General features: G+C 45.3%; 1 long non-coding RNA gene across 1 annotated transcript; it reads left to right on the forward strand.

Annotated features, from left to right (window-relative positions):
- Positions 1-5696: 5696 nt before the first annotated feature.
- LOC311515560 lies at positions 5697-55364 on the forward strand. The gene is made up of 4 exons (XR_014710178.1): positions 5697-5785; positions 38142-38185; positions 49597-49754; positions 54424-55364. It is a non-coding gene; the product is annotated as an uncharacterized lncRNA (long non-coding RNA).
- Positions 55365-72089: the final 16725 nt, after the last annotated feature.

A 72089-nucleotide genomic window follows, 5' to 3' on the forward strand; every position in this document is an offset into this window, starting at 1 on the left:
GGAATCTCCTTCCTTAGATATTTTTAAGGTCAGGCTTGACAAAGCCCTGGCTGGGATGATTTAGTTGGGGATTGGTCCTGCTTTGAGCAGGGGTTGGACTAGATGACCTCCTGAGGTCCCTTCCAACCCTGATATTCTATGAACAGAAATAAGTACACTCTAGCTCTTTTGCAACTTTGTTTGTAAGAAAAATAAGTGATTAAAGTAATTGGAAGCCAGTAATGTAAAGGGGAGTAATAGTGTGTCTGGAGCAGCACCCCTTTGGGGGACCTTCCAAATACCCCTTTGTGGCCAAAGGCCTTCCCAGGGTGGGGGAATATGTCTCTCTGTCTTCGGTGCTCACTGAGGTGGGAGGGAGCCAGCCAGCTAATTGTCCCGTCAGTTTTACCCCTTTTCTGGATTCAGCTTCAAATGTTCCACAAAGAAAACCCAGCTGTAATTCAACACTTGTCTGTCCCTAGTCTTCTGGGAGTGGGATTGAGGGGGGCATCCTTGCCCTGTTGTTCAGGCTAGGTTCGCAGTCTCTGATTTGAGGGTGGCTAGCTCCTTGGGGTATCTCAGTTCTTCCCCAATGCCTGCTTCAGCTGGCAGGCCTGTCTCTACAAGTGAAGCTCCCTCAGACAGAGCTTCTTCCTGGCCGGTCAGCTCTGAGCCAGCCTTTCTCCCTTATTTTTCCTTCCGGGCTTGGCATTGGCTGCAGGTATAGCAGGGAGGGGCTAGCTAGGCCCAAAGGCTCTCCTTTACCCCTTCTTTGCTGGTGTGGGGCCTCTCTGACCCACCACAAGGAGAAAATTAATGACTGAGCTAAGCAATGGAAGGGGGATCATATCGGACAGTTCACTTAACATGAACCTCCCAACACATGTCTTCACTTTAATACCCTATAAAGGGCAAAGAAATCCTTTTCAGGGAACACCTGGGAAAGGAAATGACCACAGTCCACCCAGTAACTTGGTGGCAGTGCTGCGTGGTGCCATAGGTAAGACAAAGGCACAGGTGCAATGCCAGGTTTTTCTCTCCTCACACTGAAGTGCAGATGTCACTCATTGTTTGGTGTGTTTTATGTGTCCTCCTGTGAGCCCTAGCCATGCGAGTCTGTTACAGGCCCAGCTTGAGAGCTTGACTCTTTAGCTCAAGTGTGCTGTTAACTCCTGAGGGCTTGTGTTCCAGTACTCAGTGTGGCTGCCAAGATATCAGCAGTTAGAGGCCTTCTGAGGAGATTAATACTTGATTTCCAGGAAAAGGTGACAACTCCTCTGTGTTTATATGTCAGGGGCTAGCTTCTGGATTATGATACAACGTTGATACCAGCATAATCTGCTGTCTTTGGGAGAGGAAACATTGCAGCTCTCCAGATTTCAGAAGTGACTGTTCATTCAGTCCCCCAATAGTTTGGTATATGATCTGGAGCAGGACACAGAACGGTTCATCTTCACAACATTGGGTCAAATGCACACCAGGTAAGGAGTGACCAAAAATAATTGTTGTACAGTGCTTAGCATAATGGGATCTCAAACCCTGATTGTTTACCCTATTGTTATCCAATACAAAAATAGGTTGTTACTCCCGGATGGCTGGACCACAGCCCTAACCAACCAGCTCACAGCTACCTTTAGACACAGGCCCTCCCTCTCAGTCATAGTTGCAAGTGTTGTGCAGCTGCATGTCTCAACTTACTGCTGCTTGGGACCAACTATAATTGTCCATAAATGTAAATTTATGGCACTTATGCAAATTATTTGCAAATAAGAAAATTAGTTCATCACATAGTCTGCATAAAATAGCTGCTCAAAACTCAGTAGCTACAGTTTTAAAGAAACTACATATAGCCTCATATCTGCTCTGTGTGTGTAAAAACACATATTTACACCTCTAAGTAGTGCAAAAAATCTTGTAATACCCTACTTAATATCTGCTAGTTGGGTTATAACTTTGGGGTCCTGATTCTCCTCTCACTCACTCTTCTGTACATCAAAGTTTTGTATGTAATTTCCAAGGGTTTTATAAAACAAACAATCTGAAAAAACAAGAAATTCCATCACGTGGAACTATATTGTTCCCTAAATGGTCATAACCAAGATCCACACCTCAGACCTCTGTCACTGGAGTTAATGGAGTAACTGACTGAAACGGAAGGCTGTTCTCCTCTATATGCACCAGCCACTAGTGGGGGATGAGGCACACACTTTGCCAGTGGGTTTCACAATTATTTGCTAGGCACCAAAGGAATTTTGAGGTTGAGACTCAAAAATCCTGGGTTCTCTTCAAGGTTCTGGAAGGAAGTCTAAAATCTAGTAGCTATAGACCTTTCCTTCTCCATACACCCTGCCTGCCCCTGCTCTAGCATTTAGTCCTGTAGCCTGTATCTGTCTCCTGTGCCTATCACTCACATAGCTTATCCCTGCTCCTCAGCCCTCTGCTTTCTAGTCAGCCAGCTTTAGCCTTCTCCTGGGCATTCGCAGCATGAGCACTGAGAACACAGGATAGATAGTCTCCGTCCTCAGTACCAGTGCCTGGCGCCACAGTGGATGCTGACTGTAGAAGAAGCCATCACAGGCAAAGTCCCGATTAGCTGTGTAGCCCAGTTTGGATAGACTCTTCACAGGGAGGGGAAAAGGCATGTCCCTGATACTGTGGCAACATCCCTACTTGAAAGGATAGAGGGATGACAGCTTCTTAATGAAACATCTGTAAGAATTTAACAAGGGCAAAATGTTTTTCCTAACTTCAGCAAAAACTGTTTAGACATTTCTCAGAAAGAGATGTTTCAGAAAATGTCAATCTGAGGTAGACAAGTCAGCTTGGGACATTTCAGTCCAGACAGTTGAAGTTTAGTGAAGTTTTAAGCAGCTGAAAACTGTCTTATAATGGAGAGTGTTTGGAAACCTTAACTATAGACATTGCTACCAGCTCTGGATAAATAATGTGATGCTGCCTTCAGGATGTCTTTATAAACTGTGGCAATATTTAGTCAAAAAGACAGTATGCAAATTCTACACAGAAATATGTCTGAACAAATACAGCAAAAATAAAGTGTGAAGTGTTTTCCATGTACTGGTCTGTTTTCTTACAAAACTATTACCTTTCCATAATTTCATATTCATGATAATGCTTTTGCTCTGAACAGAGCAGAAAGGAGTATGCAAACCAGGTCATTGATTCCAGAAAGAGCATTTCTCTCACTTGTAGATATCAATTTTTCAGTGTGCTATCCAAGGGTGATGCGTCCTAGCTGTGTGTGGAGACAGGGCATAGGAGTGGGGTTCAGGAGGTCTGGGTTCCAACCCTAACTCTGACACTGAGTCATTGAGTGACCTTGAGTAAGTCATTAAGGTAAAGTGACCTTTAAGGGGATAGTGTTAACTTAAATATAATCCCTTCTGTCTGTAAATGTTTTAGCTGCCTTTGTTACAGGTAAGACTTATGATGATTGTAGCTGGAAAAAAAAAATTGCAGAGGGAAATTTTTTTCCCCCCTGTAGTTTGTGTTTTTGCTTTGTGCGTTTGACAGCACTGTGCTGATAGGAAAAGTGATTATCTGCCTTGTGTGGTTGGTCAATTTCCCCTTTCTTTGTGTGGGTCTTTCACACAGCCACAGGGAGGGGAGAAACATTCTTTAAAATGTGAGTGTAAAAATGCACATGCATGCACACACACAAAGTAACAGGGGAACTTAGGGGCAGGTTTAGTGCCTGAAATTGCTTAATTTTTTTTTTTTTATTTAACCAAATTTTGAATTGATGACGTCCCTTTAATTCTGATTTTTTTGATTGCCCAATTTGAGATACTTTAGGCATCAAAAATTGAAGCACTCAAAATTAAAGCCACTTTTGAAAATGTGTAACTTAGTGTTTTCAGAATGTAGCACTTCTAGTGTAGACTGGCCCTTGATTTGCATTGCTCCTAACTTGAGCCGCATCCACACACACGACCCCTTAACCTAAGCGGCAGTGCTCTTAGCAGGAGTTGGGTGGCCCACGGTGCGGGGAGAGTGTGTTTGTGTTGTGTGAGGGGAAATAGCACAACTCATCATCTGTTAACATGACCACTCTGTGCAGCTGGAGTGTTTCACTGTATAGCCACTCTCACTGAGTTAGGTTAACTCAAGTGTAGAGAACTTGTGCTAACTCTGCAGTGAAGTGTGCCCACAGCAGTGATTAAAGCCAAGTCTGAAGAAGAGGAAAAGTCACCATAACAAGGTTTACTGCCAGACTCTTCCTCTCCTCTCGTGATGGATTTTGAAATTCCACTTTATGTCCTACTTTTCTGATAGTCTGGAGGTATGATACATGGCTTCACTATCATCCAGCTCTTCAAAGGCGTATCTGTCCCATTATCAGGGGAAAAACCCCAACCCAAACCATATGACAACATACTGACTTTTGCTAGTGGGATTTAAGGGCATGGTGCCCTTTGCAAAGGGCAAGTTCTTATTGTTTCTCTGAATGCAAAACTGTCAGGGACTGCAGGAAGTCACGCAACAGTGACAAATTTCAAATGACGTTATTTAAACAACGAATAACATTGAGCTGTACCATATGTTCACAGGGCCCAGTCCTGCTCCAGTAGTACTTCAGAGGAGACACACTAGGCCTACAATGCTGTAAATATCAAAAGCAGACTTTTTCATGTAGCATGCTAAATAGCAGGGCTTCAAAAGCTCACTTGTGGAACCCACAGAAGGTTTCAGTTCCTCCAAGCTGTATTCTTTCCCTTCTCCCTAGATGTACTATGTTAAAAGAATATTCTGGCATGACACTAGAAAAATATCCCCAAACCCTGCAATACCATTATTGACAGCTAGTGTGCTTGGGGCTCATAGTGTAAAGTATTACTGTGTATTTTATAAGAGCAAGGAATTTTACATTCGCTCCAGTGAAATTGGCTGTGTATCAGAACCAACACAGATGTTTACGCTAGAGCGAATCCTGCAAGACAAGAAGCATGTAGCTGCAACAGAGTACAGCTTATGGCCTGCAATAGTTCCAGTGACCCAGTGTGTATTCCTGCAGTTCATAAACTCCCTGGCTTACAACCCTCCCACTCCTCCAGTTTACCAACAACTTTCCCTATTCATTCAAGCTCAGCTGCTCAGTTCACCATGTACATCCATTCCATACAATGTTTCTGCTGCATTATGTGCTTTCTGGGGTCCCTCTGCTGCCCAAGATTTCATACAAACCAATTAACAGACACAATAGCTAATCTCCCTGCAAAGCACCAAGAATGCAGCAGTGTTCTGTGGAAAGCCCCTTACTTTCCCAATCCGTGAAAGTCAGTCATCACATGCACAGGCTTCTTGTACTACAACATGAGTCATCACTGGGAGTTTTCTATCATAAACATCAGAGCAGTGGAAATAAGGGGATTTTCCTCTCCTCCAGCACACTGTGTAGTAAAGTAATGGAAATATGTTACTCTTACAGGAACTATAGTATTTAACTTATTTGCTTAAATGAACCTGGAACCTGACTTAAGGGGGAGTCCTTGTTGATCTCAAGGAATCAGTTAATATGTAGCGTCTGAGGAGAAGGAAAGAGTGACTTCCTTGTCAAACGTTAACCACCCAGGTTGTGATCCTAGTTAAGCAGAACTGAATCTTATCTTATAAATACTGCAATGTCTAGAATTGCAGTAACTGAACTCTGAAAGAAGGTTCATAATCATTTGCAACAATAAACAGTTACCAGAAAGCAAAGAACCCAGGGGAAGGAATATATTTCTTCTCCAGTTGCACAAAAGCTTCAACATATGAGGTGCCAGACAAAAACTGCAATACGTTGGAGGTAAGGAACATAGAATGTGTCAACACTTTAGGGCAAACTAGAGAAGAAACATCTTTCATCAGAAATTGCATATTTGTCTGACTTGAAATGTTTTGCAGAGCTGGCACAATTTTTAAGAATTTCCTCTGGAAACCAGGCAGGATTCCGTCAGTATTCTGCCCGCCAGACAGATTTTCATAGGAAACTTGCTTGGTTTCCTGCCAGCTTGTCTGCCTCGTTCTTTGGCAGCCCACCTGGCAGGTTGCTGGGGAGCCTGGGTCACATCTCAATTCTGTCTTGTGGAGCATTTTGAAATTTTTTTGCGGGGGTTCCCAAACTGGAATGAAACCAAATTTTCAAATATCAGAATCTTCTGTGAAACAGAATTACTTTTCTCTGCACAGCTGTAGTAAACTGCACTGCAGGGATATTATAATTATCCCTAAACCAATCATCATAAACCGAGAAAATTTAGAATTAATTTCAGATTGGAAAGAAATCCAAATAGGTGAAACTATGGAAATGAACTCTAGGGCACCTGAGCAACCTTAACTCTGCCCTGTGGTGACACCATTCAGCTGGCTGAAAATTGGAATTTTCTTCCCATGGGAAAATCTGAGGTTTGGTTTCATCTCAATTTGGGATGAAAAGGTAATCATTATTTCAAAATATTTTGTTTCAATCATATGAAAATATTTCATTATAATAAACATTGAAATGTTTCTACTATCATATAGCCTAGTGGGTAGAGTACTGGGCTGAAACTCTGGGTTCTGTTCCTGGCTCTGCCACTGGCCTGCTGACCTTGGGTAAGTCACTTTACCTCGCTGTGCCTCCATTTCCCCATATGTAAAATGGGGATAACATCCTGACTTCCTTTTGTAAATCACTGCTCTCTAAGGAGAAAAAGTGCTATATAAGAGCTAGCTATTGTTTTATTAATAATTATGAGTGACACTTTAGTGTGTGTGGCCCTAGATTAGTCTAAATTGATTCTAAAAGACACTCATAAAATTTACAAAAATCCCTCATGTTATAACAGAGTGGTTTGGGTGTCTTCAATTATCTCCATACCTTACCATGTGTGGATTTCTTTTAAGTTACGCCTTCGTTCTGAATTTCCTAGGTTTATAATACTTGTTTGGGAGATAATTACAACATCTGTGATGTAGTTTACCCTAAAATTACTGTTATGGACTCTCAACCTTAACTCTGTTTTTGTCTGGAAATATATATTTAGCAAAAGAGAAACAGAGAAATGCGTGTAAAAATACACACATCCTCAATCTTCAAATATGCATAAAAAGGCACATCCCAGAGGTTATATTTGAAATTCTGGTTTGTGTGTCGAACAGCTATCATTTTAATGACCATCCTGAATGTAGTACTTGACAACCCCAGGCATCCACAACCTCTGTTTATCCATATCTTCCTCCTCAGAAACATTCAATCCTTTTATCTTCAAACCTGAACAAATCCCAATTGGCACAAGCCTGTGCTATATATGGTAAATATTGTATCTGGAACTTATGGCAAAATCAGCGTAAACCATTTGATGCAAGTGTTACCCATTAATACCTCTAGAACAACTTCCCCTCTGACAATAGTCTACAAATAACTGAAGGGTGTTAAACTCCAAAGGTGGACAGTAGTGCGTTAGGATGTCGTATGCAGGACTGTCTGAGAGGAAGGAGGCAAATTTATAGGGACAATTTTGGCTGAAACCCTTCCCAATGCTGTGATGCATGAGGTTGTGTACGAGTCTTCCTGAGAAAGTGTGGTGAAGCAGAGAAACTGTCCACCAGGACAGAAGGGGTGAGAGAGCCTTTGGGCCAGTTAGCCCTGTCCTGTTGTACCTGCAGCCAATGCCAGGCCTGGAGGGGAGAGGAAAGGAGGGAGCCTGCCTCAGTTTGGGGCTGACTGGTGAAAAGGCAAGAGCTAGCTGATCGCTAGCCTGCCAGTCGAGGCAGCCACCAGGAAGTAAGCCCCATCTTCCTGGCCAAAAGAGACAGTATGTAAGGGAGAAAGAGAAATTGCTCATACAATAGAGGGCTCTGCTTCTCGTCAAAAATACTTTCTAGTGTAGCACGCTTTTTCTATAATAGCTGACAGGAGCACCCGGCCTAAGAGGAACCCAGGTGCCTGAAGCTTGGAGACCTTGTCGGGGTCTTGACCCTGCCAAATTTATGGCTGCCACATGTGGAGGAACCTGGGACTGCAGCAGGATGCCACCTAGGGTCCACTAGGGAGCACTACTAGAGACAAGTCACCACAGGAACTTGGACTTTTGGGGCCATGCCCCAAACTGAAAGGGCAATAGTTGGAAGTAGCCCGGGGCAGTGGACACAGACTCCCCTACTCAGGGGTTGACTTACACAGAGCCTTGGGCTGGGACCTGGTGGAGGGGAGGGCCTGGGTTCCCCTATGGCTCCTGCCTTAAAGACTGAGGAACCTTGACCACAGAAGCAGGAGGCAGGAACACTCCAACAACTAGTGATGTGAGGCTTTGATAACTTGACAAAACACTAGCTAATGCGCTGTGGGGAATAATCTTGCATTAGCAAGCATGTAGAGGAAAAGCACTTCTTGACTTTCTACCTCTTTCCTGCTGTGTGAAAACAGGGGGGTGGGGGGGGGATTAAAAAAGAGAGGTGAAGCAGGCAATATGAGAACATGTTCTTTCCTGATACTGCCATTAATTCCTAGTTCAGGAAGACAGCAAGTCTGCAAGAACAACCTTTCTAGTTCTATGTGACCCAGGGACCCCTTGGTGCCAACTGGCAGACATCTCCTAGTTCAGACATCTGCATAATAGTTCACTAAAGGGTGGCATGTGAGGTCTGTACCAAGAGCCATAGCCCATTGGTCATTATAATCACTGTGAAACGTATGTAGGGATAATACTTAAGTAGTTATGTATCTACATCTCTTGGTGACATGCCTTTATCTTGGAGAGGTTCCTTTCAGGCAGGAGGTAACTGACACGTATCTCCCTGTCTGGCCATCTGTGTCTGGTATATTACATGCCTAGATGCATATTGAGTTAGGTGCCAGTTGAGAGACTGTGAAATCTACAAGAGAGGAAATCTGCAGGAAGAAACAAACAGCAGGGGGATTTTCTGTTTAGGAATAAACGCACAGAATTGGTCTGGTATATCTTGGAGTGCAAAGGGACACACTGAATCCTTCACCCAGGAGGCAAACTGACTGCATCATGTCTGCATCATGTCTGCATTTCATGTCTGCATCATGAAAGGAGGGTCAAAGCTAGCTTGTCCGTAAAGCACTACACAGATTCTGAGTTATCAGTCCTTTATTGGACATGAGAATATCCTGTTAATTAAGTCTAGGTTGTAGAAAGCATGTTATGATTTTATCTTATATGTAACCATTTGCTATTACCAGCAGGAGAGTGGGCCAGGGGCTGGACGCTCCAGGGAGATGCTTGGAGGGCTTGTGGGCTGGGGTGTGCCAATTGCTAATCTGTAGAGTGACTGCAGGGCCAGCAAGGCCTAGAGGAGAGTGCTTGTGTTGCCTGTGACCGGTGGAGTTGGGGAACTGAACCATGGCAGGCACAGACAATAGTTCCTTATGCTAAGTGCAGGTAGTAGTGAGGAAGCATCACATGATGATATTGATGAAAAGCAGAAGTGTGTTCTCTTTCTTTCTCTCTTTTAAAGAAATCTCCAAGTTTCATATTAGATTCAAGGGTTGTGTAAAGATCCTGTCTGTTTTCTTACTTTAGGCAAAACACTTTGGATACCCCTAATTGTTACTTGAATTTCTCAGTAGTTATTCGGTAAATGACACTGCATTGTGCTCCATTAAAGCAAATTAAATCAGTGGAAATATGTACTCTGGAAAGTTGGCAAACAGATCTCCTGAGTTTTATTAATAATCTTTTGACAGATTTCTAATGTGTTATTTGTTGAGCAGTTCTTTATTGTAACAATCCACTGTCAGGCTGAGGCCTCATATCAGGCATAATTCTGGGGATCAAGGACTACATGTTGTTGCAAGAGAAATTACTCTTGAATGAATTTTTGCCACTGAGGATGGCTCAATCTCATCACTTCATATTATTTTCCTATTTCTTTTACTTCCTTTTCTATGGTAACCTGATTCTCATTTTCATCAGAATGGGTAAGGTGAAGAGCAGGGCACTCAGCTGAGAATCCTGGAAACTCAGATTACAAGATTTACAAAATACATCAAGCCTGAATCTACTTAGTGAAATCTACAGCAGTATGGCTGTAACCCCCGTCAGTGTGATCAGACACTTGGGAGTAAGAACTGGATGAAACTTTTTGTTGTTGTTGCAAAAGTTTTTGTCGTGAAACTCAATTATTTGGTAATTTGACAATCAACTTTCCCTCCCACTGAGTAAGCATAAAAATAGAACTGCTAACCTGTATTTAACTTTTCCAATTAACCACCTCACTTTGGTGTTATTTTTTTGTGATCTTATATGGCAATTTTGAAGCATGTGTTGCAAAACTTAGATGCATATTTGCTTGCCTGCTAATGGAAAACCCCTGAGAAATGGCAATGGGCAAAATGGTTGTTTTCCCCAAGTTTTTCTCCTGGAATGGACACAAACGGAAGAAGAAAAGGAATAGTTGTGGCACCTTAAAGACTAACCAATATATTTGAGCATAAGCTTTCGTGAGCTACAGCTCACTTCATCGGATACATACTGTGGAAAGTGTAGAAGATCTTATTATATACACACAAAGCATGAAAAAATACCTCCTCCCACTCCACTCTCCTGCTGGTAATAGCTTATCTAAAGTGATCACTCTCCTTACATTGTGTATGATAATCAAGGTGGGCCATTTCCAGCACAAATCCAGGGTTTAACAAGAACGTCTGGGGGGCGGGGGTGTAGGAAAAAACAAGGGGAAATAGGCTACCTTGCATAATGACTAAGCCACTCCCAGTCTCTATTCAAGCCTAAGTTAACTGTATCCAATTTGCAAATGAATTCCAATTCAGCAGTTTCTCGCTGGAGTCTGGATTTGAAGTTTTTTTGTTGTAAAATAGCGACTTTCGTGTCTGTAATCGCGTGACCAGAGAGATTGAAGTGTTCTCCGACTGGTTTATGAATGTTATAATTCTTGACATCTGATTTGTGTCCATTTACTCTTTTACGTAGAGACTGTCCAGTTTGACCAATGTACATGGCAGAGGGGCATTGCTGGCACATGATGACATATATCACATTGGTGGATGTGCAGGTGAACGAGCCTCTGATAGTGTGGCTGATGTTATTAGGCCCTGTGATGGTGTCCCCTGAATAGATATGTGGGCACAGTTGGCAACGGGCTTTGTTGCAAGGATAGGTTCCTGGGTTAGTGGTTCTGTTGTGTGGTATGTGGTTGCTGGTGAGTATTTGCTTCAGGTTGGGGGGCTGTCTGTAGGCAAGGACTGGCCTGTCTCCCAAGATTTGTGAGAGGATTGGGTCATCCTTCAGGATAGGTTGTAGATCCTTAATAATGCGTTGGAGGGGTTTTAGTTGGGGGCTGAAGGTGACGGCTAGTGGCGTTCTGTTATTTTCTTTGTTAGGCCTGTCCTGTAGTAGGTGACTTCTGGGAACTCTTCTGGCTCTATCAATCTGTTAAATCATAGCAGCACTGCTATGGGTACCCGCATGGCCCCACAGTATACCAACATTTTTATGGCTGATTTAGAACAACGCTTCCTCAGCTCTCGTCCCCTAACGCCCCTATTCTACTTGCGCTACATTGATGACATCTTCATCATCTGGTCCCATGGAAAAGAAGCCCTTGAGGAATTCCACCATGATTTCAACAATTTCCATCCCGCCATCAACCTCAGCCTGGTCCAGTCCACACAAGAGATCCACTTCCTGGACACTACAGTGCTAATAAACAATGGTCACATAAACACCACCCTATACCGGAAACCCACTGACCGCTATTCCTACCTACATGCCTCCAGCTTTCACCCTGACCACACCACACGATCCATTGTCTGCAGCCAAGCTCTGCGATACAACCACATTTGCTCCAACCCCTCAGACAGAGACAGACACCTACAAGATCTCTATCAAGCATTCTTACAACTACAATACCCACCTGCGGAAGTGAAGAAACAGATTGATAGAGCCAGAAGAGTTCCCAGAAGATAAGCTTTATCCACTTTAGATAAGCTATTACCAGCAGAAGAGTGGGGTGGGAGGAGGTATTTTTTCATGCTTTGTGTGTATATAATAAGATCTTCTACACTTTCCACAGTATGCATCCGATGAAGTACGCTGTTGCTCACAAAAGCTTATGCTCAAATAAATTGGTTAGTCTCTAAGGTGCCACAAGTACTCCTTTTCTTTTTGCGAATACAGACTAACACGGCTGTTACTCTGAAACGGAAGAAGGACTGTCATTTAAACAAAGCTAATGAGGCTTTGTCAGGGAATGAAACTGACTGATAACAAGTGTCGTTAAAAAAATCCCTGTTCTCTTCTGGATCAAGAACACACATGCTGAAAAAAAGTAATCTCTGTTTGCTGCTATACTGACTTGTCTTTTGCCTGCCTTTCTCCACTGGCCAGGCACACACGCACACACTAGTATATTTTGTGAATATTTAAAGGCCATTTTTATTTACAGTATGATACTCCAACATCATATCTTCTTGTTACTGGGTATTGGTTTTCTGGCGTACACTAGTTTAAATCCTAGGGCTACAATTTTCTTTTAAATCTAATTTAGTATTTTATTTTTTCACTTGATGCTGGAGCTGATGGGATGTTGGGTGACTGGATGATAGGGAAAACCCCAGATTGATACAACTTCAAGACCAGCGTGCAATCAGTCCCCATTGATAGCTTCTATGCTGGGATTTCTTTGCTAGAAGAGGCAAATTTTACTTCCCAAGAAAAGAATATGTGCAAGCTAATTGTGTGTGACTGAGATCCTTGAAATGGGTTTGCAGACAAAGAATAATCATTTAGAGAAAATAACCAAAAAGGCAGAGGTCCTGATTTTCCTCTTACTAGGGTGACCAGATGTCCCGATTTTTGGAGCTTTTTCTTACATAGGCACCTATTACCCCCCACCCCCGTCCCAATTTTTATACTTGCCATCTGGTCACCCTACCTCTTACTTACATCAGGGTAACTCCCTGGACTCCTTTGATTTTCACTAGGATTGGTGAGAGGAGAATCAACTTCAGAATGGTCAGAGAATGTATTCAAAGACTAGCTGTTGTAGTTTTCTCTTGGTCCTCTGGGCATTTTGTTTCAGTTTTTTTGATACTGAGGCGTAACAATAGCATAGTACACAAAAGAATCTATTATTATTTATTATTTTATTATTCAGAGATGTATTATTGTTAGTCTCTGTCACTTGTTCCTTAGCAACTAATAGCCTTAAAAGTTAAGTATAGCCCTCTGCTAGCTAATACAGAAAGAAGCCAATATTTTTGACTGGAAGCAGAACATTCTATTGTATGAACAATTATCCTTTCCCCCCTTACATATTGTCTCTTTCTTTATGTAATAGAAAACAACTGACTGATTCCTTCAACCCAGTATATTGGCCAAAGTGCTACTACCTTTCCAGTAAATTCTATGATCTTCATAGAAAGAAGCTAAACACGAGTCATTTCACACTCCGCAGGCTCTTTATCCAGATAGCATGAAAGTTCAGTCATGCAAGCAAACCTTTATCTTTCCATTAAGCTAAGTGGTGTATCTCGTTGTGAGGATATATTTGGTGCAATACTTGATTGTACACTGCTAAGCAGCGCAGTGACGTGCTTCTAAAGTGTGGCCCATCCACATGCAGTCTATCTAGCAGATGCTATGCCAATGAACTGGGATAAGTATGGTTTATCATCAGGTCAGGTTTGGAAGTCTACAGTTCCATGATAAATGAGATACATTTACTTCACTAATGCCAATTACTTCAACTCGATTTCAATCATGTTGTTTGTTAATTCTTTTACTTCCTTATTCCTCAAGTACCCATTCTTGCTCCAGCCTTTATGAGCTGAACATTTAATCCAGTTATAAACACAGAGAGCAAATAACTATCTTTGGATCTTCTTGTATTCTCAAAACATCTTATTCATTGTTGGCAAGTTTCTCAATGTTATAAAGACTGAGGCAAAGCTAGTGGTTAGAATTAATAAAATAGAATTCTCCTAATCCTTAACTTGTGATCTGGCAAGTGGGCCCTAGGAAAAACTGGGTTTTCAAGCTATAACAAACAGAATAATTCACAAATAGCTGCAAGGTGTATTTGTACAATCATTCTCTTTCTTTTATGCTCTACACTCTCTGGGATTTCACAGGGTTTTAACCCAAATACTGCCTTTTAATTTGGACAATTTGAATCCATCTGGGTAAGACTTTTACACAACTAGAGCAAGTTAGTTCAAGAAGGCGATGAAGCTCACCTTCTTTATACTTGGACATGGCTGACATCACAGAGCGTACTTTATACAGATGCCTTTTTGTCTCCCGTTAGGCTGATCTGCTTTTGGCGATCAGTTCCTTTAGCTAAAAGTATTTGCACTACAGCCCTTTACCCTGCTGGCAGAATTCAGAAATATGGCTAATATAGACAATCAAGGCTAATCCATTTTTCCCCCTCCCTTCTTGTTTTCTTTTAACATCTTCATCTAAACTAATAACACAACTCCAGGATAGGATCCCATTGCCTATAAAGCTCTCAAGATTGAATTATTGATAGCTATAGATTTCATGGGGGCTATATTGCAATACCATCCGTTTATAATAGACACCGAGCAGTAATGGAAAACCCTTAACAAACATAGTTAATGTCCCATAAGACCCATATTTGATTCTCTCTCTCCTCTCTTTTCATTGATTTTAACCTAGAGAATCTTTGCCAGTGACTAACGTTTGCTGGAAGGTTACTGCTCTTGCTAGTGTTCTGTAGAGCAAAGGCTACTGAAGAGAATTAACTAGATTAGAAATAAAATAAAGGAGATGTTACAGAAGTTTAAAAATAAATGTCCAGAAGCTGTTGGAAGATGAGAGATCTTGTGCATAGTTACAAGTCTTACAGCTGACCTCTGCAGTCTTCACTACTTGTTATTGGTCTCTAACCCTAACCTTTTCTTGTGAGGGTACAGGCCAAACTAAATGTCAACTTCCTCTTTTTGTATCCTAGGGAATTCCCCTCCCATGTGAAGTTTGAACGGAGACTTTGTTAACTGCTCAGAGATATGGATGAGTAATAGAAAGCTTTGAAAGCTGGAATTTTCCCCCTTTCACTTCCCACTCTCCATAAGAATCAGATAATTTTCACCTTTAGAAAATGACTTATCATAATATGTCCCATTCTGGGAAACTGAGGGGTGCTGATAAAACTCAGCAGCACCACACAGCATCAGGGCATATATGTTCACAATATAGTCTTATCACTTTGCCCATCAAAGATCTACAGTTACCTTCTGCAGCAAAACGTGGCAACTGTCTAAAGGTATGCCTACACTGCACATTATGGCCAGGATCTGACTCAGGTTTGAGCTGAAGCTCACCTTTTGTCTACACACAAATCAGTTTGACTCAGGCCCTAGAACCCTGCTGGGCTTGGGGGTCAGAGCTGAGTCCCTCTGCAACTCAAGTCCAAGCCCTGTCATTTTGCAGTGTCAACACCGCTCAAGCCACAGACCCAAGTCAGAATGTCTGTGTAGTTCACTATGTATGCCTTAGCGTGATTGTGAGATCTAAGTCCAGCAATTGTAAACCCAGGTTTACAATGCAGTCTGGAGGCTCAAGCGTGCACTTTGAAACAGAGTCTACAAGCCCGGGTCCCACAGACCAAGGTTTACAATGCAGTGTAGACATACCTGTAAGAGCTTACAGCAATACTGTATAATACATTTGGATGGAAAGTGGAGAATACTACCATGTGCAATTGAAGTAGGGGAACTTCTGATATTCAGAATGTAACTACCCAAACTGAACTTGGTGTGCACATTGGGGTTAACGTCACAGCTCTTGCAAAAAGTGCCAGGAGAATTTCTGAACTTCAGTAGCTAAAATCCTAGTTCTACATGTGGTATCAAATTTACTAGTCATCATCTCTGGCCTGTATGCAGATTAATAAAGGCCAGCTGGGACTGATTTGATCAATTAGTCTGACCTCCTGCATAACACAGGTCATAGAACTTCTCCATTTGAACTCGAGCCTCTGTTTTTGAAAAACATTAAATCTTGAATTTAAAATTGGCAGCGATGGAGAATTCACCACAACCCCTGGTAAAGTATTCCAGTGGTTAATTACCCTCAGTGTTAATGTCACACTGGAATTAAATTGTACATCCGCTTCCAGCCATAGGATCGTGTCATATCTGCTAGACTGGAGAGCCCATTATCAAATGTTTGTTCCCCATGTAGGTACTTATAGACTGTGGTCAAGTCACCCCTAAACCTTCTCTTTGTTAAGCTATATAGACTGAGCTCCTTGAGTCAATTGCTATAAGGCATGTTTTCCAATCTTTTAATCATTCTCTTGACGCGTCTGTGAACCCTCTCCAATTTATCAACATTCTTCTTGAATTGTGGATGCCAGAATGGATGTAGTGTTCCAGCAGTGGTCACACCAGTGCCAAATACAGAGGTAAGATAATCTCTTTACTCCTACTCAATATTTCTCTGTTTATGCATCCACGGATCACATTAGATCTTTTGGCTACAGCACCACCCAGGGAGCTCATATTCAGCTGATTATCCACCATGACCCTCAAAACTTTTTCAGTTACTGCTTCCCAGGATAAAATCCCCAATCCTGTATATATAGCCTGCATACTTTTTTCCTAGATGTATGACCTTACATTTGGCCATATTAAAATTCATATTGTTTCCTTGTGTCCAGTTTACTGAGCAATCCAGATCTCTCTGTACCAGTGACCTGTCCTCTTCATCATTTACCACTCCCCCAGTCTTTGTGTCGTCTGCAAACTTTATCGGTGATGATATTATGTTTTCTTCCTTGTCACATAGTGTACGGCCAAGAACTGATCCCTAGGGAAGCCATTAAAAATACACCCGCTAGATGATGATTCCCCATTTACAGTTACCATTTGAAACCTATATGGTATCTAACAAGAAGAGATAATTATATTCTCCTGCCGGCTTCCTCTGATTCTCTGCAGATTCTCTGCAGGGAGAAAGGGTCACATGTGTTGAGTGGTGCATTGTGTGTTGCATCATTGGTCCTCAAAGTAAATAATTTGATGCTCATTTCAAAGTGAGGGCTTTGACAAATCCCTTTCAGAGCCCAATGTGTGAGGACACTCACTTACGGATACTGAAGAGTTAAAAAGAATAGGATGATTACTTGTAAAGTGAAATCCATCATAGGAAAACACTATACCAAGGTCCTTGTTTCAGCATGCAGGGATGCAAAATACGTAGATTGGGCAGAATTCAATTTTATTTTTTTTATAATCTTGAAGAATAGTATCACTGTTTATTTGTAAGCCTTCTAAATTGTTTAATCATTTAGAATTTTCACAGTTGCGGGATGTTGTGGGGAGGTCAGACAACAATTATTAATGATAGTAGACATTCTGATTCAAAACATTAAATCTTTAAAACTTAAAACATCACATGTCAAAATATACAAAGTAAATATTCTTAAATCAAACTTGAACAAGTTCCCAACCAGCATTGTTCTTACTTTGCCTGCCCGCAAATTTTGATTATTTTTGAGGGAGATATTTTTGTTGGTTGTGTGTGTACAGAGCAGTCAATGTTCACTGACATTTACTGAAAAAAACCTAATCTTCACAAGCTTAAAAATATGCCAAAAAAAGAGGACAGGGAGAAGATGGGATCGTGGTCCCACCAGGACCAGCTCTAGGCAAAGCAAGCAGGTGCTTAGGGCGGCACAATTCCAGGGGCGGCATTCCGGCCACTCCCCCACCCCCCCTTTTTTTTTTTTTTGGCTCGGCCAGTTGCACTCTCAGAGCTTGGGGCAGCTAATTGTTTGCTTGGGGTGGCAAAAAACCTAGAGCCGGCCCTGGGTCCTACCCACCTCTGTAATAGGTTGTGGAGTGGGGCCAACACACAGGGACAAACAACTGCTTCATCCATTAGGAAGAATAAACCAGATTGTAGAACCCTTCTTTCAAAGAGCAGCATGGGGAAAGACTGCCTGCCTCAGGCACAATCTCTCTGGTCTTCCCTCTGGGATGACGCTGCTCTGTGCTGTGTCCTGCACAAGCCTGTGACCTGACTGCTATAATCCATCCCTCAGCGTTCAACTTAAGAGGACAAAGAAAAAGGGAAAAACGAAGAAGAACGCCACTCTGCTCATGCTTGAATATTGTGGGCTGTGTTTTCTCTGCTTGATGCACATGTTTTTTCTATCCCTACTGCAAGTGTAAGTTTGGCACAGGCAGTATGGAGACCAGGTGCATTTGCTCTATGGGAGCCTTGTGCTAGCCAAAAATATTGAAAGAGAGATTTGCTTCTGTCATTGTGGCTGTGATTGAGTCAGTCACTAGTGCTTTTATCTCCATAAAGGAGCTATCATTAAAACAATGAATTAATCCTAACCCAGGCATGGGGTCAAGAAGGCTAATCTTTCAATGTCAAACGTAACATGTTTTTGCCGTTTATATACTGTGACAAAGTTCCTGCTCTACCTTGGTGGGTCTTGGGCTTATTGGCAGATTTGCTCGCCTTGGAGCTTCACGGCAGCCCTCAGCTTGGCCATTTTTCTGAATTCACAGTCCAGGTTGACTCCTCCTGTGTCTGACCAGGAGTTAGGAGGATTTGGGGTGAACCCGGGCCCGCCCTCTACTCCGGGTTCCAGCCCAGGGCCCTGTGGAATGCAGCTGTCTAGAGTGCCTCCTGGAACAGCTGTGTGACAGCTACAACTCCCTGGGCTACTTCCCCATGGCCTCCTCCCAACACCTTCTTTATCCTCACCATAGGACCTTCCTCCTGGTGTCTGATAATGCTTGTACACCTCAGTCCTCCAACTGTCCACGTTCTCACTCTCAGCTCCTAGTGCCTCTTGCTCCCAGCTCCTCACATGCACACCACAAACTGAAGTGAGCTTCTTTTTAAACCCAGGTGCCCTGATTAGCCTGCCTTAATTGATTCTAGCAGCTTCTTGATTGGCTGCAGGTATTCTAATCAGCCTGTCTTAATTGCCTCCAGAAGGTTCCTGATTGTTCTGAAATCTTCCCTGTTACCTTACCCAGGGAAAAGGGACCTACTTAGCCTGCTCTCCTACTGCTGCCCTCTGGCCTGGGCTTTCCTTGCTTTTTGCCCCTGCTTTTGGCTTCGCCCCCAACGGGGCCAAACGCTCTCCCCCTTTCTTTTCTTTTTGTTGTTTTTTTTTCTTTCTCTGCTGTTGCTAGAGTGCTGGCCGGCTGCCCGCTGGCTGTTAGCCCCCCGCCCACCCGCCCTCGGAAGCTGCTGCCGCTCCAGCTGAAACCCCCCCCCCCCCCCCCGAGAGAGGGGGGGCCTGCTGACCCACTCCTCAGAGGAGGGGAGTGGAAGGACCCAGCCCACAGACCCAGCCGCTTGCTGTTTGTCTGCGGACCCATCTCCTGCTAAGAGAATTTCTTATCATCTGCTCCCGCATCCCTGGAATGCGAAAAAGAAAGCTCGGAACAGACAGAGAAACAGCTGTCTACCGGAGGAACACCGCCCGGGGAATCTACAGATCGCCATGGAGGGGGCCCAAGACTGAGTAACTTTTGAACTGTGCTCTCGTGTGGGGGGAGGCCTTGACTGTGTCGTGACTGTGTTTGTAGGGACACAGGGGGTGTGGAATGGAGCTGTCCCCCGATCCATCTGTGTCCCATCCCCCCCACACTACTATCCTCATCGCTGCCCCCTCCATCGTCATTGCTGGCTGTTTAACATCTGCCTCTGGACTTAGCTGCTCACCCTGATTCCACCATGTGGGCCAGAAGCACCAGCCAACCAAACAGGACTCTCTGGACAAGCGTACAGTGGTTCATGTGCCCCCCCCGAACTGCCTATCCCACAGTCTGTGCCTTTTTACCTGATCCCAACTCCAGTTAACCACCTGCCACTGCCCCCGCTGGGGCATTGGCAATGGAGGGCACGGGGTGACCTCCGCCGCTGCCATGCCCACCGCCTCCCCAGACTCTAGGGGAGCCCCCCCCAGCTGGCGGGAAAAGCCAGGGCAAGAAGAAGGGGAAGGGCCCCACTAAAACCATGAGGCCCTCCATGGCAGGGGCCACCCCCACTGCTGCGGCCCCGCCACCAACCACGGCATCCTCCCCGCTGCCCCCTCCACCAGCTCTGTGGGTGTCCCTCCCTCACCCCCCAGGATGTATGCCTGGGCAGCAGCAGCCCCCCCACCTGCTGCCTCGTCCTCTCTCCCGCCCACCGCCTCCACCACCATCAACAGCGGCCGGGGCCCCTTCCCCACCATGACAAGGAAGCATGGTGTCCGATGCCTCCTGGTGCCCACCTCGCCTCACGTGGAGACCTATGTGCTAGCGTTGGCGAGGGTGGTGGGGCCCTCGGCCATTGTGGCGGCCTCCAAAATGTATGGGAAGGTTGTCTTCTTCTTAGCATCGGAGGCTGCCGCCCAGAAGGCGGTGGAGAGGGGCTTGGCAGTGGGGGGGGATGTTTGTCCCCCTAGAGCCGCTAGAGGACCGGGGCGTCTGCCTGGTCCTGACCTCTGTCCCTCCTTTTCTCCCCAATGCTGCCCTGTTATCTGCCCTTTCCACCCTGGGTAAACCTGTTTCTGTTATCAGCCCTCTCCTGTTGGGCTGCAAGGACCCCACCCTCCGTCACATCTTTTCCTTCCGCCGGCAAATGCAGCTTCTACGGCCGTCGGCGGCGTGTGACGGAGAGGCGCTCGAGGGGTCCTTCCTAGGCCCCCACCAGGGGGCCCGTTACCGGGTGTATTTCTCCACGGGGGAAGCCCGGCGCTACCTCTGCCGGGCATCGGGGCATGTCCGGAGGGACTGCCCCTTAGCCTGGCAAGGAAGGGCACCTGGGACCCCCGAGACCCGGCAGGACATCGGCCCCGTCATTGCTGACGTCCCTGGCCCCCCGATACCCGAACCCACCCCTCCTCCTCTTTGGACCACCACTTCTCCCGCTCAGGCCCAAGGGGCACCTCCCCTACAACGCCCAGACAAGTGGGAGAGCCCCGCCCTCACTGCTGACAATCTGGCGGGGCCTATGGAGGAGGGTGTGGCAGAGATACCACCAGGCATGGGAGAGAGCCTGCCCCAGGGAGAATCCTCCCTCCCTTATGCCGCCCCACCGTCCCCCACACCCCCAAGCCTCTGAGCCATCGCCTTTACACCCTGATACGATCCCTGCTAACCAGCCCCCAGATGATGCCATGGAGGGCTGGGTCCTAGTCCAGGGGAAGCAAGGCAAGCGGAAGGCTCGAGCTCCGCCTCATCTAGCTGAGGCGGAGGCCCCCTGGAAGACCAGGAAGGGGGGCACCGATGCCGAACCTTCTGCTTTGCCCACGAGTGCGTCCCATCCACCGGGAAAGACGTGGTAACACCAGTGGGAGACCCTCCCCTCTGAGACCCTCGAGGAAGCCCCTTCTGTCCAGACACTACCCGAAGCCCCTGTGAACCCCGAGGCAACCGTCATGGTGGGTGCCAGCGGGGAGAACCCCAGGGTGATGGAAAGTGTCCTCTCCTCCATGTTCGAGGAGATCCCTAGATCTGACCCCAGTCACCCAGGGGGAGGATGACCTTTTGCCAGCAAACCTCGATTTGGGCAACCTCACTCCACCCCTCTTTTCCCCATGCTCCCTCCCGCTAACTGCCGTTTCTGCTCCCACCTCCAAGGAGCCCCACTGACGACCACTGAGCCTGCTCAGGTGACAGCCAGCGCCATGCGGCCAGGACACAAGCCACCAGGGACACCCCCCGTTGGTGCAGAGCAATCGACTTCCTTCCCGGGCGGGGGCCCAACAGAAGATAATTCACCTCCTGATGCTGTGGCTGCTAAATCCACCATAGAGCCCATGCCCGGTATTACTGAGATCTCCCTCCCCACCCCCTTAACCCTCGAGCCTGATCGGGAGGTGCCACCATCCAGCTGCTTGCCTCCCGAAACCCAGAACCTCGCCTCTGCCCCTGCCCCTGGCCCTACCCCTGTCCAGTCTACCTCCTGTGATGTTATTGCCGCCCCAAGGGCTGTCTCCTTCCCTTTTCCAACCGATGACCCCCAGGGAGCGGCCTTTGCATTCTCCTGCCCTGACCCATTAGGGGCTGCTATTTTCCCTCCACCGCCCCCTATCGCCCCAGGGCTTGAGGCGGGCCTAGAAGCTCCAGCCCATCAGCCACCCCGTCGGGGGGCCGCACCCTGCTTGCCTGTTTTAGTGGGCCACGGGGCTGCACCAAGGGCCCCGCCAGGGAACAACCGGGAAACTGTAACCCCACCCCCCCATGAGCTGCAAGGAGAGTTGCGGAAGTTTTTAGAGGATGTCCGTGGCTCCCGCAACAAGGTACAGCTTGCTCTCCAGCGATGGGGGGATTTTTTTCAAATCCTCCGGGCCACAAGGGCCCTCATGGGGGAAGGTAAAGGGATGGGGAAGCAGGATGCTGTTGCCTACTGGGGGGTCCGCGTCTTCCGTTACCAATTACTCACCTACGGGATAGGTCAAGGACTGTTGCACGGCCCGCTGTGGGATGCAAGTGTCCCTGCCAGTGAGGATCCCCCCCGGCCTTCCCCAAGACACCTCTCACTATCACAACGTTGAACACCCAGGGCTGTAGGATGTCTCTCTGCAGGTCCCAGGTGCTCTCCTTCCTTCGGGAGGGAGGGTACTCTGTGATTTTCCTGCAGGAGACCCATACGGATCCGACTGCCGAAAATAGTTGGTGGCTGGACTGGGGGACAGGGTCTACTTTAGCCATTCCACGATTTGGCAGGCTGGAGAGGCGACTCTGTTCTCCCCCGACCTATGGCCCGAGGTGCTAGGGGTTGCCGAGGCCGTGCAGGGTCGCCTGCTGCATCTCCGGGTCTGTATGGAGGGGCTCGTGGTTAACCTCGTTAATGTCTATGCCCCGACATCGGGCCCGGAGTGGCTGCAATTCTATCAGCAGGTGTTCGCCTTCCTTGGCACCTTAGATTCTCACGAGTGCCTGGTCCTGGGAGGGGATTTTAATACCACCCTCAAGAAGCGAGACCGCTTGGGGACCGAGCAGTGCCCAGCCACCGCGGACACCCTCTGGGAGATAGTTGAACATAACTCCCTAGTGGACATCTGGCGTGACCACCACCCGGATGACACTTCCATGTTCACCTTTGTCCGGGTGGAAGCCCATCGGTCGAGCCACTCCCAGTTGGACCACATTTATCTATCACGCTTCCATCTCTCACGAGCCCACTCCTCCAGCATTTGGCTGGCCCCATTTTCTGACCATCACCTAGCCACCGTGACAGCCTCCCTCTGTGCAGAGAGGCCGGGACCAGCCTACTGGCATTTTAACAACAGCCTGTTGGAGGATGAGGGCTTTGTGATGTCCTTCCGGGAATTCTGGCTGGCCTGGCGAGGGCAGCGGCGTGCCTTTCCCTCAATGCGGCGATGGTGGGACCTGGGGAAGGTGCACACCTGGCTTTTCTGCCGTGACTACACCCGGGGCACCAGCCGACGGAGAACTGCGGCGATAGAGCAGTTGGAACGGGAGGTCTTAGAGATGGAGAGGTGTCTGGCCACCAGCCCCGAGGACCTGCTCCTCTGTGGAGCGTGCCGGGAAAAGCGGGAGGAGCTCCGGGCCCTCGAGGACCATTGGGCCCGGGGCGCCTTTGTTAGATCCTGCATCCGCCTCCTTTGGGAGATGGATCATGGCTCCCACTTCTTCTATGCCCTGGAGAAAATGAGGGGGGCCAAGAAACACGTCACCTGCCTCCTGGAAGAAGATGGCACCCCCTCATGGAACCAGCGGGAGGGAACCAGCATGGAACCAGCAGGAGGGCCCGAGCCTTCTACGCAAGTCTTTTCTCCCTGGATCCGACCGACCCTAGCGCTTGCAGAGTGCTTTGGGAGGAGCTCCCTACGGTCAGCGTGAGCGACCGAGACCAGATAGAGTTGCCTCTCACTCTGGCCGAGTTCTCAGAAGCCCTCCATCTTATGCCCACTAATAAGTCTCTAGGCATGGACGGGCTGACCGTGGAGTTCTACCGTGTGCTTTGGGACGTCCTCGCCCCAGACCTAGTGACCGTCTGGGCTGAGTCTCTGCAGAGCGGGGTCCTCCCTCTCTCGTGCAGGCGAGCTGTGCTCGCCTTATTGCCGAAGAAGGGGGACCTCCACGATTTACGAAATTGGCGTCCCATCTCGCTCCTCAGCATGGACTACAAAATCGTAGTGAAAGCAATCTCGCTGCGGCTAGGGTCTGTGCTGGCGGAAGTGATCCACCCAGACCAGACCTACATTGTCCCGGACCGCAGTATCTTTGATAACCTATTTATGGTTCGGGACCTTTTGGAACTTGGGCATAGAGACCGTCTGTCGTTCACCCTCCTGTCCCTAGATCAGGAGAAGGCGTTCAATAGGGTGGACCACGGGTACCTCCTGAGCACTCTGCAGGCGTTTAGCTTCTGACCGCAGTTTGTGGGTTTTCTCCGGGTGCTGTACGCTTCCGCAGATTGTCTGGTTAAGCTCAACTGGACCCTGACAGAACCGGTCAGCTTTCGGTGAGGAGTACAGCAGGGGTGCCCCCTCTCGGGTCAGCTGTACGCTCTGGCGATCGAGCCCTTCCTCTGTCTCCTCTGAAGGAGGTTGACAGGGTTGGTGCTGTGGGAGCCGGAGCTGCAGCTGGTCCTGTCGGTGTACACTGATGACGTGCTCCTCGTAATCCAGGACCCCAGTGACTTGGCACGGGTGGAGGCTTGCCAGGCCATCTATTCGGCAGCCTCCTCCGCCTGGGTCAACTAGGTCAAGAGCTCTGGCTTGGCACTAGGAGACTGGTGGCAGGCGAGCTCCCTCCCACCCGCACTTCAGACCATCCGGTGGAGCGCGGGTCCACTGCTCTACCTCGGCGTTTATCTTTCTGCCACGCATCCCTCTCCGCCAGAGAACTGGGAAAATTTAGAGGGCAGGGTGATAGAGCGGCTCCGGAAATGGACGGGACTATTCAGATGTCTCTCCCTCCGAGGGAGAGCACTGGTGCTTAATCAACTAGTCCTGTCCACGCTCTGGTACCGGCTCAACACCCTGGTCCCAGCCCCGGGTTTCCTGACCAACCTCTGGACATCGATTCTGGGGTTCTTTTGGTCAGGAACGTACTGGGCCCCTGTAGGGGTCCTTCATCTATCCCTGAAGGAAGGAGGACAGGGCCTGAAGTGTCTACACGTTGAGGTCCGTGTCTTCCACCTCCAGGCCCTACAGAGGCTCCTCTATGCTGCAGGCAGTTCGGCGTGGAGCACACTGGCGCACGCCATCCTGCTCCACATCCGAGGGCTCCGATATGACCGGCAGCCTTTTATCTCTGTCCGGGAGGTCTTCCGCGAGACCTCTCGGGGCTGCTGGTCTTCTACCAGGACTGCGTCCGGACTTGGAAACTATTTTTAATGACCAGGTCCGTGGCAGCCACTGAGGGGGTAGATCTCCTTGTGGAGCGCCTGCTACACAACTCCCAGCTCCGTGTGCAGGTGCCGGAGTCCCGCTCGGTGCGCCAGAGCTTGATCCTGGTAGAAGTCACGAGAGTCGGAGACCTCCTGGACTACTACCGGGGAGACTGGCTGGATCCCCTGACGCTTGCCCGGCGCATGGGGCTCTCCATACCTCGTACCCCCTGGTGTGTACTTCAGGAGGTGAAGGCCGCTTTGCCGCCCGCTGCTCGAGCTTACCTCGACCGGGTCCTGCTTGAGGGCATGCCCCGCCCACCCTCTACCCCAGGCCCATCGGACTTTTTAATTGGACCCCTGCCCCGCAGAGCCAATCGACCCCCCCCTACCCCTTCACTGCGAGCCGGCTGCATGAACTGCAGCCGGTCGCTTCCAAACCACGCCAAGGAAACATCTATACACGCTCGCGCTCCACACCCTTCATGCCCTCACCCTAGTGTCCCGCCCCGACACAAAGTGGCAAGACCTTCTGCCACCTTTGGAGGGTGAGCAGCCCCGGTGGGCCAGCCTATATTCCACCTTGGTTCTGAGGCCAGTTGGGGACATCAGTTGGCGGCTCCTTCACGGAGCTGTGAGCACGGGCACGTACTTGGCGTGGTTCACCCCCATCCCAGATACTTGTCCCTTTTGTGGTGTGAGGGAAACCCTGGCGCACATATATCTGGAGTGCACCAGGCTGCAGCCCCTGTTCCAGCTCCTCACAAATCTCCTATGACACTTTTGGTTGCATTTTTCCCCTCACCTTTTTATTTATGCACTCCACATCCGTGGCCTCACAAAGTCGCAGGATCTCCTAGTTAACCTCCTCGTGGCCCTGGCTAAAATGGCCATCTATAAAACCCGAGAGAGGAGGTTGGCCGATGGAGTTTTCTGTGACTGTAGGGCCGTTTTCTGATCCTTGGTCTGTTCACGTATCCGGGTGGAGTTCCTCTGGGAGGTGTCCACTGACTCCCTTGATGTTTTTGAGGAGCAGTGGGCACTGTCCGAGGCTCTCTGCTCAGTGTCCCCGTCCGGGTCCCTTTGTCTGACTCTTTGATTGGAGGAGAGAGTAAGGGACCCCAGCCCCAGCCATTGCTGCTGCGGACACCATCACCTTAGAGGGGTCCTTTCACACGTGGGTGCACGTGCCCCCTCCTCCTCCCAGATTGTCCACCCCACGGCCTGCCCCTCTTGTTCGGTGCTTTCAGAGGAGGGAATTGTTGGTGACACTCGGGCGTGGCGCCAGGTAACTCGAGGGGGTGGCAGACCTTGAGAGTCGATGAAGCCCCCTCGCTCTGGGCCACCAGATAACTTGGAAGGGTGGAAGACCATGAGAGTTGAGGAAACCCCCTGCTCAGGGCCCGGGCAAGCTTGAACACTTCCCTCCCCTGAAGCTAATGAGAAAACAATTGTGATTGGTTGCTGTGTTACACATTGCATATGCTGCTGTTTTTACTTTGTAAGTGTGTTATGCAAATAAAAACATCTTTTGCTTCAAAAAAAAAATTACTCTCCTGTAGCCATCTGGCCCGACCCTGTCACAATACACACACACACACACACACACTGAGTACATAAATTTCTGTAGCTGACTATTGCAGTAAAGCTACAGAAAGACATAGGTACAGTGCTTGTTACTGCACCCATACAACTTAGCTCCCCACCCCCATTCAAAACCCCTGCATGCTTATTTGTGGGTTTCATTCCCTGTGATGGGGGGCTGCATTCATTAAGAAAAATCAAAATACTCATGCTTTAATGCATACTAGGACTGTGCTGCAGAGCATGCCCACTTCCAAATTCATCGGGCAAATGTGTAGGGTGAGGAGCAGTGACACAGGGCAAGGTGAAAGGTTAGTGAGCTGAGTTATGATTCAGTTATGAACAAGAGCTAGCTAGCATAGAGTAGTTTTAAAAAGGGACTGTGAAGGTATTCTAGATCTGACAGACTTAAACTGAAAACGGCATGTACTGTATCTGGAGGCATTTGACAATTTTCCTATGATGGCAATGATTATAGGATTTCAACATTTCCATTATAAACCAGTATTTTTAGGGGGTTCCCACAGGGGAACAGGATGCAGCCTGTCTCTTTAAATAACACCAAAAGAAAACAAGTTGATTGCCCATAATTTTTGCACATACTTATACACACATGGCAGGGAAGTAAACCACTCTGTCTTCTTGGTTTTGCAGATCAGCTGTTTGAAATCATTGTGTACCTAATTACCCACTAATCTGAGATCTCATAGCAACGTAAGTATCACTGTGTCCAAAAATAGTCGTGCCTTCATCAAACTTTTCACATCTTATCACTGAGCAAAAGCATGTGTAGGAAATGGTGTCTGTCAGATAAGAGCTGTTAATTATCAGAAAATGGGTGAATGCATGATTGGCTTTCGTCAATGTCATCACATATAGTTAACACGTAGATTGTTTATATGTGTATATTGTTTGTACAGTTCATTGGACCCCATTAAACATTTTTTAAAATTCTTTCAGATGTGCTGAACCTACCTTACAGTGAAAAAGATAATCAGTACAGTTCCCAATTACTGTATATTTTCCTGTTCTTCACACTTCCTGTCGTACCTGTCATATTTCACATAAACCAAACATTTGTAGGAAAAATTATACATTAGTGAAATTCCACACCTGTGAGTGTAAGGACACAGGCTCTGTAGCTCTTCTCAGGCCAGAAAAAAATGCCAAAAATATTCTGCCAGGGAACTTGCACCTGAAAAACGGAGTTTGAACACCCCATTACTTACTTTAGTTGTTAGTAAATTACTGAGAGATCCTGTAGGATTCTTCCAGACAGTGGTCTGTATGTAGTAGTTTATGTGCAAGCTGTGTAATACAGTTCCCTATGGATGAAGTTAATGGCAAACTCCCATTGACTTACTTGAGCCTGAATTTCATCCTAGAACTACCACAACTTCATATGCTTATACCTTTGTGTATAAAACATACAGAAAGCATCTGTTATTTTTAAGCACAGATATAATTTACTCATTGTGAAGTTGTCTTAATGCAATAATATTAATCAGTAGAATCATAACCCATAACTAATTGTTTTAGGCCCTACATTTACTAAAGCTTATTTGTTCATACAAGTTTGCACAGCTCAATGTAGCAAATCCACAAGATGCCAGTTAATTATCATACACATTGTAAGGAGAGTGATCACTTTAGATAAGCTATTACCAGCAGGAGAGTGGGATGGGAGGAGGTATTGTTTCATGGTCTCTGTGTACATAATGTCTTCTGCAGTTTCCACAGTATGCATCTGATGAAGTGAGCTGTAGCTCACGAAAGCTTATGCTCAAATAAATTGGTTAGTCTCTAAGGTGCCACAAGTACTCCTTTTCTTTTAACCTAGCCTCAAAACTCTTGGGCTAGTAAACTCCCTGGTATATAGTCTTGCTCCCTTAAAATTCATCTTCCCTGAAGAAAGGGGATATCTTCTGTTACAGGAACTGATTGTTATTCTGTGGAACTCACCTTTCAAGTAAGGAAATCCCGTACCACAGAGAATTTCGAAGGGATGGGACTAGTTCCAAAGGCCACTGAAATGCGGTAAGAGGAATAGAAAGTTCAGACAGAGAGTTGAATGCTGATTGCACAAAGAACCTAAAAATCTGTGGAGTACAACTGCATGGAACCAAAACTGAGGCTACTTTATTTAAAAAAAATAAAAGCAAGAAAGAAAAGAAACTAAGTCGCTGCCTTATTCTTTCTGTGAAATATAGACTAAATCTATTTTGTACATAAATATTTAGAAAATAGACCAGCTAAATCCCCTTCTGATGCGAAGCAACTGACCTAATGGAAATATGAGTTGACCTGGGCATCATGGAAGTAATGAACTACTGTAGAACACGTATACAACCTAACAATTGAGTCTGTTTTCTGAAGCATGCTGTGGTTGCAAACCAAGAGTCTCTTTGACTTTTCATAGTCTGTATATGGCTTTTTAAACAACCAACCAAACAAATGATCTGCATTATATTGGGCCATCTTGAACAAAGTGTTCTTTGTGGTGTCAATGCTTTGGAGGAGACACACCGTCTATTAATAATGAAAAAACAAGTTGAGAAGGAGGAAAAGAGATAAATAAGGAAATGAACTAGATTTTCCAGGATGTAAAGCAACATGTGAACCAGAAGCACTGTGGGTCAATAACTGGCTGGCAATGAGAAGCAGTTTATTTATATACAATGGAAAGCACCAAATGATTTTTTAAAAGGGTACTTGCATGTTCTCTCAGTTATTGTAGTAACCCTCTAATGGGCTTCTAAACGCTGAAGCTATGTCTCTATAGCTATTTCAAGAAGCACATGCCATTGCACTCTGAATGTCCATTCTAAGTGCTTGCGGTTAAAATTATTTTGCAGGAACTCAGCAAATTGCATGTCATCTGCCTGGTGCCTCTGGCTAGTCTTTTCAACATGGCTGGTGCCTCTGGCTATCTTTTAAACATGGCTGCCTGCAGCTCAGCAGCTGCCTAAGCAAATAGCTAGAAGTCTTTTGAAGACATAGTGTCACTATTCATGTATAATGAATTGGTCCAGATTTTCCTTTATTCACACATTTTTAAATTGTACTTCCATTGACTTCAGAGACTCCACCGTGGTTACGAAGAGAGCTACCAGGCTTAGAGTATCACAAATTGTTTTCTTTGAATACATTATATGTGGGTCAGCATATTTGACTTTCCCATTTACTATCTACTATGTGGTCTATTGTATAAGGGTGAATTTCAAAATACACAATAAAATTCACAGTCCTACTACACTGTGTATGTAAAACTTTGCACGTGTAATTACCCATGTGTAAGTACCTGTGTGTGTGTGTAATGGTCACCTATGCATTTTGGACTGGGCTTTGACAATTGGTCTTATGTGCTAGCAGGTCCTGTCTGCTTTGAACTATGCTTTATCCGGTGAAGCAAGTCATAGATTTCAATTTTTTATTCAAAAATTTGCACTACAAAGCTGTCATATTCCTTCTGAAGAATATGTATTTCTGTGTGGTCTCGGTCTGGTTTCAGGAAGACCTGGGTCTATATAATATAAATGAGAGGGACACTGAGTGGGGGAAAATAATGCTGCAAAATCCAAATAATCTCTTGCTTGGAGAGACTTCCAAAATGTTCCAAACCCAGAACGAAAAACCTGCTGTCTGAAGTGGGGCAGTGCCTGACAGCCAGTGCACTATGAAGCAGTCCTGTCCTCTACACATGGCACTGAGCTATGGATATGGGGCACCTGTCAGTGTAATGTCAAAGAGCTGCTCAGAGAAAGGAGGGCCATCAGTTCTGCTATCATAGGCAGAAATGTGAAGGCAGGAGACGCAGCAAAAAGTCACACCAATTAGTTGGTGGCCAATGTGACAAGGGCAAATAGAATAAACAACCAATATATCTCCTGCTCTCTTTCTCTGTGTATTAAGAAAGAACCCAGATGTTTTAAAATTTGGGGTCTACAACTGCATTTAGCCAAACTTTCATGTGCAAAAGAAGTCAGGAAATGACATAAAATGTCCTAAAATTCTGTTGGTAGGCCTGCTGTCTCCCTTCTCCTAAAATGCTTCTTCCCTAATTCTATGTGGGATTCAGTGCTCCAGTGGCTGGTTCAGGCCTCTCTCTTGAGTTTAGGTCATCCAATCAAGGACCAGAAAATAATATTATATGACTTATGTGTCCAGTCACATACAGTGACTAAGGAATAATCATAGGATTCTATTTACAGGTAATTCAGTGTCTGTAATTTGTTTGGATAAATAATTTGGTACATTATTGCAAATAAGAAATGTGGGAAAATTGGGTTAGTGAGAATAACTCATGATTTTATATAAATAGTCATTCACCGTGGTCTAGTATTTTCAGCACCTTCCCTTGTTTTTGTCTGAAGTTGATAGGTTTTTCTTTTTCAAATAATTCTTTGCCTCTTGACCTTCAGAATCACAAATATTTAGAAAAAAAATTGCCTTCTGACAGACTACAAGCTTGAAAGCTTCATTTATCTTCCAAAAACATACTCAGTTAGATAAACATAACCCTCTTCATGATTATTTTATATTAGTAACGCTATTTATACCTTGGCATCCTACCAAATGCATCTTGAGTCTGTTACGATGGCATGAGAACATTTCCAAAATAACACATTTCCAGTTTCCAGGAGAAAATATGCATCCCTTTCATAATCTTTTAATTCATTTATTAAAGCTCAGCCAATAAAAATAAATATTTAGCATGAACATGAGGGCCTTTTCATTTGCCTGGAGCGCCTTAGAATATTAATAGCATTTTTAAATGTAACTTGCATGTAAAATCTTAGGCCCTGATACTAGAAAGACAGGCACATCATGACATCAGACAGGCTCAACTTTCTACCTGTGAATAGTTGCTCTGATGCCAAAGAGACTACTCATGTACTTAAAGTTAAGCATGTCCATATGCTTTGTAGGAACAGGTCATTAGAACATTTCTGGTTTTTCCTTGTTCATGTATAATTACAGGTGGACCTAGAAGGTACGTCCTCCAGTTACAAGCAAGTCTCCCTCTGCATTCTTAGAACTCTGCAAAGTTTGCTGTTGTGGTTTTTTTAAGGCACTGTTTTGATACATCAAAGTAAATTATGATTAATTATTGATCTGGTTCATAATGATAGTTCTTAAAGACCAACCAAAAATGGGCCCCCATTATGCTAGGCCCTGTACAAACATAGTAGTTGATGGGTCCTGCCCCGAAGAGCTTACAGTCTAAACAGACAGTCTCCTTCCCTGACCCTAGCACACAGAGTGAACAATGTGATTGCAGGAAATAGCATGTTGGTTCCATGATTTTTTTCTTTTTGCAGAGGATGAGGGGAGGTTTAGTCAGGAGGAGATAAGCTAACCAGAAAGAAAAAGGGAAGGAAGAGGCAATATGGAAGGGAAGAGGGCGAGGGGGACAAGGACGGGGAGAGGAGGTTAAGAGAGGTAGGAGTGAAGTAAGGCTGAGATGAAAAAGACTGAGAGAGATTGGAGCAAACAGCCCATCAGCACAAGGCAGAGAAAGTCCAGTCAAAACTGTAGAGAATTTTCTGAAATCATGGAAGTTCGAAGGGCTCTGCTTAGCCTTTGAGTTCTGCTTGGCCTCCAGTTCTACTGACTGGTGTCTCAAGCTGGCTCCTTCCTGCAGTTTTTCCCCAATGGTGGGAGGAACACTGTTGCTTGAAACCTAGTGCCCAAAGAGGAAACTGCATAGCTCTGGGTAGGGGACATCCTGGAGGGCGGGGGGAAGAGGTTGCCTAAAGTGGGCCCCATTTCACATAGAATCATAGAACCATTGGGTTAGAAGGGACTGCAAGGATCATCTATTGTAACCCCCTGCCAAGATGAAGAAGGTTTGGCTGTGAACTTTCAGGGCAATATGAGCTATCTGACCAATACTGGAAGATGGGGAAAGAAGCAGAAAGTGTTGTGATGAATCTGCTAAGCAGAAAACTACTATTCCCATCAACCTCCTCCCCACTGATCTCTGTCTCTGCGATACAGCCATGTGAGCACATCTCTATTCCCTGGCTGGTTGGGGGAGGGGCAAGCTGACCCTGACCCAGGCAGGAACCTGGCACTTGGGGAAATGGCAGCCACATGGCAAGCCAGAAGCTTCAGGGAATGCGGATGCAGGGAAAGCTGCTAGGGAACTGGGTGCACAGCAGGCTGCAGCAGGAGTGGGAAACTGCCTCTGGAACAGGGTGTGCCTGCCAGACATTGCTGCCAGACTCAGGTCTGTGCAGATCTCGTGGGGAAGCAGCAGAGACTGGCCAGGCAGCTAGTGCAGAGGGGCCCCAGTGAGACCCATCACTAAGTACTCCTGAGGTGGAAACCTGCAAGCTCCTATTTGTCTCTAGCAGAAGCTGGACTAGGGTTGCCAACCCTCCAGGATTGGCCTGGAGTCTCCATGAATTAAAGATTAATTTTTAATTAAAGATTATGTCATGTGATGAAATCTCTAGGAATACATCCAACCAAAACTGGCAACCCTATTGGAGAGGCATCCCAGACACTAGGTCAGAGGAGCCCTACGCCTCTCAGAGGACTGTCCTCCCTAGGGCCCAAATAGGAACTACAATTGTTTTACATTAAATCGTAACTGTTTAAGCCCCTGTACCCAAAGTATTTGCAAACTTCCCCTATATGCCAGCCCTAGTAAAATGCCCCTGCATTTAGCCACGTGTCCCAGTTGTTATTGAGACACACCAGGTTGGACTTAGCATATGAATGCCTTCTGCTCCTGTCTCTGGACTAGTCTACACTAGAAGTGCTACAGGGGCATATTGAGAGAGATGTGATGTCTTTTGGGCTGATCTAGTAAACATTAGGGGGGAAATACAGATTGGTATTTAACATAGCATAAGTAACTGAATTAACTGGAATGAAAAAACTGTTTCACAACAGGCAAGAAAAAGAATAGATTATTATTCACTAATCTATAGTCCCCAGGAACAGGAAGCTCGGGACATTGGCCATTTTACAGATTGACAGAGTACAAAGGAGGCTTCCTGTAACTGATAGCTTAATGGTTTTATATTAAACTAAACAATCCAATACACTATCTACAGAAGACAACTGGCATAAAATCTAATAAACTGGATAATCAGTTATAGGTTAATCTACTGCTCACAGTCTCCATTCGAGGTGGCCAAGGGAGGGCAACAGAGGCTTGTCAGACAGCTAGATAATGGGCTTGCCAATTCTCAGGCCAGTCGCTACCTCCATCTGTGTCACAGATTTGAGCAGCCTTAGGGCTACCTTAAACTGTATCCACTAATATATGACCCCAAACTGGGGACCATTCACCCACTTAGAATTGTCAGAGCATTCTAATCATTCCCTCACCTACCCGTGCCTACACTAGGGCTAGGAGAGGGCTTTGTGTAGAAGCTGGCTATGCAGGGTCTATGCCAGCTGAGGAATTCTCTGCTAGTAAGTTACTGCCAATATACAGCCCCTTTACACCAACAGAGCTTCATGAAGGGCTGGGATTGGATGAGAGAATCTTATCTAATATGCTTTGAGATAAGTAACGAGAATTGGTTTATAACTGGAGCACCATATATCAGAGGCCGTAAGTGGCTACATTCATGGTGACAGATGCATTAGCAGTATATGAGAGCAAAAAAGAGAGGGAGAGAACATGAGTGACGGTGATCTAAATTTCAACCTGCCTATCAAGTAGCGATCATATGAAACCCCAGCCCCCTTCCTGCCTCCCCTGCATAGTTTGTGGCCCTCTTCATTCTGCCATTGCATGAGACTAGACTGAAAATGCATCCGGATAGGGAACATGTTTGCATATCTGAACTAGGAGGCACCAATCACACTGCTGAGTGCTATAAAATAATGCAAATAATACTAATATTACCCACACTTAATAATGGCAATGTCTAGTTTGTTTGGGTAAAGACTGCAGAATTAGGCTTGATATCAGTTTTCATCTGTCATATTTTTTAATTATTCTCTGTGTGTATGTATATATAAAGTATATCAGTGAAAATGTACTATCAAACAATCTGCAGTTGCTGTTACAGTACAGTCAGAGCATGTATTAAGCATGCTGCAGTATTTGACATAGGGGCAAGGTAAAAGTATGTACATTGGTATCCAGAGCCTTATCTTTAAACACCTTGTGTTCAACATATGTGAAATGGTTCTGAAGCTGGTGCCCTCCAGTCTGCCATATGCTATCACAATCAGACATAGATTAAAAACAGGGCATTTTAAAGGAGTCCCATGACTGATATACTGTACTTATCCATTGCATGAAAGAGAGTAGTGACTGATAATGACTGCTGGAACATCATCTTGTCAGATAATACTGGACCCAAAATATTAATCTTTCCTTGTTAGCTATAAAACATTTATTGCAAGGAGACTTGAAATTTGAACATTCAAAAGCAAGCAAACAAACAAACCCACCAAGGAAAGGCCATTATTCTTTTACCCTGTTAAAATATAACTACAGTTGTGTGGCAAAGAAGTAAATGTTTGCTAGGGTACTGTTTGAATATGTTTATTATGGTTTGCATTGTAAATATAGGAAATACAAAGCCATGGTACTGGACAGTATTAGTTTACTCTTTAATGGCACCCATCGAGAAGAGGCTTGTGCCCCTGCCTTTTTAAATTATTTTTTTTAATTTTGAAGAATTTAATTTAAAATCAGCTAAAAATGTCTTATAAAAGATACACTGCTGTTACAAAGTAATGATATTAGCCCAGGTTAATGTCTGGTGTAACGTCATTGGGTTTGACCCATTGTTTAGGTGGTTTTGTTATTTCCGTAGATAACAAAGCATGAAAGATAGTTTGATTGGGAACCAAAGCCGATGCCTTTATGTTGTTCGCGTCTTCATGTCTCTTTCTTCTCATCCTGAGTTTTCCTGTTGTCCTGTGCCTCCAGTTGAGTCTATCTGCATTCCTGTTGTTGCTCTCCCCTCGCTATGAGGTGAAGACATTGCAAGTTGCCCAAGAAAGATTCCTCAGCCCTCAAGCCCTAGCAGTAATGCACTGTGAAAAGTGGTTCAGAAATGTGCTCTCCCCTCAATCATCATCCTCTTTATGTACATTCCATAGCAAAGATATTGTTCTCTTAGGGTGAAATTCACACCAGTGCACAGTAGGCACAAAAGGTAGTTTACATAGCGTTGTGGGCTTTGTACAGTGACATTACAGTAGCTTCCAGAAACCCACTATCTCTTGGCTGCAAATCTGGGCAAGAGCCAAAGTGGTTTCTGTTTTATAGATAGTGAACCAGAGAGGTAGGGAAAGCTCCTAAAGTGATTCACCAAAGGAGAAAAAGGATGCAGTTTAGTATAAACAGGATTTATTTAAGATTTAAACAGATATTTTTTTCTCCTTGGGGAAATAAGCTGCCATTTAAATATCTATTTAAGGATATTTTACACATTGCTGCAATCACTTTCAGATGATTTAAACATATGCATAGTTATTGTTTATTCCGTCTGTCATCTCATACATTTTCATTCAGCTGCTGTTTATTTTGAAACTCCTTTGATGTATCTTGATTTTAGGTGTTGCCACACTGAGAACTCTTAGTCAAGGGAGCAAATACTTCAAAAAGACTTTTCAGCATTAAGTGTAGCCCTCCCTCTTCCTGCCCCTCCCCTCCTTAAGCAGAAGGGAAGGGAGAGGATTTAAATGCTGACCTCGCTTGTAGCAATATGTCAGCTTACCAAATATGGCTTTGCTTGCCAAATTTCTTTTAAGTACATGTCTAAACCTTTCTGATCTCTGTACAGCTCACCACAAAGTTGTGGTCTTTTGCTTGGGGGTATTTCTTGCTATCAGATACCATTACTTGTGTCTTGAGTAGGGCTCTTAGACATCCGCCCTTAGATGGTGTCATTTTCTCAATTTGTCTAAACTAGGCAGCTCTGGCATTATTATTAGTATATTATTACAGTTATAATTTATTTTACAGTAGTTCTGGAGGCCCAAACTGAGGCCAGGGCTCCATTTTGCTAGATGCTGTACAAAGACAAAAATGAAACAGTCTCTTCTCTGAAAAGCCTGTAGTCTAAATGGGGAAGTGTGACAGAGTGGGAATTGTTTGTCTGAATACTGTGTGTGCCTCAGTTTCCCCTATATGCTGCATGGTTAACTAGGTGGTGGGAAAAGGCTGTTTACTTTTGGGCAGACTACAACAAAGGTGTGAATGGTGCCTAGCTGCCTTAGGTTTGGGGTCCCAGGTCAGTGGAGGTCTATGAAGACAGTGGTAAATCCAATTACCAGGATATTTACTACCTAGCAACTCCCGACCATTGAGGGCCCACTCCCTCCACAGGAAGCCAGCTGTGTTTGACCAGCTGGACAACAAAGGATTGAGGAGGGGCCAAGTGGGACTGGCCTGGGAATTGGAACTAAGAGGGACAGAGCAGGAATCAAGCGTGGACACTACTTGGCTGGAGCTCTGGGTAACCAGAATGGACTATTCTGTAACTTTCTTTTCTCAGTGCTAAGCAAGGACTTTCTATGCTATGTTCTAGACAGCTAGTAAACCCTACTGCTTTTACAATGCTGGGTAAGAGTCCATTGCAGATGCTGAAAGTGGGGATGCATTGCTCCCTTTGGGTGTACAAGTCTCCCTCAGGTGTCTAACTCAGGTGGACTTATTGATGGGAGCTCACAGTGTGAAGCAGGGGTGCTGAAGACTCCCAGGTTCAGTCCAGGGAGGCAGTGAAACCAAGTGGCTTACCCTAGTGAAAGGGTCATACCCTAAGGGGGTCTGGCACCCTGAAGGGGTCCTCCCAGGCACTGTTCCAAAGCTGTCCCAGAGCACCATTCCTGTGGATCCGTGACAGCAAGACAAACAAATTGTGGGACGGAAAACAAAGAGGTGAAGAAACTTGTCCAAGGTCATACATACAGTAGGTCAGTGGCAGAACCAGGAATAGAACCCATGTTGCAAAGTCCCACTTCAGCACCCTACACTCTGGATGTGCAGCCTCTTGGAAGTGCTGGATGTCATAGGTTAAGGATATTTTTATTTCCAGTTTGTTTTCCTTTCCTCCATCTATGTTGTTTCATGTCTGTTTCCTTTTGTGAAAGTTAAATTGTCAAATTTGACTTGCTGAATGAATAGTCACTAAAGAACAAATCTGTCATAATTTGTGTCACCACAAAGAAGTGAACAGTTCTTAAACGGTTTGACAGATGTACCCCTTTTTTTACTCATCAATAGACTAATTTTTTGCTAATTTGTATACTCTTTAAAACTGTTTGGCTGTTTAGGCTGAAATTTGGTTGCACAATGGATTGCTTGCTAACTGCGTTCTGTGAGTATTCCTTTATTTGTTTTATGTATGATCTCTGTGATTGGTCACTTAGTTTGTGTAGTTTTATTTCTGTTCTGAGACTGGATGAACTAATGTTCATAAACTTCTTCCACATGCAGTGAATTTTATTTTGTGATTGAATATATTTCAGCTACAGACCCCAAATTCATGTTCTGTGAAAATTTTGTCTGAACAAAACTTTACTCACACATATGACTAGAGAGGGGGTGCAAAGCAAAATTCTATTTAGAAATTAGCGCCATGTTCCTGCATCATTTTTCTCAAAATTTCCTCAAGTCTAGTCACCACTCGTGATCTTGTTCTGGACTTCTTTGTAATTGGTGAAACAATGGCAAAGGTTCTGAGATATAGTTTTTTTTTCATGAGTTATTATTTTAAGATGAATTTCATCTAATGCAGGAACCTCTGCACTGGGATGAATTTCACCCCTAATGGTTCTTTTGTGCCTCTGGGGGTGGTGTTGGTACTGGGATAGCGCGTGATCTTTCACTTTTTTAATTTTATTCTTCTCTTCCATAGTTATCTTTGGAGCACCCCACACTTATCTGGCCTCTTACAGTTTTCAGAAAGTCACTTCTGAATGTTTTTATTGATGGTTTTTGTGTTGTTTGCAGTCTTGTTATAAAGTTGCGGAGACATCTCATTCTGCGAGCAATTTCTACATCTGCCTTGCTCAAAATGTAGCCCAATATTTTCTCCAGCACCTCAAATTTTATTCAGTATGACACTTTTCCTACTCATGCAGGAAAAATACATACTAGATACAGTTATTTCCTTTGACCTTCTAGCCTATGTTTGTGCCTTTCTCTTGTTTTCTTGTTGATGTCTTTCTTTCTGCAATTACTGTTCTTAATTATGACTTTCTTCACTATCTGGAATTTTTGAAATTCTTGCCATTGCTCATCATTATCTTATAAACTTCATAACATCGCCCAAAGAGCTCGTTAAATATTATAACTCCTCTCCTATGCACACGCTAAATTATTGGTGTTGTCCACACAGAGGCCTAATCTTCATATAAAAGTTATATCAACATCACCATATTGCTCAGCAGTGTGGATTTTTCACACCTCTTACTGACACAGCTATGTGGACCTAACCCCCAGTGGAGATACAGCTGTGTTAATGGAAGAATGCTTTCATCAACATCGTTCCTGTCCTTCGGGGAGGTGGTGTTCCTACGCTGGTGGGAGCTGCATCTATGCTACAGGGTTATGTCAGCATAGCTACAGCAACACAGCTATGCTCATATAGAATCCACAGAGAAGTGTCTGAGGATATGCCTAAGCTTCATCAGCACCATGTTCAGTTTTTTATGGGTGAGTCTTTACAGCATAGTTAGCTTGGGTTTTAACTCCACTGTTACTGCTGATTTGAGTTCCATGCACACACAAAAATCTCCAGCTTGAGTTAAGTGGTACTTTAACCAGTGTTGGGTTGAAGCTTGAGTGCTGCTAAAGTTTGAGCTAGTAATGCAAGAGCTCCAGCTGCAACAGCTCGAGTTACAACAACTCATCATCAGCTAATCCAATCACTCTGCTATAGCCGTATATTGAATCTTGAACAGAGTATGAGGATGTTCCAGTGATATTGGGGGAGAAGAATATTGAAGTCAAGATCCACTGTGAATATTGAGGAGTAAAATTTTGACTTTAGAAAGGAATTATTTGGCATAATGTGTGAGGAATGGTGGGTTCCCAGACAGTCTTCAGATACTACCACTCTGCAGCTAACTGGTACCAGCAGGAGACATGGAATGGGGGACCCTAGCTTACCAGAAGCACTGCCCACAAAGCTCCTGATTGGAAGAGAAATCCGGCCTCTCTAATTGGCTTAGACAGTGGTTCCCAAACTTGTTCCGCTGCTTGTGTAGGGAAAGCCCCTGGCGGGGCGGGCCAGTTTCTTTACCTGCCGTGTCCACAGGTTCGGCCGATCGTGGCTCCCAGTGGCCGCGGTTCGCTACTCCAGGCCAATGGGAGCTGCTGGAAGTGGCGCGGGCCGAGGGACGTACTGGCCGCTGCTTTCAGCAGCTCCCATTGGCCTGGAGCAGCGAACCGTGGCCACTGAGAGCCACGATCGGCCAAACCTGCAGACACAGCAGGTAAACAAACTGGCCTGGCCCACCAGGGGCTTTCCCTGCACAAGTGGCGGAACAAGTTTGGGAACCACTGGCTTAGACGCACTATTTAAGCGAGAAGGAGTCACAGGAATTTGTCTGAGCAACTAGGTGAATCCCTAGTTGGCTGGTACTTTGGACTTTGCCCTTTAGCCTGAATCCTGCCTTGTTCCTAATTCCTGTCTTCCTGTCCTATTCCTGGTTCCTGCCCTCCTGCCTTGTTCCATTTCCCTGCTTCTATGCCCTACCCTTAGCTACTGACTCTGGCTCCAACCCTTGGGTTCAGTCCTGCCTGTCTTTGGCTCTGATCCCAGTTCCTGACTCCCAACTCCTGCTCTGACTGCTAGGCCTGACCACCACTGCTCTGAGCACCAGGTCTGACCGCCTATGTTCCAGTCCATGACATAATATAGCTAATATGCCATTGTTTAGCTGTTAGGGAAGGACCTGGACTGGAATTTTCTTTGTATTCTAATGTCTTTCTCTATATTAATGAAATTTGGGTTGCAGAAAATGATTTCACTTCACCCTGCCAGTACCATGTACAAGGAAATAGTGACATTAAGGAATACAATTAAAGGCGTCATTTGTGACTTTGCTTTGTAAAGTCGTATTTAAAAATAAAAATGATTTCTGTATTGTAACAGATTTAATTTCCATGATTCTTGTAACCTTTTGCTCCCATATTCTATTAGCTTAGTTGCTTAATATGCCCTCAGGCTCAAGTTGGTTATGTAAATGAGACCACAAGCGAGGACACCCGCACAGGGACTGTTAGCTACTAAAACCACATTTGCAATCAGTCTTTCATTATATTTAACCTTGGCCAAACACAGCTGGATGAGGTTCAGTCCTGAGTTATTAGACAAACAGAGTGAACAGACTGAATAAGTATGGCCCATTGTTCTTTTTTTATTAAGGTAACTATTTTTCATAACTTAATGGCTTCATGGACTGTACTTCAAAAGCCATTATTGCAGTTCAACTCATAAGTTAGTTTCAAACAAAGATTGTCAGTAGAATAAAGTGAAATATAAAAAGTGCCTTGGACCTCGCAGACCTAGAGCTGTAGCTCACGAAAGCTCATGCTCAAATAAATTGGTTAGTCTTTAAGGTGCCACAAGTCCTCCTCTTCTTTTTGCGAATACAGACTAACATGGCTGTTACTCTATGACCTAGCCAGGTGATCCCAACTCAGGCTTCCACCGGTGACACTCATGCCTTTCTTGGACATTAGTCTGGTGTCCTAGAAAGCGGAACATCAGTGTTGCTTGCTTGGTTCAGAACTAAACTAGTGCCTAACAGCTCAAGGATCTGGAAGTCAAGCCACCTCTATCACCCTGCTGACAAATTGTACCAGGTGCCAAATGGTCAGTTCTGAAAATCTGGCCCAGTTCATCCCATAGACAAAATACCTGCAAAGATTTTGTTTTTTCCAAATATGTGGCTACTTACTGATCTATATTACAGGAAAGTTAATTGATACTTTGCTCTATATTTGGGAGCCTGTTTTTGAACCTCACTCCAAGAAGTGAATCCCATAAAAATCACTTCTGGCAATGAACTTCTTAGAATGATAGAGTTCATGAGTGGGGGAACAGAGGGGCTTGAAAGTGTCTTTGAAGGGAGTAAATATTAGAATTTCCATACATTTATTCTAGTTTTAAATGTTCTTTTTCTTATAAAGGCTTTCAAGGAAGCTCTAGCATGTCTCATGTTCCAACATCTGCCTCCGATGTATTTGACACACTTCACTAAAGGAGCTGAGCTCAACAGAGTATTGAGACAATGCTGCCAAAGGCAACAGATGATATTTTAGGAGTTCTAAATTCCGGAATATTATCACTATTCATTGTGCTGTATGAGAGAGCAGCGATTAAACTTTCTGTCTCTTGATACAGTGTTTGAAGTCATCTGCTGATATCCCTGGAATAGTGTCAGATTGGATCTGCTGGACCCTCAAACACTAGTCTATGCTATTAGCCAGTTTCTTTACAGCTATTAGTGTGTTTCACACATTGTAGAATGTGTTCTGCATCTATCTGTCTACCTTGGGTGATTCGTTCTTAACATTTTTGTGCTGGTGACTTAAAGATTTAGTTCCACTTGCACCACTGCTGTGATTGTTATATTCTCTAAGAACTTAGAGGAAATGCAAATCTATTCAGCTGTTTAAAATACATTGAAATGTCATAAAGACTTTTATAACTCATATACATTTCTGCTTAGTTTTAGCTGAACTTGTTACAGGTCAGAATCTGAAGAATTATGGGGAAAATCTGGTAGCAACTCTTATATTTAGGTTGCCCAACACTTTCCTTTATAAAAGATTCGGGCAACTTTTTCTGAGGTGTATCATCTTCATTGTTACCACAAACCTTTGAAATTTAGTAGGGAGAAAGCCCTCGGACTAAAGAAGTGCCTTTGTCCTTATCCCGTGTGATTCCATTCAGGTTTAGCTAAGATATAAATGGTTTAACATCACCATTTGCTTTCTCTCACTGGTGTTCTTCAGGGAAATGTTGAGAGCCTGCCAGAATAATAACTGAACAAGAACATTAGAAAGTGCTGGGCTCATAATGCCCCCAAAGGTGCAGCCACAGCACGTGCGGCATTGGGAACTATAGGAACAGACAGCCTCTGTGTATGGAGGGAAGAGAGCACCTAAGCCTTTCTCCTGGCCTGCAGTCCTAGCACTTGGCCCTAGTAATCTAGGTGCCAAATACAGTTGGGCTTCTTGTATCAATGTGACTGGAAAATAAAGAGGCTCTAACCCAGAGATCTAGTCTATGAGCAATAGAACTGCAGTATACCACCAGAGAGAAGTGAAAGAAGTGAAGCCCGCTACCCGCGGGGGGTGCATTTGAGAGGTCTGAGGTGCGCCCTGCATGGTAACTTGTTGCTTAAGTGGTGTAAGGCTGTGCTGAAGGTTCAGTGTTTGAACCATGGTGTCAAGGAGGAATGTGACGCAGCAGGGAGGGGGGAGTGTTGACCTGGGAATGTGGCAGGGGAGTTTCAATGGGAGACCTGAGAGCCTGTAACCTGAGCCAGGAGGGGGAGGGGGAGGTGACACCTCTGCCCAGGAATGTGAACAGAGGCTGCAGGAGAGAGCCTGCTAAGGGGGGGGGGGGGGGTTAGTTTCAGTTTGGTGCTGGGTGGTGGAACGCAGGGAACCCCAGGGCTGAGGTCTAAGCTCCCTGCTCCCCCAGAAGGACTTGACTGAGGGGTCCTGGTTGTACCCACAAGCTCTGTTTAAGACTGTGTTCCTGTTGTCCAATAAACCTTCTGTTTTACTGGCTGGCTGATAGTCTCAGTGAATCCCAGGAAGAGGGGTGCAGGGCCTGGACTCCCCCACACTCCGTGACAATTTCACATTACAGTTTGTTTTTTCCTTTTTTCCTCCCTCCTCTCCCCACCACCATGAAACTGCATTTAAAACAAACAAACAAACAACCCTGTTATTTAGACTGTAAAGTCAAGCACTCAAAAACTGGGAAATGCCTGAATTTTTGTTTCTTCTGCAACTTTAACTCTGGCTCCTTGTGTGCCTTATTTTACTCTCTTTAATTACATGCTATTTTTCCCCACAGGACCCCTGCTCGTTCAGTGCACAGGGTAATCATTATAACAAATAATATTACCAAACAAAAATCATGTCCTTAAAAAAAAGAGTTAAAATTGAAAGTGCATTTCAATAGAATCCAGTTAATTCTCAAAAATCAGTACTATTTCCTTATAAAAATTTTGCGCCTTTAAAGAAACTTCAAGCATTTTTAAAATATATATATATATATTGCTGTCCAACAATACATATATTGGTTTGTTGAAGAAAAATGACACTGTGTGATATTGAAGAACTGGTAAAAAGACTTGCAATATATTCTTTTATTGGAAAAAGCTATACATAAAACAAGATCAAAACAGAGGGAGTTTGAGTTCATTTGGGCTCCATTCATGGATTATGTGAAAGAATGACTGCAAACCCCAGATGTGCCACTTGAACTGCAATTTACTAAAAGCACCTTTTATGTTTACCTCATTAGATTGGGCTGCTTCCAAATTACTGTAAACCAAAGCTTCTTGACTGTGGTCTGTAGAATGCTGACTGTCCACAGAACAGTTGCTCGTGGTCTGTGGAGGACTGGCCAGTCACATGATGTAGGCTTCTTCTCGGTTGCTAAATAGCTTTAGAAGAAGCTAAACACCATTAAATTCTTTCCTAATACCTCTTTTCCAAGTAAACAATTGCAAAGGGAAGTGGTCTGTGCCATTGTGAAAGGGTGAGTGAGGACGTGATTCACAAGGCAGGCTTTGTATTAAAATGTGGCCCACAAGATGGAAAAAATGTGGTAGCCCTGTGTCATAGGGTCTCTTAGCCCCTTTAAGAGGAGATGGGCCCAGTGCTGCCTGTCATAATCCCTGGGATTGTGTGCATTGAACACAAAATTGGCCAATAGTCAACTCCAAAACTCCATCCAGTTTTAAAATAGAACTGTGAGCACAGGGTCAGAAAAATGCATCCTATTACAACATGGAACATGGAATGTAGACAGTGCAGGAAAGGGTCCCTACACCATCTGAAATGTGGTATGGCAGGGAGGTGCAGGCCTCTTTATCATGTAGAACCCAATGAACAAATGGGGGAATAAAAGGACTCTTAGGGTATGTCTACACTGCAATTAGACACCCATGGCTGTCCTAACCTCAGGCTCTCGGGTTTAGACATTTAGGTTGTTTAATTGTAGGGCAGACGTTTAGGCTCGGGCTGCAGTTCTGGGATCCTTCCCCCTCGAAGGGTCCTAGTGCCTGGGCTCCAGCCTGAGCCCAAACATCTACACAGCAATTAAACAGCCAGTTGCGGGTGTTTGATTGCAGTGTAGACATGCCCTTAGACCATCCAGAACCCAGGAAACTGTAACCTAGAAATAGGTGGAGGGCAAGTCTCCTATTACAATCTGGAACACAATATGTGAACAGTGAAAGCACAGGCTCAGTGGAAGTCCCCTGTCAAATGCATATGGTATTGGTGGAAGCACAGGAAAACCCCAATTATAAGCTGAAACTCAGAATGTAAGTCATGTGAATGCAGACTCAGTCAAAAAGCATTCATTCTAGCTTGGAAGGAACCTAGTAAATAAATGCCACCATCACAGCATCCCAATGTCTATAAGTAGAAAAAGGTCTTGTCAGGATTCAGAACTTTCTGGTTGATTTGTATGTAGAGCTTCAGATCTAAACACCTCCAAGATTCAGGGGTATTTGGATCCAGAGTTTTGGTTCTGGCCCTATTCAAATATTTTTCTGATCTGTAGTGCTTGCTATGGGAAGGTTATGAACTATGCTGAGTAAAAAAATGTCTCATTTGGAAAAAGAGAATCACTGTTGTTAAATTGTTTCCATAAGTAGCAGTGGTAGAAACAGCATGTATTTTCCAATGTTCTAGTATTGTTACACTGCTACTCGCTTCTCTGAGCGTACACATCAGAATCTCAACCCACATCTCTGCCCATCATCATCTGTAGGAGTGATCCATGCTGATGAGGGATTACCAGTGGAGCACAGTGGTAGTGGGGAGCCTTCAGAGTCTGATTAAAAACAAATGGATTTACTAAAATCGTGGGCCTGACTTTCAACTGGTGTAATTGTCCTATACCCATATCCCTCAACTGTTCCTCATTTCCAGTGAGTTACTCATTTTAGTCACAATTACCTAAGACTCACGAACTTGGTGTCCCTCATATTTGCTGTTGAAATTTGTTGTAAATTACCATGAATCTGAGATTATAAAAAGAGTTTTTCATGCTTAAGCAATGAGTCCCACAGCATTTTGTTTCTTCCTGCATAATTTTTTTTTATATCCTTCATTTTGGGTCTTTATCACATACTTTATTACACATTTGGATCTAGGCAAGTTGAGAGACATGGGTGTGCCAATTAATGCCAGCTGAGGGTATGATCCAGTGTGCATACAAGGATACCAGTGGGACTGAATTGATCCTATTCAGGTCGAGTCCATACCTAGAAGAAAGGAGGCCTGTCTCTTTTGCACTTATTTATCAGTTTTCTTTGAGCAATCTACAATAAATCTCTGGCATAACAAATAGCTTCAAAATCCGTTCTTTGTCTCTGCCTCAGAGGAAAATAACAAACAATACACAGTTATGTCCCTATGCTTGCTCAATCATTTTCCTGTACAATAAACAAGTTCTTACCAGGGCCAGGCTGATTAAGTACCTTTTGGCCTCTCCTGTGTGTCTCATTGAAATGGTTTCTTCTTATACTCAGTGACTGAATGAGGTGCAGTCAAGTTTGAAAGGCATAGTTACAGTTATCAACGTGGTATGCAGGATTTGTGCTAGTCCATGCTAAACAAACAAACAAATCCAAACTATATATGGCCCCAGATGGGCTGATACCCACTCACCTTCCATTAAGGAATTTACCCTTCACCATATCAGGCACTACTGAGCTGGGACAGAGAAATAATTTTCACATTCACTTTAACAGCTCTGAGCACCTGCGTAGGGCTTTTGCTACAGTTAACATCTGAGATATTATTATGATTTATTATGATATTGTAGCACTTAGGAGACCTAGTCATGGACCATTGTGCTAGGAAAATGATTTTTGCAGCTGCATTCTGCATGGATATGAGTGGGGGCAAGACTGCTCTTGTCAACACTAGAAAAAAAGAAGTTGCAATAATCAAGATTCATGATGATGAGAGCCTGGTTAGAGTTTTAACTGTGTGGATTGATGGGAGAGGCTGTTTCTTAGAGACGTTGTGCAGAAAGAATCTGCAAGACTTAGATGTAGCCTGGATGTGAAGACCTACAGAGAGTTCTGAGTCAAAAATGATATCCAGGTTACAGGCCTAAGTGACAGGCAGAAGAGTGGTGTACTCTTCAAAGATCAAGAAAGGAGGTAGCGGGAAGGGCTTGGAGGAAGATGAAGAGCTCTTAGTTTTAGCCATGCGGAGCTTGAGCTGAAGGCTAGACATCCATGAGGAGATATCAAAAAGACAGGCTATGATTTTAGTCTGGATAGAAGGAGAGAGAAAAGCATGCTTGTATTGTGAGGGGGAAGAGCCGGAGGAGAGTGAAAAGTTAAGGAGACGAGTAAGGGAGGGGATGAGAATAGGTGTGAGGGAGATGAGGAGAAAGAATGGGGTCCCTGGGGCAAGTGGAGCAGTTAAAAGAGGAGAGCGGATGGGAATAATAATGATATGTAACATGTTTGTTAAGGCAGAAAGCCATGGAGCTTTAGATTTTAAAGATGATTTATGCAGGGAAAACCAATTAATCACTATTGCTACAAAATAAAGCATAGTAGATCTTGATAATATTTAGACCTCATCAAATACTATCCCTCACCCCATCCTCCCTCCAAAAAGGAATATTTTGCAAACAGTAGAGTTTCTAGTTGATTTGAGCACATTCAGGCTGTGAATTCACAAATCTTCAAAACTGGTCTGCCCCACTTGAATGAATGCATGTGTTCAATGGGCAATACATTTATTCAGCCACAAATACGTGTCCTGGACGTAAAATATGTATGTGCGTCCTACCCGCAAACATTCTTAGTTGATGAATTTTGAAGCTTGGAGTTTAAATACCAACATCTGATACTTTGTTAAAAATCTAGTGTGCCATTTGTGCACTTGTGATATTCTTCCAGTATTTTTGAATACTGAATAGATAACGGGGCTAATATACAAATGCTCACCTAATTTTGTATCCAATGAATACCATTCAGCTAGAACTAAAGCTAACAGTGCTACTGTATGAGACTGTATAAATAACTCATGTCGCTACTACCTGTGATGTCTGCTGTTCTAGCTACTAATTCACATTCTTCAGTTCCTTTCTATAGATTATAAAGCATTGGATCTTCTGCAGTAGCTATCCTGTCAGCTAAAATGACAGCAACTACAGCTAAAGTTTCCGGTTCTGACTCATTATTTTCCACCTTAACCTGTGCTCTCTTAATGTAATATTAGAGGGAATTACCAGACAGTGCTACTGATAGTCTTTTAAGTTCTGTTTAACTGAATGTACAGGCAGTTTCATCTTGGAGAAAGGCTTTTTGTTAGTGGTGTTTGTGACAACCAACTGGGGTTCCCAGAACTGTGACCCACTGTGTTACCCATCTCAGCCTCAGCAAATCAGCTGAGATGGGTAACATCTTTTGTTGTTGCTAAGCTATGTGTCAGCTTCCTGACACACCAGCTTGTCTGCCTTGCCAGCAAACTTTTCAGGACTCTGCCTGTCCAAACCTGGCCTAGCAGGTAACAATCAGTGAACCGCAATTCCTGAGTTCCTCAGCAATGTCTATCTGCAATGCTCAGCCCCTCGCACTGTAGCACCCACAAAACCTTACCAGATTTGCTGCTCTTTTAAAGAGACAGTACACAGCAGCTTATTAGCTCAACTGAGGTTGACAAACCTTCCGCTTCAGACAAAGCACTAAGATGGTTTATGATAAAAGTAAAACAAATGTATTAACAAAAGGGCATAGGCATACGTGATACCAAATAGAAAGAACTAAGATAAAAATGTCTGTGGATAAAAAGAAAACATGCTTCTAAGACTAAAACTTAATTTAACCAGCTATAGTTTTGTTCAAGATGGTTTCCCAAGTTAGAGCAATGTCTCCAGTGTGACTGGCTGTTCCAGCCAGGATCCACTCTTAAAGAATCAAAGTGCTGCTTTCTTGTTTCCCCAAGAGATGGATAACTTAGGGGTTCCCTCCTTCTCTTTTTATAGTCCAGTTTATATTCTTCTGAAGGGTCTCTCCAGCTAAAGTTCCTTTCCCCTGCTGGGTATAAATACCATGCTGTCTGGTGTAGATTCCATGGTAGTTCCTCGCCCACTGGTGATTTTTACAAAGCAAATGATCTCTTCCTGCAACCTCTGATACAAATGAATATCCCATTGAATTTGGCCAACACCTCAAACCGGGTATGGCCTCTTTTTTCTCTGGAGAAAAAAAAATGTTTTTTTAACTCCCCCAGCATGCCTGGTTTAAACATATTTGAGTCACATATTTCCAGTCCATCTGTAAAGTTCTTTGCTGGTTAACCATTCCTACATCACGCTAGAATATTAATGATATGTGAGTTAATTAGTTTTCCAATGATAAATTACATGCCACCTTTTGGGTAAATATCATGACATCGGTGTGCCATCTGGCACAGGGGTGCTTTTAAGGTCACAGTGGTGCAATTCTTTTTTTACATTAAATATAATACCAGCAAAACTGGATCTCTTTTTAGGTGCAGAACAAGGCTCATAGACAACCAAAAAGAAGTGGGATGGCTTCGGAGAGTTGGGGGAGTGAGAGCAGAGAAATAGTGGATGTGGGTCCAAGATTTCCCTCATGGAAAATTTTGAAACGACAGCTACAATTTCCTGCATTTTAGATGATTTTAAGGTAATTCTGGCTCTTGCATTGTCTCCACACATCTCACACACTCCTACACTTGCACTAGCTCTAGTAAACACAGCTGCTCACGTGCTTTCGTGTGCTTGTGCTCTCGCTCTCTTGTGACCCATTAAACACATATGATGGGTCGGGAAAGAAAAAGCGAGCATGGGCGGTTTTGTATGTGTGAGAAGTCAGAGATAAATCATACAAGTGTGTGCGCACACATGTATGATAGCTAGAGACGGCTTGAGGGTGTGTGGTGAGTGAAGAGAGTGAGAGAGCACGAATGTGACTTAATGCCGTGAATATCTGGGTTCTGCTTTATTCTGTTTCAAGAAAGGGTTTTGTGCATGTTTGCTTTAGTATAGACTTGTCTGGCATTAATTTTATGGAGTGAATTCTTTGTAATGTCTCATTTAAAACCATACCATTTTTGTATATTTGAAGCCTACTACCTCTCTTGCACAACAATGTACAGTGCAACACCATCACGTGTCCCTTTTTTGCTGGTTTTGCCCGGGTGTTGCTGGAATACTTATTGTGTAATGCCAGCCCACAGCCAGTCACCACAGTACAAAGAGATCAGTGGGTGGCACACTACTTTTACTTTTTGAGGCCATATCTTGTTTACATGTATTGCGAGAAAATGTGGGGGTTTTCAGTGACAAAATTCAGGTGTAGCATACTATACTGGACAAGTGCGGTGTGGTTAATACTGAGGTGGGCAGCTTAACTTTTTGAATGGTCTGGACCTGATTCTTATTTACACTAAGGCGGCCCCTTTATACCACATTGGCAGCCAACCAACCTTAGACAATGAGGCCTTGACTTCAAATGCAGGTGTGGGTGCTCAAATTCTCTTGTAGTGTAAATGAGTGTACAGCAAAAACTGAAATTCAAAAGCAATGTAGCCTAACTATAATGTTTAAATATTCCTTCTGGTTGTTAAATTGGTCTTAAAGCAGTTTTAAACTGTTTTACCTTTAACTCTCATGCCTTTCATGTCCTTTTTCAGCAAGATGTTGGCAGCCATCCACTGTGCTTGGAAATGCCAAATGCATTTCAATAACATTCAATTTTAGATATGTTTCATTGTGAGAGAAGAAAAGGAGTACTTGTGGCACCTTAGAGACTAACAAATTTATTTGAGCATAAGCTTTCATGAGCTACAGCTCACTTCATCGGATGCATTCAGTGGAAAATACAGTGGGGAGATTTATATACACAGAGAACATGAAACAATGGGTGTTACCACACACACTGTAACGAGAGTGATCACTTAAGGTGAGCTATTACCAGCAGGAGAGCGGGGCGGGAGTGGGGGGGCACTACCTTTTGTAGTGATAATCAAGGTGGGCCATTTCCAGCAGTTGACAAGAACGTCTGAGGAACAGTGGGGGCTGGGATGGGGGGGGGAATAAACATGGGGAAATAGTTTTACTTTGTGTAATGACACATCCACTCCCAGTCTCTATTCAAGCCTAAGTTAATTGTATCCAGTTTGCAAATTAATTCCAATTCAGCAGTCTCTCATTGGAGTCTGTTTTTGAAGTTTTTTTGTTGAAGAATTGCCACGTTTAGGTCTGTAATTGAGTGACCAAAGAGACTGACGTGTTCTCCGACTGGTTTTTGAATGTTATAATTCTTGATGTCTGATTTGTGTCCATTTATTCTTTTATGTAGAGACTGTCCAGTTTGACCAATGTACATGGCAGAGGGGCATTGCTGGCACATGATGGCATATATTACATTGGTAGATGCGCAGGTGAACGAGCCTCTGATAGTGTGGCTGATATGATTAGGCCCTTTGATGGTGTCCCCTGAATAGTTATGTGGCCACAGTTGGCAACAGGCTTTGTTGCAAGCATAGGTTCCTAGGTTAGTGTTTTTGGTGTGTGGTTTCTGGTATTTGCTTCAGTTTGGGGGGCTGTCTGTAAGCAAGAACTGGCCTGTCTCCCAAGATCTGTGAGAGTGATGGGTCATCCTTCAGGATAGGTTGTAGATCCTTGATGATGCATTGGAGAGGTTTTAGTTGGGGGCTGAAGGTGATGGCTAGTGGCGTTCTGTTATTTTCTTTGTTGGGCCTTGTCCTGTAGTAGGTAACTTCTGGGTACTCTTCTGGCTCTGTCAATCTGTTTCTTCACTTCAGCAGGTGGGTATTGTAGTTGTAAGAACACTTGATAGAGGTCTTGTAGGTGTTTGTCTCTGTCTGAGGGGATGGAGCAAATGCGGTTTTACCGTAGAGATTGGCTGTAGACAATGGATCATGTGGTGTGGTCTGGATGAAAGCTGGAGGCATGTAGGTAAGTATAGTGGTCAGTAGGTTTCGCGTATAGGGTGGTGTTTATGTGACCATTGCTTATTAGCACTGTAGTGTCCAGGAAATGGATCTCTTGTGTGGACTGGTCCAGTCTGAGGTTGATGGTGGCATGGAAATTGTTGAAATCTTGGTGGAATTCCTCAAGGGCTTCTTTTCCATGGGTCCAGAGGATGAAGATGTCATCAATGTAGCAAACTGGACAGTCTCTACGTAAAAGAATAAATGGACACAAATCAGACGTCAAGAATTGTAACTTTCAAAAACCAGTCGGAGAACACTTCAATCTCTTTGGTCACTCAATTACAGACCTAAAAGTGGCAATTCTTCAACAAAAAAACTTCAGAAACAGACTCCAACGAGAGACTGCTGAATTGGAATTAATTTGCAAACTGGATACAATTAACTTAGGCTTGAATAAAGACTGGGAGTGGATGTATCATTACACAAAGTAAAACTATTTCTTCTTGTTTATTTCCTCTCATACTGTTCTTGTAAAGTGCTGGAAATGGCCCACCTTGATTATCACTACAAAAGGTTTCCTCCCCCCCCCCACACTTCCCCCGCTCTCCTGCTGGTAATAGCTCACCTTAAGTGATCACTCTCGTTACAGTGTGTATGGTAACACCCATTGTTTCATGTTCTCTGTGTATATAAAATCTCCCCACTATATTTTCCACTTTATGCATCCGATGAAGTGAGCTGTACCTCACGAAAGCTTATGCTCTAATATTAGTCTCTAAGGTGCCACAAGTCCTCCTTTTCTTTTTGCGGATGCAGACTAACACGGCTGCTACTCTGAAACCTGTTGTGAGAGAAGTGACTTCCTCTATCTTGAATTTTCAGACTGAGGGGCTGAGCAAAATGGGTGGAGTTTTTTGTTAGTCTTACACAAACTCTACACAAGTACATGTCAGAACACTTTTGGGATGTTTCCCCTGCTTGAAATATGTGTAGAGATACATTCATCAATGCACATTCCATAGTACATTGGAATATGTTCAGTAGGACATTCTTAAATGCGCTTCCTCTACTAGAAATCTGACAAATAACAGGTGTTTTTGATTAATCATCTCAGCTGAAATAATAAAAATGCTTTAAATTGTGAATACCAAGCAGTCCTTTAACAAGCAGACATTAAATATTCCTAGTGCCCGTCTGTTCATTTTGAGTGAAATAAAATGAAATTGCTGTGATCATTAGACATTGTGGGGCACAATCCAAATATGCTACAGTTACTGCAAAACATAATGAAGCATTTTCTTTTCCAGGAATTGCACAAACTAAAAGGAAACAAAAGTCATCCTGGCATGGTACATGATTTTGGCAATAACAAGATAGAATCCTTGATGAAAGACCAGCATACTTAGTCCAGGCTTATTCATTACAGTTGAATTTTTCTATTCTTTTCACTCATTATACTCCTCCTACTCAATTAAATAAGAAAAAAAATCTGAATGTTGGTTTTCTTCTCTGTAAGCCACTATTGCAATTTATCACCTTACCCCCAGTCATGAGATTGTTTGATCCAGGTTCTACTGGGCAATTCCACTTCAGCTGAAGGACTTGGGAAGGCTTTGCAGCCAGCATGGAACCTTCTGGGCTGGGAAAAGGCCAAGACTGGGAGACGTTAATGTAGGGTAGAGCAATTGAATGAAAAAAGTCTGAAAACCAGGAGGTCAATTTTGCATGGGATTTGGAGATAGGACACTAATGACAGTGATGGAGGTAATGATAATTATCATTGCAATAATACTTAGTGCTTCTAGTGCTTTTTATCCAGGATCCCTCTTCTTGGAGCAAGAGTCTCCACAGCTGTGTGGAATCCCTGATTTTTAGAAAGAAGGCCTTTTTATTCAGACAGTTGGGTGTCCCCTTTAGAGATGTCATGGGTACTGGAGATTATGGCTTTCTCCTAGTTCAAAGTTTCCTGCCAACTCAAAGGTTGAATAGGTATTGTGCTTCCTACTCTAATAAATACCTGTTGAGAGCATATGCTGTTATTTGTTATAGAAGTACGATCCTCTCTGGTGGAGTGCTTTCAGCAATAATATTTCATCACTGGAAAAATGTATTCTGAGAGAAGAGGCACTAGCTACAGAAATGAAAATGATTTCATCTCATGAAGATAAGAGGAGCTACCTGTGGCTAGGTCGGGAGAGTGCTACTCTTCTTGCACTTCACTATTGATTCTTGATCTTAAAGTCTTCTCCTGAAAATCACAAGACAGAACCAAGTGAGCAGACATAGTTTCTTGGAAAAGAAAGCTCTTAATCTATATGAGTTTTGTTGAGTAGGGTATTGTTGGAGTTACTGTAAGACTGCTGAATGACACATCAGTTTCCTTATCTTTCACAGAGGTTGCTGTACAGAAAATAGCCCAGCCAGAATCTAAATCAACATACTGGAATTCATCAGAACTTGCATGGACTCCAGCATCTACCTGGATGAAACTGCAGTGCTGGAAAAAGATTGAAATTGGTTCACACACAAAGCTAACTTTGGGGGTTTGTGAAGTCCATGACCAGGAACCTCCAAGTTTTTGGAAGGTCCTGACAACTTTATCTGCAAGAGGTCTGTTGTGGTCACCATTACTAGGGCTTAGGCCATCTGGCAGTTCCTTCTGGCTCTCAGCAAGCTGGCTGCATCTGCAGTCTCCCGTGCTGAGCTGCCATTGCAGCCTCAAGCCAACAGAGCTAACACAGCCGGGGAATGGTGTGCATCACAGCCAGTACAGCAGGCCCAGCTCAGATAGTTGAGTTCCATGGTGAGGTGGAAATAAGGGGCCCTGAATGTTATCTCAGCACTGAGTTTCAGGAGCTCATCTTTGGTGCAGGAGCAACAGAGAATAGGAGAGTCCAGCCCCCCACTGAGATCTCCTAAGAAATGTAGCACAGTTAGAAGACAGAGAAATCTGGGAAGATGAAGACCCCTTTTCCCTTCACCAGTGGTGTGTGGGTAATGAGGAAGGCAACAGAGAGGGATGCAGGTGGGTGAAGGGTGGCAAACAGATAATAGGAACAGAGGGAGAGTCACAAAATCTGGGGGAATGAGACCGAATAATAGGATGGATGGGGTATTCAGGAGAGGAAGTGAATGAGAGATGTGAGGAGAATCAGGGACCCAGGCAAAAAGGAAAACATGGTTGAGGTGGGTTGGAAAAACTCAGGGGCACCCAGGAAGGAGGGAAAGAGAGAAAAAGTCATGGAGGAACTTGCGGGTTAAGTTGTGTCCATATGTGGTGAGTCTGTGTGCTGGTACATTGAAGCAATGTCATGTGTAGAGCCAAGTTCAATAGATATAGGGTCCCTCTTGAAGAATAAAACTGACCCAGAATTCTGGGAAAAATAAATAAATCCTCCTTTGGTTGCCCTAGCATGCAGAAATCCTCCCCCTTCCCCCTCAACCCCCCGCCGCCCTCCGCAAGCACTCTAAAGCTATACGCAAGACAAGGGAATCTTTATTAGGGAAAACAGGGACATAGAATCTGTGAAAATTCAGCAATAATCTAACATTCAAATAAAGATTGAAGCAATCAGTCATTCTCCAGTAGTCCATTCAACTCCCTCCCCAGACAGTCTCTGTGAATGCCCAACACACAAGAGTTCCCTGGCCATCTTACTCCACCCACCACAAGCCCCACTCACAGTTCGGGTCAGTGGCAGTGGTCCAGGTGCTCTCTGAAGATCTGTCTTTGGTCCTATTGAAGCAGCTCACCAAGTCCCATCTTGAGGTGCCATCACCTGACCCAGCTTTGTGATTCAGTGCAATCACAAAGAGGGAGCTGAGGTTGCCTCAGTTCTACCACCTCCTCACTGGTCTCTGCTGAAAACTCCTCTGTGCCATCTCTGTGAGGCATCCTCTCTGCACTGCAGGATCCTCAGCAGGGGAAGCCAAGATTCTGGGGTGGAAACCTTACCATTTGGACATAGGTGCCTCACCACAAGGAGATAGCCCTGTCCCGCTTCCTCTCTGAGTTCAAACTTCACCTCTCTGCCAACGTAGAAGTCTGGTGCAGTTCGGGTGGTCTCCACAGGTAGCTGGTGGAAGTGTGAGTATTAGAACTGGTCGAAAATTTTCAGACAGAGCAATGTTCGGTTGAAAAATACTGATTGGATGGAATCAAAACATTCTGTGGGATGTGTTGATTCCATTGAAACTTTCATTGGAAACCAGGCAGGCTGGCTGCTGGATTGGCTGCCAGATTGCCTGGCTCACTAGACTAGCCTGGAATGCCCAACTCCTGAGATCCCTGGTTCCCAGGCTTTGCTGGTTCCCAGACTAGCTGGCTCCTGAGTGGCCTAGAATTTTTTGCAAATTCCTTTTTTACATTACATTTCAGTTTTCACAAAAAGAAATTTCGGATGAGGACCCCTTGCAGCATTGTAGTCTGCCACAAAGGGGTGGCGAGTACATGACCTTACAGGACCTCTCAAACTAACTTCACTCGAGCTCCTCCAAATCCTAAAACCAGCTCTGATCAGATTTTCCCACAGAACTGCTAATTCAATCCCTTTGTCTCTGGTGGTGCATATAGGGATACTATTTTGGAAAATGTCCAGCAGTTCTTGCAAACCGGGCTTAATGGCATATGCCATCTGAATGCTTTCTCAGGGTTTGTCTACGCTTGACACAGCTGCAGCTCTGCCACTCTAGCACTTTAATGAAGTCACTCACTGCAGTGATGGGAGGGGTTCTCCCATCAGCATAGTTAATCCACCTCCCCAAGAGGTGGTAGCTAACTCAGTGGCAGAATTCTTCTATTGACCTAGCACTGTTGACAGTGGGGCATGCGCAGTGGGTAGCAGAGGCAGGGGAAGGCTTGTGCCTCCTCAAACATGCCCATGCTCTGCCTGCAGGCCTCCTCCTGTCTGCTTCCCACGCTTCTGTAGCTGAGAGGCTGGGGCAGGCAGGTGCACACAAGGCTGGGGGCCCTGGGGCTACGGCCGTGCTACACCGCCCGTCCGTCTACCCAGCACTGGGGCTGGGGATGTTCGGGGGCTGGGGGTGCTCCGGTTGCGCCACCTGTCCGGAGTGCTGGGGCTAGGGGTGCACAGGGGGGCCGGCGACTGCAGGGGGAGTGTGCTGCATGCTCCAGCGGGGGAAGGGGGGATGAAAGGGGAGAGGAAGGGAGGGGATAGGGCGTTGGGCAGAGGGGACAGGAGCTGGCCTCCCCCAGTGGTGCATTCACCCGCCACTCATGCAGTGCGGGTTAGGTCAGCTTAACTATGTCAGTCAGCTGTGTGGATTTTGCACACCTCTGAGTGATGTAGCTGGGTCGACTTAATTTTTGGCCTAAAAGTAAAGAATCAACAGAATACTACCCTTCTTCCACAGCACAGTGGTGGAGCCGGGCACCCATGCTCTCATATTGGTGGAGCATGGGCACCACAGGCCCATACAACTTGCCGCCCCTGGTAGTACACTCATAAATCCCATCTAAAATACTCCCACTGTAACAGGGGCCTTGGTCTGTACCAGCAGCAGAACTGGCTTTGTAGCAGCTCCAAGAAGGGGGTGTTCTGGGGCAGGCTGGAGACAAAGTAAAGGAAGAGGAAGGAAGGGACAGATCTGGAGCAGGAGCATGGCTTGATATTTTCATGTTCTATGTGTAAGGGGACTGTTCAGTGGGGGTGTTTTGGTTGGCTAGCTCCCAGTACTAAAAAGGGGGAAGGGTGGATGGGGAATCAGGACCCTGAGACTGACAGCCCCCAGGAAGAATGGGGAGAGGCCAATGCTCCAGGTCAGCCTGAATGACAGGGTGGGCAGGCTAATCAGGAGGCCAGGGAGGTCCCGTCCTCCGTGTGAGCGGGAATTGCCTGGGTCAGACAGAGTGGGGCTGAGCTAAGGAGAAAGCAGGGGCCTGAGCTGAGCTGGGCCAGATCCAGAGGGACCAGAACAGCAGCCCAGAGAGAGCAGACCCTGTCCTGGGAGCAGAGCTACAGCTCCAAAGCCAGAGGCACAGCCCAGAGAGAGCAGACTTGCCCTGGAAGCAGAGCTGCAGCAACCAGAGCCAGAGGGGCCAGAAAAACAGCCCAGGAAGCAGGTCAGTGCTGGGAGCAGAGTCACACAAGCAGCCTGCAGAGCAGACCTGTCCTGGGAGCAGAGCTGCAGCAACCGGAGCCAGAGGGGCCAGAGAAGCAGCCCAGGGAGCTGGAGGCAGATCAGCAGCAGTGCTGAGACAGAGTGGTGGAGTTGGGGCTGGAGCAGTCCGGAGCTGGGTGCGGTGAGCAGCTGGGGAGACCGAGGGGGACCCTGGGCAGCGGGCCCAGCACAAGGAGACGCCTCAGTCAAGGGGCTCTGCAGGCCAGGCTTGGATCGTAACCTCGACAGGGCGGGGACCACACTAGGAAGAAGGGTCCTACCACTTAGAGCCTGAGAGCGTGTGGCCACCACCAGAGCAAGTGTCCAACCCACAGCATCCCTGCAGCACAGCCAGGGCCTGAGAAGGAGGCCTGGGACTTACAAGGACAGACTGTGAACTGCCCTGACATTCCAGACACACTGTTTGTGATGTTCCCTGCCACAGAGCGGGGTGATGTGTTTCCTTTAACCTTTCCCATTTTTCCTTATTCTTTTTAAAATTAATTGTTGATTAAATAACTTGCATTTGCTTTAACTTGTATGTAGTGATCAATGGGTCAGAGAAGTGCCCAGTGCAGAGAGAGTACCCCGGAGTGGGGATACCCAGCCCCTGTCCTAGGTGACCACAGCAGGGTTGGCAGTTGAACCCCCCAGGAATCCTGGGCCCAGCCTTGTTGGGGTTACGAGGACTCTGCCAGACAGGAGAGTGGAAGGGGAGTCCTCAAGGGCAGGGAGGCCACTGGGTAAAGGAAGTGGGAGCGAGGACTCAGATCCTTTCGCTAGCCCACTTCACCGGGGTAGTGCAGAAGCCAGGAAAGTTCCCCACAAGAGTGGGACTATTCCCCCACTTACATATGCACCTCTGCAGTGGCCCATGTGATTCATTACAATAGTAGTGCAAGTTAAGGCAGCTTTCAGCACCTAGGTTCAAACCAGCCCTGGGAGTCCTGAATGGGGAAGGTGCAAGCTGCTACCCCTCCAGTCCTGTGAATCTGTCATTGTGTATCTTTAAGACAGATTCCCTTAATTTACAGACCAAACTCAGGTTTAAACATTGGAACTAAATAGTTTTTAAAAAATGGAAATGCATTTGCAAAAAAATCTACAGTCAGAAATCATTATTATTTCTTTTGGGGGGTGGTCTTTATGTCAGGGATGTGTTTGTTGCCACCCATATGAAAATCTGCCTAAATTTGGCCAAGACTTTGAAAAATCACAGTTCACACATGCTCAGCAGAGACTTGCTAGAGTTTAATATCTAAAATTTCTGGAGATTCCATCTACCCTGAGCAGGGCTGCAGGGAGGTGAGCAGGCCTTTCCCTGCAATTGTTACTGTGGGCCATGCCTGGGCACCAGACCTGAGAACAGGGAGCCTGTGCTCCTCTGCCGGTGCCCAGCCAATGCAGAGGAAGAAGCCGCTTGACTGGAATTTAGAGGGGAGAAGGCAAGACCTGGTGCCAGCTTTGGGGCGGGGGAGCAGATTAGGGCAAGGAGCCTTGGTGGGAGACTCAGATTGGAGGCAGTCAGAGAGTGGGGGGAGAGGGAAACTGGGAGTGGGAACTGGGGACTGGGAGCTGAGAGAGAAAGGGGACAGTGGGGACTGGAACTTGACCTGGATGGGCAAGGAGATTGGGCAGGGGGATAGGGAGGGAAAACAAGAGGGACTAGGAGCTAATATATGGGGGGAAACTGAGATCAGAGGAAGAACCCAGGACGACTGGGGCTGGGTGGGCAAGGAGACTGGGAACCAGTGTTGCAAGGGAGAGGAGATGGGAGGGGAGTGGAGGGGAGGGGAGACAGATGATGAAGAGCTAAAGTGTGGAGGGAGACCATGACAAGGAGCCAGTCTCGGGGGAATTGAGAATGGCTGGGAAAGGAGACTGGGATGAGAAGCGTAAGGAGTGGAGACGGGGTGTCAAGGTTCCTCCCCCACTCTGAACTCTAGGGTACCGATGTGGGGACCTGCATGAAAAACCTCCTAAGCTTATCTTTACCAGCTTAGGTCAAAACTTCCCCAAGGTACAAAATATTACCCCCGTTATCCTTGGAATGGCCGCTACCACCACCAAACTAATACTGGTTACTGGGGAAGAGCTGTTTGGACACGTCCTTCCCCCCAAAATACTTCCCAAAACCTTGCACCCCACTTCCTGGACAAGGTTTGGTAAAAAGCCTCACCAATTTGTCTAGGTGACTACAGACCCAGACCCTTGGATCTTAAGAACAATGAACAATCCTCCCAACACTTGCACCCCCCCTTTCCTGGGAAATGTTGGATAAAAAGCCTCACCAATTTGCATAGGTGACCACAAACCCAAACCCTTGGATCTGAGAACAATGAAAAAGCATTCAGTGTTTTACAAGAAGACTTTTAATAAAAAATAGAAGTAAATAGAAATAAAGAAATTCCCCCTGTAAAATCAGGATGGTATATATCTTACAGGGTAATTAGATTCAAAAACATAGAGAACCCCTCTAGGCAAAACCTTAAGTTACAAAAAAGATACACAGACAGAAATAGTTATTCTATTCAGCACAATTCTTTTCTCAGCCATTTAAAGAAATCATAATCTAACACATACTTAGCTAGATTACTTACTAAAAGTTCTAAGACTCCATTCCTGTTCTGTCCCCGGCCAAGACGACTACAGACAGACACACCAACCCTTTGTTTCTCTCCCTCCTCCCAGCTTTTGAAAGTATCTTGTCTCCTCATTGGTCATTTTGGTCAGGTGCCAGCGAGGTTACCTTTAGCTTCTTAACCCTTTACAGGTGAGAGGAGCTTTCCCCTGGCCAGGAGGGATTTCAAAGGGGTTTACCCTTCCCTTTATATTTATGACACGCCCCCCAAATCTCAGCTAGGGTGAAACACTGGCTGGGATTTCTTCCTGGAGCTCTAGGAAAACAGAGTTAATAAGACACATGCATCTCTAAATATACTACCAAGTACATAAAGACTAACAATATTTTCCACATCTCAAGGACGATTTTAACCAGTTGATTCTGGGAAACTTTCACGGGAGAGTGCATCAGCCACTTTGTTAGAAGCTCCTGAGATGTGTTGGATGTCGAAATCAAAATCTTGGAGAGCTAAACTCCACCGAAGAAGTTTTCTGTTAGTTTCTTTGGCGGTGTGAAGCCACTTTAGTGCAGCATGGTCGGTTTGCAGGTGGAAACGCCGTCCCCAAACATATGGGCGTAGCTTTTCCAGAGCGTAGACAATGGCATAACATTCTTTTTCAGTGACTGACCAGTTGCTTTCCCTCTCAGACAGTTTTTTTCTGAGAAACACTACAGGGTGGAATTCTTGATCAGGTCCTTTCTGCATTAAAACTGCTCCCACACCACGCTCGGATGCATCTGTGGTTACTAGGAACGGTTTGTCAAAGTCTGGGGCCCTTAGTACAGGGTCAGACATGAGTGTCGCTTTAAGCTTGTTAAAGGCCTTCTGACACTTTCCGGTCCACTGAACAGCATTTGGCTGTTTCTTTTTGGTTAGGTCTGTCAGTGGGGCAGCGATTTGGCTGTAGTGCGGTACAAATCGTCTGTAATAACCGGCCAAGCCTAAGAAGGATTGAACCTGTTTCTTTGACTTTGGGACAGGCCACTTTTGGATAGCATCCACTTTGGCCTGTAGGGGGCTGATAGTTCCTTGACCCACCTGGTGTCCAAGGTAAGTCACTCGGTTTAGGCCTATTTGACACTTCTTAGCCTTAACAGTTAGTCCTGCCTCCCTTATGCGCTCAAGGACTTTTTGTAGATGTTCCAGGTGGTCTGCCCAGGAATCCGAAAATATGGCCACATCGTCAAGGTAGGCGACTGCATATTCTCCTAATCCCGCTAGGAGACCATCTACAAGTCTTTGGAAAGTGGCGGGTGCATTTCGCAGCCCGAAAGGGAGTACATTAAATTCATACAGCCCGAGATGTGTGATGAAGGTTGACCTTTCCTTGGCAGATTCATCTAGCGGTACCTGCCAGTACCCCTTGGTTAAGTCCAAGGTAGAGATGAACTGGGCCCTTCCCAGTTTCTCTAATAGTTCATCTGTGCGTGGCATGGGATAGTTGTCTGGGCGAGTTACAGCATTTAGCTTACGGTAGTCCACGCAAAAACGTATTTCCCCATCTGGTTTGGGAACTAGAACCACTGGAGATGCCCATGCACTTTCAGAGGGGCGGATTACACCCATCTGTAACATATCCTGGATCTCCCGTTCTATAGCAGTTTTAGCTTGAGGAGACACCCGGTAAGGTTGGACCCTAATTGGGTGAGCATTACCTGTGTCAATGGAGTGGTATGCCCGTCCAGTCAGTCCTGGGGTGGCTGAGAACGTTGGCGCGTAGCTAGTGCACAGCTCCTGGATCTGCTGTCGCTGCATACGCCCAAGGGTCATGGAGAGGTTCACCTCTTCCACACCACCAGCACATTTCCCTTCGTAATAGACACCTTCAGGCCACTCAGCGTCGTCTCCTCCCTGGGCTGTAAACTGACAAACCTTTAATTCTCTGGAATAAAAGGGTTTTAGAGAATTAATATGATACACCTTAGGCTTTCGGTTGGAGGTGGGGAATGCTATGAGATAATTAACAGCTCCCAGGCGCTCCTGGACCACGAATGGCCCTTCCCACGATGCTTCCATTTTATGGGCCTGGAGCGCCTTTAAGACCATGACCTGGTCTCCTACTTTGAAGGAACGCTCTCTGGCATGTTTATCATACCAGGCTTTTTGCTCTTTTTGAGCATCCTGTAAGTTTTCTCTAGCAAGGGCTAAAGAGGTTCGGAGGGTGTTTTGTAGGTTGGTTACAAAGTCCAGAATGTTAGTTCCTGGAGAAGGTGTAAATCCCTCCCATTGCTGCTTCACCAACTGCAATGGCCCCTTAACCTCACGGCCATATACAAGTTCAAATGGGGAAAACCCTAAACTGGGATGTGGTACAGCTCTGTAGGCAAAGAGCAACTGCTGCAATACTAGGTCCCAATCATTGGAGTGCTCATTTACGAATTTACGTATCATGGCCCCCAAAGTTCCATTAAACTTCTCCACCATGCCATTTGTTTGATGATGGTAAGGAGTGGCAACCAAGTGATTTACCCCATGAGCTTCCCAAAGGTTTTTCATAGTTCCTGCCAGGAAATTAGTCCCTGCATCTGTGAGGATGTCGGAGGGCCAACCTACCCTGGCAAAAATGTCTGCTAGTGCCTGGCACACACTTTTAGCCCTGGTGTTGCTTAGAGCTACTGCTTCCGGCCATCGGGTGGCAAAATCCATGAAAGTCAGTATGTACTGCCTTCCTCTGGGTGTCTTTTTCGGAAAAGGACCCAGAATATCCACAGCTACTCGCTGAAATGGAACTTCAATGATGGGGAGTGGCTGGAGAGGAGCTTTGCCCTGGTCTTGGGATTTTCCCACTCTTTGGCACACCTCACAAGACTGGACATAGGTAGAAACATCCTTGCCCATTCCCTCCCAGTGGAATGACCCCCCCAAACGGTCTTTGGTCCTGTTCACCCCAGCATGGCCACTAGGGTGATCATGGGCTAAGCTCAAGAGCTTGGCCCGGTATTTAGTTGGAACTACCAACTCTCTCTGAGGATGCCAGTCTTCCTGGTGTCCCCCAGAAAGAGTTTCCTTGTATAAAAGTCCTCTTTCTACAACAAACCTGGATCGATTAGAAGAGCTGAGAGGCGGTGGGTTGCTCCGTGCCGCCGTCCAAGCTCTCTGGAGGCTTTCATCTGCTTCCTGTTCGGTCTGGAACTGTTCCCTTGATGCTGGAGACATCAGTTCCTCATGGGATTGTGGACCTAGGCTTGGTCCCTCTGGAAGCGATATAGGGGATGGAGCTGTTTCTGTTGACTGTGAACCGCTCTCCGCTGGTGCACTATGTTGGGATTCAGGCTCCGGCTGAGCCTCTTGTGTAGGGTTATCGGCTGCTGCCAGTTCAGGTTCGGTGGGGCCCTCTGGTGTTGAGGTTGCAAGTACTGGATTCAGTGCTGACACGGGGTCTGGTGTTGGTTGTTTGGCTGGTTCCGGTTCTGGGACTGGTTCCGTCTGGGTCTCTGGGACTGGATCCACTACTGCTGTTGCAGACATTGGCCTGGGGTCCAGGTCCATCACCTCTGACTGGGTCCTGATAGAAGTTTCCGGAACAGAGCTAGGCCTCACGGCTTGTTTAGCCTGGTTGCGGGTGACCATTCCCACCCTCTTGGCCTGCTTCACATGATTGGCCAAGTCTTCCCCCAACAGCATGGGGATGGGATAATCATCATAGACTGCAAAAGTCCACATTCCTGACCAGCCCTTGTACTGGACAGGCAACTTGGCTGTAGGCAAATTGAAAGAGTTGGACTTGAAGGGTTGAATCGTCACTTGGATCTCTGGGTTGATTAAATTGGGGTCCACTAAGGAAGCATGGATAGCTGACACTTGTGCTCCGGTGTCCCTCCACGCGGTGACCTTCTTCCCACCCACACTCACAGTTTCCCTCCGCTCCAAGGGTATCTGGGAGGTATCTGGGCCTGTGGACCTCTGGTGTGATTCCGGTGCAATGAACTGTAATCTGTTGGGGTTCTTGGGGCAGTTGGCCTTTACATGCCCCAGCTCGTTACACTTAAAACATCGTCCAGCTGACGGGTCACTGGGGCGAGGAGGGTTGCTGGAGAACGGGGTGGTGGGACGATAAGGGGTCTGGAGGGTTCTTTGGGAGGTAGGTGGGGCTTTGGGCGGCCCCCGGTAATAGGGTGTGGTCTGGGGTGGTCCCTTCTGGTCTCCGCTCCAACTGCGACCAGTTTTCTTCTTCTCTGTCACCTCCACCCATCTGGCTCCAATCTCTCCTGCCTCAATTACAGTTTTGGGTTTCCCATCTAGGATGTATCTTTCTATTTCCTCAGGAACACCCTCTAAGAATTGTTCCATTTGCATTAGGAAGGGCAAATTTACTGGAGATTCAACACTTGCTCCTGATATCCAGGCATCCCAATGTTTTACAATGTGGTAGGCATGTCGGGTAAATGACATGTCTGGTTTCCACCTTAGGGCTCTGAACCTCCGACGAGACTGCTCGGGTGTTATCCCCATTCTGACTCTCGCCTTGGATTTAAACAGTTCATACTTGTTCATGTGTTCTTTAGGCATTTCAGCTGCCACCTCAGCTAAGGGTCCACTGAGCTGCGGCCTCAGCTCTACCATGTATTGGTCAGTAGAGATGTTGTACCCAAGGCAGGCCCTTTCGAAGTTTTCTAAGAAGGCCTCAGTATCATCACCTGCCTTGTAGGTGGGGAACTTTCTGGGATGGGAAGTGGTACCTGGAGAAGGATTGCTAGGGTTTGTTGGTATATTCTGCTGGGCCTTTATCCTCTCCATCTCCTCCACATGCTTCCTCTCTTTTTCCCTCTCCTCCTCCACATGCTTCCTCTCTTTTTCCTTCTCCTCCTCCACATGCTTCCTCTCTTTTTCCCTCTCCTCCTCCACATGCTTCCTTGCCTCCATTTCCCTCTTGTGGGCAGCCTCTTGGTGTTGTTCTGCCTCCCTTTCTTGTTCCTTCTTCAGCTGCATGAGTTCTATCTGTCTTTCATGTTCCCTTTGTTTTTCCTCAGCCTGAAATTTGGCTAATTCCAGCTGTAGTCGAGCTGAGGATTTGGCCATTCTAACCTCTCTGTTTTTAACTAACTTTACACCCGAGGTTTAGAAATAAACAAACAAAACTTGGCTGTAAAATTTTGCTGTGCTGGAATAGAATACCTATTCTCTGATAGTGATTGTCAGCCTACAGAAAAAGACAATTCCCTTGTCTCTGCTCTGGGCCCAAATTAAAGCAAAAAACCTCCAACTACTTGGAAACCTGCTTACCCAGCCCAAAGAAGAAAAAAATTTCTTTTCAAACCTGTGCTCCTTGTAAAACAAAAAAAAAAAAAAAAAAAATCAAAATCCTAAAAAAAAAACCCTGCCACTTTTGTCTCCAGGCAAATGGGTAGAGCACACACCCCCTATTTACTTTTAGGAAGAAAAGAAAAAAAGAAAAAAAAACCTCTGGGTTGGAAGACTGTGAATTTCCCTGCAGGAGTTAAGTACCCTGCCTCCAGGCAAAGAAAATCTGCAATTCACAAGATAATCCCCTTTTGTCTCTGCTTGGCCACAAAGCAGAGAGAAACCAAGCTGCTTTCAGTTTCAAAGCTGCCTTCTGGACTTCCTAAAAATTCCTTTTTAAAATCTGTATTTCTAGTTCAAAAAATCTCAACTGGATCTCAAAATGATTTCAGGTTAATCCCACCACTGTGCCACCATGTCAAGGTTCCTCCCCCACTCTGAACTCTAGGGTACAGATGTGGGGACCTGCATGAAAAACCTCCTAAGCTTATCTTTACCAGCTTAGGTCAAAACTTCCCCAAGGTACAAAATATTACCCCCGTTATCCTTAGACTGGCCGCTACCACCACCAAACTAATACTGGTTACTGGGGAAGAGCTGTTTGGACGCGTCCTTCCCCCCAAAATACTTCCCAAAACCTTGCACCCCACTTCCTGGACAAGGTTTGGTAAAAAGCCTCACCAATTTGCCTAGGTGACTACAGACCCAGACCCTTGGATCTTAAGAACAATGAACAATCCTCCCAACACTTGCACCCCCCCTTTCCTGGGAAATGTTGGATAAAAAGCCTCACCAATTTGCATAGGTGACCACAAACCCAAACCCTTGGATCTGAGAACAATGAAAAAGCATTCAGTGTTTTACAAGAAGACTTTTAATAAAAAATAGAAGTAAATAGAAATAAAGAAATTCCCCCTGTAAAATCAGGATGGTATATATCTTACAGGGTAATTAGATTCAAAAACATAGAGAACCCCTCTAGGCAAAACCTTAAGTTACAAAAAAGATACACAGACAGAAATAGTTATTCTATTCAGCACAATTCTTTTCTCAGCCATTTAAAGAAATCATAATCTAACACATACCTAGCTAGATTACTTACTAAAAGTTCTAAGACTCCATTCCTGTTCTGTCCCCGGCCAAGACGACTACAGACAGACACACCAACCCTTTGTTTCTCTCCCTCCTCCCAGCTTTTGAAAGTATCTTGTCTCCTCATTGGTCATTTTGGTCAGGTGCCAGCGAGGTTACCTTTAGCTTCTTAACCCTTTACAGGTGAGAGGAGCTTTCCCCTGGCCAGGAGGGATTTCAAAGGGGTTTACCCTTCCCTTTATATTTATGACACGGGGCCTGACTAGGTGACCAGAATGGAACTGAGACCTGTGTGCTGAAAGTGGCAGGGGTCCTGTGGAAAAAAAAGAGTATATGATCATGCAATTAAAAACTGTATCACAATACATGTACATAAAGGTTACGAATTAAGGTTGCATAGGGAACCTTTCCTGGCATTTCCTAACTTTTCAGTGCTAGACTTTGCAACCTTAATAATGTTCTTTTAATAACATTTTTGTAGGAATATAATACATATAAAAGGTTAACAAGCTGTCTGCTGTTTGCTATGAGACTGACTACAGCACTCAGACGTCAGGCTCTGAGGATGTCTCATGTCACATATGTACAGCTACAAGCCTAATTTGTTAGGTAGCACCGGTTAGACTGTTAAGAATTTCGACATCATCTCCACAATCTTCCCTGCCTGGAGTAGTTTTCCAGGAGACAGAACATCCTTGGGATGATCTCATATGAAATGCTTTTCCTGCTCTAATTTCCACGTGTATACTTTTCCTGGCTCAGAGTCAGTGACCCAATTCTTTTCTTTTCCCTTTTGATCTGATACTGTTTCCAAGTTTTCCTTGTGCCCTTTTCTGCTCCCTGGCCTCTGCGTTTTATTTACTTTCTATTTTAGCAATGTTGGATGTTCACAGTAACTACCATTGCTCCTCTAATGTGCAGCAATTCAGGGACTGCGGATTGAGCTGGCAGGGGACAGGAGGCAAAGAAGGGGAGCTGGGGACCAAGAACACTTCTTCTGAACTACCTCTAAGCCTCAGCTGGATCTGCAAAGACGCATTCCTGCGTCCATGCAGAGCCCCAATGAAGTCTTGGGCATAAAAGCTTGGAAAAAACAGTAGCTCTCTCTTCTCCTGGGGTGGAGAGAGGGCTAATCTAGAATGGTGTCTGTGCGTATCTTCTTTCCCTGCTAAAGTAAAGAAGGACTCGGTCAAAACCTCTCCTGACAAGTGGGAGCGTGCTGTGTTTGGGTAAATAAAATACCACAATCATTAAGCTAAAACTTCTTTTTTTTTTTTTTTTTCAGTTGGGAAATTCCCAAACTAGTATGTGCATGTTTCCCAAGTTCCCAACCTAAAGTGAGACATGCTTAGGCCAGTTAAAAGGCTCAGTGAGCAGACTCAGCAGTTTCTCTGCCTTTAATTTTAGTTTTTATTCCTTTATTCCAATACATATATGAGGTCAACAAAAGGCTACCCTGGCCTTTCAAGGCCTCTTGTCTTTTTTTGATCCACTCCATTGCCCTTCTGGGATTGCATTGACTTCAGGACTGCACTTTTCTCAGTTGGTAGATAAGGTTTTGCACAAAACCTTTATCTTTTGCATTATCTTTTGCATATCACAGTGTCACTAATAGGCCTGCTGTATTAAAGTGCATGTGGACCATTAGAAACACTATTTCCTGGAGTTACTACTGCCATTGTAGTCACTATTTTCTGAGGGCCAGTAGTTCTTGCATATTTTTTTAAAAAGCCCCCTTTAAGCAGGATTTAATCAGTCTTCAGAGAAACCAAGTTAGCCAATTTTAAATTATATAAATTTTTAAAGAAAGTTTGTCCCATTTGGGGCCTGCTCCAACACAAGCTACCAGCAGCCATGTGAACTGGATAAGCCCTGTAGGGATGCCTATCATGACTCCATATTAGGCTGACCTCTTCAGGAAAAGGCCTGGCTGTTGCACATCCCTACAAACATAAAAGAGCAAATAAGCTGTCTGCCATACATGCTTTACAACAGCGTGTTCTCAAACCTTTCAGTCAGCCTGTGGTACTCTTAATCTTCAGTAACTTCTCTGCATGATCTTCGTTGGGATGATGGTAGGTTCAGGGTTCAATCTTCTGGCTGATACTTATTGTTGGTTTTTAAAATTAATGCTGGCAGAAATCTCCCAGGTTTCTCACCAAGGAGAGCTCTGGGGAAGCTCCACCTCTATGGATATTTTATTTTAAAGGGAATTCTTTAGAGACAGCGTCAGACCTCAGGAGTTCCTGGCTCCCAGCACTGAGTTTAGAGCACCAGGCCCTTCCTTTCCCTTTTGTCATTGCAGAAAACTGGAGAAAAGGTTGAGTTGTTTTCATTGAAATAAAACTCTGGGAGCACATGGAACGTTCTGGGTTTGTTTGTTTTTTCATTTCTGAATGGTGGAATGACTCAGAGTCTATACAGGTATAAACGCCTTCTCATGTTACTCACAGAACTAAAAGTGACCCAGTCATTGGCTTGTAACAAGAAGAAAAAACTTGAGATGAAAGAGTTACATGTTGCCTCAGTCATACCATCATGATTTTTCTTTCAAGTGAACTCTTGGAAAAACCACAATTTTATGTCAGGTTTCAGAGTAACAGCCGTGTTAGTCTGTATTCGCAAAAAGAAAAGGAGTACTTGTGGCACCTTAGAGACTAACCAATTTATTTGAGCATACGCTTTCGTGAGCTACAGCTCACTTCATCGGCTGCATACTGTGGAAACTGCAGAAGACATTATATATGGTCTCTGTGTATATAATGTCTTCTGCAGTCTTCTCTTTTGCAGACTAAATAAGCCCAGTTCCCTCAGCCGCCCCTCATAAATCATGTGCCCCAGCCCCCTAATCATTTTCGTAGCCCTCCTCTGGACTCTCTTCAATTTGTCCACAATCCTTCTGTAGTGGGGGCCCCAAAACTGGATGCAGTACTCCAGGTATGGCCTCCTCAATGCCAAACAGAGGAGAATAATCACTTCCCTTGATTTGCTGGCAGTGCTCCTACTAATGCCACCCAATATGCCTTTAGCCTTCTTGGCAACAAGGGCACATTCATATCCAGCTTCTCGTCCACTGTAATCCCCAGGTCCTTTTCTGCAGAACTGCCACTTATCTAGTCAGTCCCCAGCCTGTAGCGGTGCATGGGATTCTTCCGTCCTCTGCACTTGTTCTTCTTGAACCTCATCAGATTTCTCATCAGAAATCCTCCAATTTTTCTAGGTCACTATGGACCCTATCCCTACCCTCCAGTGTATCTACCTCTCCCCCCAGCTTAGTGTCATCCACAAACTTGCTGAGGGTGCAGTCCATCCCATCATCCAGATCATTAATTAAGATGTTGAACAAAACTGGCCCCAGGGCAAACTCCTGGGGCACTCTGCTCGATACTGGCTGCCAACTACACATTGAGCCATTGATCATTACCCTTTGAGCCCGACGATCTAGCCAGCTTTCTATCCACCTTATAGTCCATTCATACGATGGGAGACTGTATCAAAAGCTTTGCTAAAGTCAAGATATATCGCGTCCACTGCTTTCCCCATATCCACAGAGCCAGTTATCTCATCATAGAAGGCTATCAGGTTGGTCAGGCATGACTTGCCCTTGGTGAATCCATGGTGACTGTTCCTGATCACCTTCCTTTCCTCCAAGTGCTTCGAAATGGATTCCTCCAGAACCTGCTCCATGATTTTGCCAGGGACTGAGGTGAGGCTGACCGGTCTGTAGTTCCCCAGATTCTCCTTCTTCCCTTTATTAAAGGTGAGCATTATATTTGCCTTTCTCCAATCATCCAGGACCTCCCCTGATCACCACGAGTTTTCAAAGATAATGGCCAATGGCTCTGCAATCACATTAGCCAACTCCTTCAGCATCCTCGGATGCATTAGATCTGGCCCCATGGACTTGTGCATGTCCAGCTTTTCTAAGTAGTCCTTAACCTGTTCTTTCACCATTGAGGGGTGCTCACCTCCTCCCCTTACTGTGCTGCCCAGTGCAGCAGTCTGGGAGCTGACCTTGTCTGTGAAGATCAAGGCAAAAATACCATTGAGTAAAAATAAGCATTCAGCTTTTTCCACACCATCTGTCACTAGGTTGCCTCCTCCATTCACTAAGGGCCCCACACTTTCCCTGACCTTCTTCTTGTTGCTAACAAACCTGTAGAAACCCTTCTTGTTACCCTTCACATCCCTTGCTAGCTGCAACTCCAGGTGTGCTTTGGCCTTCCTGATTACACCACTGCATGTTCGAGCAATATTTTTATACTCCTCCCTAGTAATCTGTCCAAGTTTCCACTTCTTGTAAGCTTCCTTTTTGTGTTTAAGCTCACCGAAAATTTCTCTGTTAAGCCAAGCTGGTCTCCTGCCATATTTGTTATACTCCCTGCATATTGGAAGGGTTTGTTCCTGTGCCCTCAATAAGGCTTCTTTAAAACACAGCCAGCTCTCCTGGACTCCTTTCCCTCTCATATTAGCCTCCCAGGGGATCCTGCCCATCAGTTCCCTGAGGAAGTCAAAGTCTTCTTTTCTGAAGTCCAGGGTCCATATTCTGCTGCTCTCCTTTCTTCCTTTTGTCAGGATCCTGAACTCGACCACCTCATGGTCGCTGCTGCCCAGGTTGCCACCCACTTCTACTTCCCCTACCAATTTTTCTCTGTTTGTGAGCAGCAGGTCAAGAGGAGCATGGCCCCTAGTTGGTTCCTCCAGCACTTGCACCAGGAAGTTGTCCCCAAGACTCTCCAAAAACTTCCTGGATTGTCTGTGCACTATTGTATTGCTCTCCTAGCCCATGTCAGGGTGATTGAAATCCCCCATGAGAACCGGTGCCTGTGATCTGGAAACTTCTGTTAGTTGTCTGAAGAAAGCCTTGTCTACCTCATCCTCCTGGTCTGGTGGTCTATAGCCAATGCCTACCACGACATCACACTTGTTGCTCTCACCTCTAAACTTAACCCAGAGATTCTCAACAGGCTTTTCTCCAGTTTC

Source organism: Lepidochelys olivacea (genome assembly GCF_965140295.1).
Source record: "Lepidochelys olivacea isolate rLepOli2 genome assembly, chromosome: 1".
In the NCBI taxonomy this organism is placed as follows: Eukaryota; Metazoa; Chordata; order Testudines; family Cheloniidae; genus Lepidochelys; species Lepidochelys olivacea.